Source organism: Bos mutus, chromosome 26 (assembly GCF_027580195.1).
Source record: "Bos mutus isolate GX-2022 chromosome 26, NWIPB_WYAK_1.1, whole genome shotgun sequence".
Lineage (NCBI taxonomy): Eukaryota > Metazoa > Chordata > Mammalia > Artiodactyla > Bovidae > Bos > Bos mutus.
Window position 1 is genome coordinate 9755996 of NC_091642.1, and position 72089 is coordinate 9828084.

General features: G+C 39.6%; 1 protein-coding gene across 1 annotated transcript; it reads right to left on the bottom strand.

The window, feature by feature from the left end:
- Positions 1-13067: 13067 nt before the first annotated feature.
- PLEKHA1 (pleckstrin homology domain containing A1) lies at positions 13068-49497 on the bottom strand. Its single transcript, XM_005890156.3, is given in 12 exon segments — positions 13068-16898; positions 19478-19567; positions 21228-21291; positions 21897-21961; positions 24655-24723; positions 26240-26383; positions 27559-27684; positions 33480-33577; positions 41318-41363; positions 43672-43728; positions 49358-49419; positions 49422-49497. Coding segments are annotated over 12 exon segments (1212 nt in total). The 3' UTR covers positions 13068-16583.
- Positions 49498-72089: the final 22592 nt, after the last annotated feature.

Consider the following 72089-nt stretch of genomic DNA (forward strand, 5'->3'; position numbering starts at 1 on the left):
ACAAAGAGTCAGGCACAACTGAGCGACTGAACTGAAGTGAGGCACACTAGAAATAATTTGTCATGATTCTTGATTCACCAGCTGTAGAGAACGTATACTTTGAATAACTAGAAACAGAAAAAGGCTGGTCTTTCCTGGACTTTCCTGTGGCCATAGCTACTAGGCCAGGGGGTCTCAAACCTGAGCATGCTTTAGAAGTACCTGGATGGCTGGTGAAAACTCAGATGGCTGAGCTCCACCCCTGCACCCCACCCCCGCCCCGATGTTTCTGATGTGATGAGGCTAAATCGAAGTTGGAAAGAACAGGGCAGAAATGGCCACTGCTCGAATTTATTTATTTAGCTGTAGCAGAGAGACATCTTTCCCTAGGTCACATAAAGGTGCCCTGGGGGATGGGACATTCTGAAAACTCTGCTCTAAATCAATGGTGACCTCGGAATTAATGGTCCTCATTGATGAGAGGAGGCGACAGAGATCCTGATATCCAATAGAATCATCTGTAGAGCTTTTTTAAGATGCTGGTGCCTAGAAATTTGGCAAAACTTGGATACATTCAGTTACTGATAGTATTGAGTCGATCTTGATTTTCTGATTTTTTTTTTTATTGTTGTTTTTTTTAACACCAAAAACATTTTGCATTGGGGTATAGACAACTACCAGTGTTGTGATAGTTTCAGAACAGCGAAGGGACTTTGATCATTTTACTGTGGTTGCATAAGAGAAAGCTGATTTTTGTTTTGTTTTAAGAAAATACACACTGGAATATTTAGAGGTAAAGAGCCTTCATGTCTGCAAGTCTTAAATGATTCAGAGATGGAGAATGATCAAGCACGCATAGTTAACATTTGAGGAATCTAGGCTAAGGGTTTTGTACTATTTTTACAGTTTTTCTCTAAACCTAACATTATTTCAAAATTTAAAAAGTTAAGGGAAAAAAGCACATGAAAAGATTCTCAATATTGTTAGTCATCAACAAATCAATGCCACAATTGGATGCCACTTCACAGACACTAGGGTGGCTAGAATTGAAAAGTCAGATGATAACAAAAGATGGCAAAGATGTAGGGAGATGGGACCCCTCATATATTACTACTGGGAATGGAAATTGGTACAGACATTTTGAAAAAGAATCCATCTGTTGCACAAATAATTAAATGGAGTTAGAGACAGCACTTTGCCAACAAAGGTCCATATAGTCAAAACTATGATTTTTCTAGTAGTTATGGATGTGAGAGTTGGACCATAAAGAAGGCTGAGCACCAAAGAATTGATGCTTTCGAATTGTGGTACTGGAGAAGACTTTTGAGAGTCCCTTGGATAGCAAGGAGACCAAACCTATCAATCCTAAAGGAAATCAGTCCTAAATATTCATTGGAAGGACTGATGCTGAAGCTGAAGCTCCAATACTTTGGCCACCTTATGTGAAGAGCTGACTCATTTGAAAAGATCCTGATGCTGGGAAAGACTGAAGGTGGGAGGAGAAGGGGACAACAGAGGATGAGATGGTTAAATAACATCACCAACTCAATGGACATGAATTTGAGCAAACTCCAGGAGACAGAGGAGGACAGAGGAGCCTGGCATGTCGCAGTCCATGTTACATGCTATAACATGGATTATCCTTGTGAGAGATTCACAAGACCTTCCGTGGGGTTACTGGATACGTTGCCCTAAACGAAAGAAGTCAGTCACAAAAGACTGTATTATATGCTTCTATTCACACGAAAAGCCTAGAACAGGGAAATCTAGAGACAGAAGGTAGGTTCCTAGCTGTGAGGAGGACAAGGAGATAGAGAGGTAATAGCCAAAACATACAAGGTTTCATTTTGAAAATATTACAAAATTGACTATGTGTGATGGCTGCACGTGTCTATGAAGATACTAAAACCCACTGAATTGTACACTTTTCTAAGGAGAATGGAATGCTATTTTAATTATATCTGAATAAAACTGTTTTTCTTTTTTAAAAAAAAAACCCTCTGGGACGTGGTTGAAAATCCCTGGTGTCTAGTTTTCAGGGTCTTCCAAGAACTCTAACGAGCAGCCCAGCTGACGACCGCAGGCCATTCCTATATATTGACACTATGCTAACACATGTTTAAACCATCCAGTTATTCTATAATCAGGGTAATATCCCTAGAGATCCAAAATTCGGTGGCACTGGGAATTCCATTTGTCTAAGCCACAGCCCTTCTTTAATCAGCCAAACTGTGTTTGATGGGTCATCCCATGCCATTCCCCCGCCCCACTTCAAGACTGGAAGCTTCCTGCATCGGCTGCCTGGCCTGCCCATTGAGCCAGACAGCGCCAGCCACATAGCAGACACTGGGCTCATGCTGGCTGACTTGGAGATGCTCGCTCGCAGCTGAAGCCAGGTATTACATTTTCATCTTGATTTTCCTTTACTTTCTTCCGCATGGTTCCGTCTTCGATGTGGCCTCCAGCAGTCACTACCGCACTCCTGGATGCTGATGGCGGGGCACCAGACACGTGTTATCCGTGATGACTCACGAACGAGGTACTTTTCCACTGGGCCCGCGGCCACAGCCCCTCCTCCACTCCATCCTTCTGTAGTCACCTCACCCTGCGGAGACTTCCGTCTCTCTCTCCTCCTGGACTCCACTTCTTAGGGACAGTTTCTGGGTGCTCAAGCCTAGCCATTGCCTGGCACTCTGTTAGTAAATTGATTCTCTATTCCTTTAAAAAAAAAAAAAAACAGAATAACCACCACTTTTAGAAATCAGACTCGCAAGCTGAGTCTCCGTCTGCCTTCATGACCTGTAGCTTCATAGGAGAGGAGGGAGGAAAAAAACAGAACTCTCAACTGGAGGAAGACTGAGTGCGACTCCTTCGATCATTCAAAGGGATTTCAGGAAATCCTCCCGCTAACAGCCCAATTTCCCTAGCTTGAGACTCAAAAGGAAACAGAAGAAAGACCCCAGGGGGTTACTTATACCCCGAACAAGAAATGCAGGATATAAAACTGTGCGTGCTGTTTGCCCCCGATTGTTGTTGTTTTTTTTTTTTTTTTAAATCATCAGACGAAAACCTGGAAGGAACAAAGTCTGAGTGTTAACAGTGGTCCATTCTGGGTGGAGGCGTGACAAGTGGTGGAAGGTAGTTCCTGCTTCTTTTTATTTTTTGTACTAACCATTAATACGAGGGGAGAGAGGAGTCGAAGGAAGGAAATGTCAAGAAAGCCAAAGCTCTGAAGAGGGGGCAACCCGCCCAGTCGTGCTCTCCTGGGGCCTGCCAGCTGTGGGCTGTGCTCCACTCCTAGTGGGCTGGGGTCACTCCTAGTCCCTTAGGCATTTCAGACACCTTGTCGCTCCTCTGAGCTCAGCTTCTGCCCCATCCATGACTGCTTTCCATCCATGACTGGACACGGAGTAAAAAGTGTCAAGTGCTTAGCACCAAATAAATACAAAAATTTTACAGAGTGTTCCAAAACTATATTTTCTGACATTTTTAATATGAGGGTGCCTTTGTAAGTTTTTTAATCTATCAGAACATCTCTACATCTTTTTTTTCAAGATTTGTTTTGATGTGGATCAGTTTTAAAGACTTTATTGAATTTGTTACAATATTACTCCTGTTTCATGTTTTGGTTTTTGGGCCACGAGGCATGTGGGATCTCAGCTTCCCAACGAGGGATCAAACCCACTCCCGCTGCTCTGGAAGATGAAGTCTGAACCACTGGACCACCAAGGAAGTCTTTATACATCTTTAAAAAATAAAAAAGCTTAACATCTTTCAGATATCTGAAATATCAGTTATCTTCATATCTGAAATAAAGTCAAAGTGTTGCTCAGTCATGTCCAACTCTTTGCAACCCCATGGACTGTAGCTGCCAGGCTCCTCTGTCCATAGGATTTCCCAGGCAAGAATACTGGAGTGGGTGGCCATTCCCCTCTTCAGGGAATCTTCCTGACTCAGGCAGGGATCGAACTCATGTCTCTTGAGTCTCCTGTGTTGCAGGCAGATATGTTACCATCTGAGCCACCAGAGGAGCCTTTGGTATCTGGACATGGTTTATCCCTCCAGTTCTGTTTTCCCTGTTTCACTGTCACCATTCCTAAGGGCCAGTGCTCTATGTCCCGATGCAAGAAATTGCCCTTGCAAAATCTATAGAGGTGGCAACTCCCAGGATACCTTTGAAGATGGTGTTTGGATATCACAGCATAATTTGACAATAATCAGAACTGCTGTGTATTGGCATACAAATGAAAGTATAGATAAGTGGACCAGAAAGGAGCCCAAATCAGATTCATGTAGAAATCACCTGATTTCACAAAGGCATAACTGCAATTAAATATGTTATTTTCAATAAATGGTGCTAGATTAATTGGCTGTTCACGTGGAGGGGAAATGAACATTGGTGCCATACAGACATAAAATGTAATTAATCCAAAGTGGATCATAGACCTAAATTTGAAAAATAAAAATAAAGAGGCAGGGGTTGTATGGAGAGCCTAACCATTTACTATCTGGTCTTTTACAGAAAAAGTTGGTAACGTCTCACTTACACAATCAATAAAAGGATAAGTCAAGGCCTAATTTGCAGCATTTGCCAATGGTGTAAATACCCCCGCCAAGCTGCCAACATGACGTCACTGAATGTGGAATTGGGGTGAGAGAGGGCACAGCATCCCCTCAGGTCCAGGAGTTGTAAATAACCCCTAGATAACCCACTAAATAACCCACTGGGCGAAAGCAAAGTGTGGTAAAACTAGAAAGTGATGAGCTTGAGTTTTTATTACCTTTGTTCCTAATGAAATTTATGTAATTTTAAGTTTATAAGTCTGATTTTCAACTATAGCTGTTTGACAACAGCCAGCTTGCACAATTACCCCAAACTCACAATTGACTCTCCAGAGCCAGCCCCAGCACCTCACCGATTGGAGTGACTCATGGCCAGGCAGACAGATGTCAGCCCTCTGGGCCAGGTCCACACCAGGCTCTGCAGAACTGGGGAGAAGGCCCCTGTCTGCACCCGCTCCGCCGTCTGGCCCTAAAGCAGAAGCATCTCTTACCATCCTATCTCCAAAGGCAGATGTTACTCACAGCCTTCTCTGTGTTCAGAGCCCACACCTAGGCTTCCTCTCTCATGGTGCACAGGGCCTCCTATCTGCAACCTCCTTCTCCCCAAATGCAGCTACCAGGAAGATCCCTGGGGGCGGGAAAGACTCATCTGCCCAGATTCACCAAACACAGGTGGTGTCTCTTCTTAGGTGAACTAGCACCTCACAATACAATAAACTTGATGTAATTCCAATTTTTTAAAAAAAGGTAGGATATTTTTGAACTCCAAAATAAAGATCCAGAAGTTCAAAAATTGAATAGAAAAATATTTATGTGCTATTAAAATGTATTATTCATTGTAATTGCTCATATGATTCTGGCAGAGAAATACCCATATTCAGGTTACAGGAAGTTCAGAAATGCACTCCACTATGAGTGATTATCATATCAGGGCCTCCCTGTAGCTCAGTTGGTAAAGAATCTGCCTGTGATGCAGGAGACCCTGGTTCAATTCCTGGGTTGGGAAGATCCGCTGGAGAAGGCATAGGCTACCCACTCCAGTATTCTTGGGCTTCCCTTGTGACTCAGCTGGTAAAGAATCCACCTGCAATGCTTGAGACCTGGGTTCGATCCCTAGTTTGGGAAGATTCCCCTGGAGAAGGGAAAGGCTACTCACTCCAGTATTCTGGCCTGGAGAATTCCATGGACTGTTAAAGTCCACGGGGTCACAAAGAGTCGGACATGACTGAGCGACTTTCACTTTCATGAGTGATTAGTGCTAGAACCTGAATGTCTGTGTTTCCCAAAATTCATGTGTCAAAACTTGACCCTCAAGGAGATATGCTAGGAGGTGAGGCCCTTGCAATGTGGTAAGTCATGAGGGCTCCACTCTCACCCCTATAAGAGATCCCCGGGAGTTCCCTCCACCACATGAGAGAAGAGTCAGGAGACATCCGCCTATGAACCAGGAAAATGATTCTTACTGGACACTGAGACAGCTTGATCTTGGACTTCTCAGCCTCCAGAATGGTGAGAAATAAATTTCTATTGTTTATAAGCCACCCAGTCTAAAGTATTCTGTTGTAGCCACCCAAGCTAAGACACTGATAAAAGCCTTATTTCAAATCAGTGGGAAGAAATAGATTTTAAATACTAACCACACAGAGAAAACTGGACGAACTCCTGTGCTTGTGTTAAGGATACTGGTCCCATCTCACTCGGCATCTCTTGCAACTTGTAAAACATCCGCATGACAGGAGCTTCTGAATATTCTATGTCAAGAAGGTTCTCTGGCTCAGAAAAGGTGACATGCTTCTTTCCATCAAACAACAAAGACTTCTAGAACTCAACACCTGGTTCTTCCATTGCCAGGAGGTTGAGCTAGATGGTGTAAGCACCTTTTTAGATTCTTGGTAAAATTCTGTCTCTATAGAAGATATCAGGCTTCCCAGTTGGCACTAGTGGTAAAGAACCCACTTGCCAGTGCAGGAGACCTAAGAGACTCGGGTTTGATCCCTGGATTGGTAAGATCCCCTGGAGAAGGAAATGACAACCTGTTCCAGTATTCTTGCCTGGAGAATCCCATGGACAGAGGAGCCTGGTGGGCTACAGTCCATAGGGTTGCAAAGAGTTGGACACAACTGAAGTGACTTAGCACCCATGCTAAGCTGCTAAGTCGCTTCAGTCGTGTCCGACTCTCTGCAACCCCATAGACGGCAGCCCAACAGGCTCCCCCATCCCTGGGATTCTCCAGACAAGAACACTGGAGTGGGTTGCCATTTCCTTCTCCAATGCATGAAAGTGAAAAGTGAAAGTGAAGTCGCTCAGTCGTGTCAGACTCTAGTGACCCCATGGACTGCAGCCTACCAGGCTCCTCCATCCATGGGATTTTCCAGGCAAGAGTACTGGAGTGGGGTGCCATTGCCTTCTCCGTTAGCACCCATAGATGATATCAAACAAAGAAAAATTTTTATTCCTATTTGAGTGTAATCTCTCAAAGTAGGTGGTTCCAGGTAGCCTTTCTCAGTGGGGTTCCTTAACTGAACCCCAAAACCCAGATGGTGATGTGGGTTGACTGTATTCTCAGTTCTCCTAAGGAGATGCCTAGGAGAGAATTCATTACGCACAATGGATGCTTTAGGGCAGTGATCTCAAACTACTGGCACTAGAATCGCCTGGAGATGTTAAAACAAATTGCTGGTCCCCTCCCTACAGGCACTGGGGAGGGACAGATAAAGTTGCATGTCAAGTTCTCTGATGATGATGATGATGATGGTGTTCGACCACACTTTTAAGAGCCACTGCTTTCAAGAATTAGAGTTTACTTTCACTGCAGGCTCAGAAGAGCCATTGGGTGATTATGGGTGACCTGAAAGTCAATGTAAAATTGGACGTGATGAGTGTGAAAGGGACCCTTGACCTCCAACAGCTGGGCGTGACTGCTTAAATCATGCATACTTGAGTATTTTTACAGAACTGCCATTAATACCAGGATCTGTTTAAATTTTGCTTCCTGTCTTATTTACTTCTTTTTGGGGCCAATCTAATCAACCAAAAGCTAGATTGGGGTGTTTCCATTTTCTAATCTCTTCCAAATTTTGAAGTCATTGGGTTTTTTTTTTTTTAAAGACTACAGCGGTGAGAGAAAAAGCTATATAATCAGCCTAGAGTTTAAGAACAAAATCTTAAATTGAATTCCAGTTCCAATTAACTGAATTGAACATTGGCACAGGAAGGGAGAGGCAATCAGGTATTTTGGGGTCATCATGGCTTGTGTTTGGGAAGGTGAGAAAGCAAGTTCAACATCTCAAGGAGAAAGTTGCATCTTAATGGAAATTGAACAATGAGTGGAATTAAACATCTAGAAGTGGCATTCAGGCAGAATGACAGCAAGAATGGCAGGGAGGTGGGAAAATCAGGAACGGAAGAATGATTCAGTGGACCTGTTGTGCAGGAGACACAAGGAGCAGTATTAGGAGGTGGAAATGTGAGGGCCTGAAGCTAAGACGTTTAAACACTTTCCATAAGGAGAGTGTTTCTCAAATGGGAAACCCAGACTTGTTCTCCTGGGATCACTGATTCCTTATGAGAAATTATACATGTCACACTTGAATTTTTAGAAGACCCTGATATTTGATTTGGGCTTCCCTTGTGGCTCAGCTGGTAAAGAATCCACCTGCAATGCAGGAGACCTGGGTTCGATCCCTGGGTTGGGAAGATCCCCTGAAGAAGGAAAAGGCTACCCACTCCAGTATTCTGGCCTGGAGAATTCCATGGACTGTATAGTCCATGCGGTCAAAAAGAGTTGGACACGACTGAGTGACTTTCACTTTTCACTTTCACTGACATTTGATTTAGATGCCTTCCTCACACCTGAATCAGTTCAGTACCTCAGATATGTCCGACTCTTTGTGACCCCATGTACTGCAGCACATCAGGCTTCCCTGTCCATCACCAACTCCCTGAGCTTGCTCAAACTCATGTCCATCAAGTCAGTGATGCCATCCAACCATCTCATCCTCTATTGTCCCCTTCTCCTCCCACCTTCAATCTTTCCCAGCATCAGGGTCTTTTCCAATGAGTCAGTTTTTCACATCAGGTGGCCAGAGTATTGGAGTTGCAGCTTCAGCATCAGTCCTTCCAATGAATATTCAGGACTGGCTTCCTGTAGGATTGACTGGTTTGATCTCCTTGCAGTCCAAGGGACTCTCAAGAGTTTTTCCAACACCACAGTTCAATAGCATCAATACTTCAGCACTCAGCTTTCTTTATAGTCCAACTTTCACATCCATACATGACTATTGGAAAAACCATAGCTTTGACTAGACGGACCTTTATCGGTAAAGTAATGTCTCTGCTTTTTAAAATGCTAAGTTGGTCATAGCTTTTTTTTCAAGGAGCAAGAGTCTTAATGTCATGGCTGCAGTCATCATCTGCAGTGATTTTGGACCCCCAAAAATAAAGTCTCTGTCTCCATTGTTTCCCCATCTATTTGCCATGAAGTGATGGAACCACATGCCATGATCTTAGTTTTCTGAGTGCTGAGTTTTAAGCTAGATTTTTCATTCTCCTCTTTCACTTTCATCAAGAGTCTCTTTAGTTCCTCTTCGCTTTCTGCCATAAGGGTAGTGTCATCTGCATATCTGATGTTATCGGTATTTCTCCTGGTGATTTTGATTCCAGCTTGTTCTTCATCCAGCCCGGCATTTCACATGATGTACTCTGCATATAAGTTAAATAAGCAGGTTGACAATATACAGCCTTGACATATTCCTTTCCCAATTTGGAACCAGTCTGTTGTTTCATGTCCAGTTCTAACTGCTGCTTCTTGACCTGCACACAGATTTCTCAGGATGCAGGTAAGGTGGTCTGGTATTCCCATCTCTTGAAGAATTTTCCACAGCTTGTTGTGATTCATATAGTCAAAGGCTTTGGCGTAGTCAGTAAAGCAGATATTTTTTGGAACTCTCTTACCTGAATTCTCACACCTGAATACCACCACTTTATTTTAGGGTCCTTGTTTGTGTCTGTAATTATCTTGGTGCCAAATAAGAATCAGATATCACAACTTGTCATATAAATGAAGTATTCGTGTTAGTTCATTTATTTTGAAGACATAGTGAGTTCTTGTCCTGTATATTTTGCTAGGCTCATGCAAATACATTTGAAAACTTGTCTAATTTTCTAGGAATATTATTTATTAAAATGAATTCTAGAAAAGATTGGTTCTAAGTGCATCAATTTTCATGGAGGAAATGAGGTTGTCAGGATGCACCCCCACAAAAGGGTCTAGAATGTTTAATGGGGAAAGTTCACCAACTTTTTAATCATTCCAATTCTTTTCAAGTCATTCCAAAACAGTTTAGAAGAAGACAATCTACTAAGTTTTTTCCATGAAGCTATTTTAACACCACAAAACCTACAAAGACGAGACCCATACAGAAGAAAAGTACAAACCAGTATCACTTGTATTTATGCAAAAATTCCTGATAAAATTATAGCAAACAGAAGCAGCTTATTTAAATATAACATATCCTGACCAAATGGTATTTATTTCCAAAATGTAATGATGGATAATAGGAAATGAATTAATATGATTCATCAAATTAACTGATCTAAGGAGAGAAACAAGATTATTTCCATGTTAGTCACTCAAGTTGTGTCAGACTCTTTGCAACCCCATGGTCTGTAGCCCGCCAGGCTCCTCTGTCCATGGAATTCTCCAGGCAAGAATACTGGAGTGGGTTGCCATCCCCTTCTCCAGGGGATCTTCCTGACCCAGGGAATGAACCTGAGTCTCCTGGATTACAGGCGTATTCTTCACCCTATGAGCTACCAGGGGAGCCCAACAGATACTGAAGGTATTAATAAAGTTTAACTGTCCTTCTTCATTTAAAAAAATAAAATATGAATAGTTGAATCAAATGTTCCCTTCAGTGGGAATCCAGCACCATGCCCTTCAGTGGGAATCTAGAGGGCTTTTCAAAACAGGAGCATGACAAAAATGACTGCAATGACCTGTTATTTAACTGTAACCTGCAATTCGTGAGCACAGGCTCAAGTGGGCTCTCAGAACTGCCAAGATATCCTCTATGTCCCTGGTCCCTTCCTTCTCCACAAGCAGGGACAATTCACATCTACTCTTTCCTCAGCTTCATAATACTGCCTTCCCCATCTCACTCATCGCTGAGGATCACTTCCTGATTCGCTGAGACTTCCTCCCACTCATGCCTCCGCTTACTCTGCCCTCCTACCACAGACAAACATCAATGTTGTATAAAAAGCCAAGCCCTCTACTTGTGCACTAGATTCCCTCTCATCTCCCCGCCAGACTTGGTTCCAACAATCCTTCCCATCTCCTACATCATCAGTCTTCCTTTTGCTATTGGGTCATCCCATCAACCAAATGCCACTATTCCATCTTAAAACAAAACAAAACAAAACTTGATTCTGCTTTTGCTAACAGCAAGCATCCCACTTCTCTGCTCCTGTTACAGCAAAACTCCTCACAGCAGCTGTGTTTGGCTCCACTCCACCAAAATTGCTCCTATCGATTCCCAGTGGCCTCCACATGGACAAACCCAATTTCTCAGCTGGCTTCTTACTAGACCTGTGAGCATCATTGACACGTCTGACCCCTTCCCCTTGACTCATATGCGTCCCTTGGCTTTCAGTTGACCAGTAACCACACCTTTTCATTTTCCACCACTGGTTCCTCTTCTGAGCTCTCAGCATTGGAATGCCCCATCCATTCTTTGGTCCTCTTTTCTTCTTTCTTCGTCCCTCTAATCCAGTCTCGTAGCTTCAAACGCCATCTAGTATGTTGAAGGCTCCCCAGTTTTTATCTCCAATGAAGATTTCCCTCCATTCCAAATCTGTATATCCAACTGCCTTCCTGATGTTTCTCCTTGGTATCTAATAGTCATCTCAAACCATCACACTCAATACTTCAGTTACAGCCTCTGCGTCCAAACCTATCCTGCCTGCAATCTTTGCTACCTCAGATCATGGACTACGTGTTTCTCCGGTTGTTCAGGCCATAGGACTTGCCTTCACCTCTAATACATCACTTCCTTTCACTCGTCATTTCTAATCCATTAGGAAATCTTCCACATTTGCAATACAGACAGGCAAAAGGAGAGTGAGAAACAAGGATAGTGCTAACATGAGGCAAGACGAGAAGCATGTTGTATATGAAAGTCACAAAGGAAAAGATGTTACTGGGACCAATGGTCTCTACTTGGAAATAATAATAAGGATCCACAGGGAACAGAATAAGTTCGTCATGAAGTTACCAAAGACAGGCAAAAATGAGCCTGAGGTGGTTAAGTTCCTAAATCATGAAGTGTGCGTGTGTGCTCAGTCATGTCCAACTCTGCGACCCTGTGGACTGTAGCCCGCCAGGCTCCTCTGTCCATGGGATTCTCCAGGCAAGAATACTGCAGTAGGTTGTCATTTCCTATTTCAGGGGATCTTCCTGACTCAGGGATGGAACCCACGTCTCTTGCATCTCCTGCATTGGTAGGTGGATTCTTTGCCACTGTACCATGTGGGAAGCCCATGGCAAGTTCCCCACATTCCCACCCACTCAGCCATTCTCCTGGCTCCCCCACCCAACGCTGACCAATGCTAAAGAAAACCAGTATGACAGGGTAAAGGGGAAGGGAGAAAGGGGCAATGAAACTTCAAGAGAACAATTGAAATTTTATGCATCAACGTGGATACTTCAAATTTCAGATCAACATTTCCAAATTTACTGTCTGGTCACGTAATTTTTACTTTTTCTCTCCTGGGACCTTTCCAAGTCCCCAGTACTTTGGCCACCTCATGCGAAGAGTTGACTCATTGGAAAAGACTCTGATGCTGGGAGGGATTGGGGGCAGAAGGAGAAGGGGACGACAGAGGATGAGATGGCTGGATGGCATCACTGACTCGATGGACTGAGTCTGGGTGAACACCGGGAGTTGGTGATGGACAGGGAGGCCTGGCGTGCTGCAATTCATGGGTCGCAAAGAGTCGGACACGACCGAGCGACTGATGTGATCATCTTCTCAGGTTCCCTGTGCACTTCATACTGCACACTGAAGACACCAATTTGACCTGACTTTATCAGAAGTTCCAAAGTTTCTCCACATGGAAAAACACCTCATTCTCACCTTACACCCAGTGACTATAACCAGTTTCCACACTCTTTCCAATTCAAGAATTCAACATCCTAAAGCTATTTTAAAATCCTTATTTTGGTAACCTTATTAATTTATATAATGGCAATGTCAGGGCTTAAAATCTTTCAGGGAGGTTATGATCAGGATATTTATCTACTATTGATTCTCAAATATTAGATGCAAATGCATGTATAAAGAAATCTATCATCTGAAATATTATGGTTCTGAAAAACACTGAAAATAAGTTGAAGGAAAGTTCAACTCTTTGGAGATAGTACCATATTAACAGAGCAATTCTCAAGACTTCTACTGTGGCAGCAATACCATAATGGTTAAGAGCCCAGATCTTGGAATAAAAAAGACTAGATTTTAAACCTAATGTGAATTTAAGCAAATGACTTTTATTTTCCTCCTGTAAAATGGGAGGTAAATGTGATTATAAAAGGGCAACAATGAGAGATCCTTGTGGTGATGGCATTGTTCTGTTTTATGGGTAGAACTGAGTGAAGGGTATACAAGAGCCCTGGATTATTACTTACAACCTCATAGGAATCTATGCTTATTTTCAAATAAAAGGTTTAAAGAAGTCACTCACAAATGTTGCATTAAATTTTATATTAATTTCTAAGTCATCCTAGGCAATTACATGTTTTAATTTTCTAACTGAAATAAAGTAAGATTTCAAATTACTTCAAATTTAACAATGATACAACCAGAAGGTGGCGCTATTACTCCATGAATATGCCACATCACAGACCTAGGCACTGTCACAAAAATACCACATTAGGACCTTACGGATCAAAATCGTAAATGCAACAGTAAATTGCACTGAATACTGTAAATTCAGCAGTATTAATACATGTCTTAAATGAAGTTTGACAAAAACGTGATTTTCATAAGTCATTAAAAAATAAACAACTCATACAATCAATTCTAGACCCGCTTAACAGGGAAGCTGACGTATGGCAAATACAAACCCATCTAAGTGAGTTTACAGCCATGTCCTGTGTGAAATGTCAAACCCCCCCATAACAAGGAAGATTGTTATCAAATCTGGTACTAAGCTGTTACATCATTCCATTTTTATATGAACATTTTCTGCCTCACTGTTAGAACTGTTCATACAGACACAAGTACGGCTTTAACTACAAGTAAAAAGACGACTGAGAAAGGGATCTCTTTTTTCCTTTTTTGTAAAAGTAACGAAGTTTTTAGAACTTTCTCATTTTTTTAATTTAAAAACATTTAAAATACTTTTCAGAGAAAGAAATTAAGTTGCACCAGTTAATATATCCTTATCCAGTTTCATTAGATGCTGGATACACAGCAAAGGTGGCCTATTTGTTATTAGTAGCAGGTTTGCGAGAAGCAGCCTCCAGCACTTAATGGGGTGTTTTTATGAGTCGTGTCCACAGCCCACGTGTGGATCAGCACGTCCTCTGCACTCATGTGTAGTCATCTCACACCCATCTAACTAATAACCACGCAATACAAGTGCAGCCTGGATGATTCAAACGGTGCTTTGAATCCAACATTGTTGATATTGCCTTTGAGAATATGTTTTCTAATTAAGCAAAAATAAGCTCATTTTCCCCAAAACACTCATCTTTCCTTGCACAATTTCTTATCAAGTTATGCCTTTTCAAGGCTACCAACTAATTAGCCTGTTCTTAAACATGTAAATTCACGTCAATTAACCAAACATATTTTGTATTCATTTTATTTCATTGTTTACACAAGAACTGAATCAGTCCTGAGAAATAAGTTAGAATTAATTCTGAGTTTATTTTGAAGCATTACAGTGTTTAACCAGTTTGACGTATAAAGATACCATACCAGACATAAAAGTAAACATTGGGAAGCACACATACATTCCCATTCTGAGAGAAGACATGTTACATATACAGAAAAAAATGCAGCAAATATTAAGGTATTCAAAGTAATTCTTTGACAATTCGGATGTGACATATTTACAAGAAAAGTATATGTTTTAAAATAATTAAATAATTTTCATAGAATTATAAAAGTATTGAGATAAATATTAGAAGACCCTGACAATCACAAGAACATTTTCCTATGCTACTGAATGCAAGGGTAGTTCTATAAAAAGTCCCAAAATAGAGCTAATATTTTGCCACTATGAAATATATCAAATTACCAATACCAAAATATTAAAATGAACATGCAGTGTGGAAGCTGTACCAAAGAAAACAGCATCAGGCTCCTGAATATCGCCCACTGTCTGCATAAGACTTCTTAGGCGTGCTCATGAGAAAAGAGCTTTCTAAAAGAGCCGACAAAATGGATGCATCTGCAGAGAAAATAACAACTTAAAACCTTTTCATCCTACCATTTTCAAATGTAGCTGCAAAAAAAGAAGAAAAATCTAAATATAAGTTTCAAAAATAATAGCTTATGAATAAAAATGTTGAGTGGTGCATTCTTTATGCATTTGGATTTTTAAACTGATGCTATGATAATTCTAGTGTAACAGATAGTAACCTCCGGACCACACTCTGATTTACGAAATCCACTCCCACTTTCTCGCTCTCAAACAAAAAGTCTTCTGAGAAAATGAAAAGGAGAAACAGCGACATGTATGAATTCAAAACAAAACAGTACTGTAATATGGCAAAATATCATAAAAAATAGCAGCATATGAAATTCAAGACTATTTTCTTAAAGCGAATGTTTAAGACTGAACCGTAGAAACAGTACTTGGTCAAACTGGTCTGTTATTCAACACCTGAAACTAACGATGTTTTTTAGAGAGGAGCTTATGTTTTTGACATCCCCATGATTAAATGTATACTCAAATTTGTGCTTAAAACATGTATTGCACAGACAGTAGAATAACAACATTCTGGTATCTCTAACACAAAATGGTATGCTATTTAGCACATTAACCTATGCTACTAAAAATTAATTTTATCCCAATTGTTTAAAACCAATCACATAGGACTTTTACGCACATTAATCTCAAAACATTCCTAAACAAGATGAACACTTGAATACAGGTTACTAGTGACAAAAAGCAGAGGCTGCAACCACATGACTAAGGGCAGTATCTTTACATATAAACGAGGTCTTCCACTGATTCAAATATAGAAAACTATTTACAAAATTTTGACAAGAAAATCAGGCCTCCAAGAAATTTCATACCAAATAATTTTCACTGAATAAAAAGCAATGACTGTGCTGCACATCTTGACTAAGATTTTACAAACAAATGTCCAAGATCTACCTATCTGAATTCTAACTCTCCCCTTTTCGCCAACAGTACAACCCACAACCCTCACTAACAGTTCAATAATACCCTCTCTATGCAAAATGCACTGCTCACCTTGAGATCCAGAGCAACAAAAATGGTTATCGTTTCAAAACTGTCCACACTGTAGTATAAATTTTACAGCACCACAGACATCACGAGTTTAGACATCTTTGTCTGGCAATATTTCAGTCAATAATATTAACCAGTAAGAATGTGTAGAGACTGAACATCTAATAGGAAGTCACAGTAGCATTTTTAAAACAACCAAAGTAATTATAAGCATTTTTCATGTTTTAAATTGTGAAGCGGCTAAACTGTCAAATTCACTAGGAAAAAGTGTCTCTCTCACACACACACACACACACTGTTATCATCCCAATGAGAACAAAGCTTCAGACAGTTGATACTAACAGGGCATTTTTCTTTCTTTTTCTTTCTTTTAAAGAAATTACATTTAGTTTGGCCACTTGCTAGCTTCCTGGCTTACCAGCTTATAAAGAAGACAGCGACGAGGCAGGATATTCTACGCATTAAAACCCATTTCCCCTTTATCATCTTTGGCGAGAAGCCTTGTGAAAAGGACACTGAGGGCTGATGAGGCGGGTCAGGCTCCACGAGCTTCCACCTCACACGTCACTGACTGGAAGGCTTGCGTCATCCAAGTCCACGGGGTCACAATCTTGTTCCTGAGGGCCATTTTTACTTCGAGGTTTTAGCAGAGCTTGTTCGGTCACTTTGGAAGCTGGTTCTCTTGGAGAGACAGTCTGGACCTTGAAGTTCCCTGGCTTGACCTTGGCAAGAGATTCATAAAATCCTCGCTTCTCCATGGGAAAGCTTGAGACCAAAGAGTTGCTGCGAGAGGCTGTGGAATGTGGGGTGGCTGCTGCGGCACTGGCAGAGAGGAGAGCGTGTTTGGGCTCGGAAGGACTGTTGGAATGCTCCTGCAAAGAGGAGTGGTGGTCAGACACAGGCAATCAATAACGACAGGGTTAGTAACTCAGTGTGAGACTTTATTCTCTGAAAAACAAACAGAACAAGACACACACAGAGCAGAAGCATGAGCCATGCAGCATACATGTGCAAGTTCTTTCCCAAAGCAGTGCATTTTTAGGGGTGAGTTTAGAGCGATGACAGCCAACAACCATTTCCACTGAGAAACCAGTTCTGTCACCAAAGTCCAATCTGGCAGCTTTGACACTTCAAAGGCTCAGTCAGCCTAGACTGGAATGCAGTGTACCAACTGCAACTGAACTGTGTTTAACAGGGGGCCTATCAGCTTTACCATTTTTACTTAAGAGTTTATTCTCAATAAACAGTAGGAATTATCCCATATGTTTTAGAAAGATTAAACAATGAAAATGTAGAATATAAAAATAAAAGGCAATTATTTCTTTAATAAGCAGAATTAAACATTTCTCCAACCCATTATTTTATCGGGTAGCCTCATAAACTTAGTTTTTGCTTCCCTGATATCATAGTCCTTTTGCTTCTTATTTAACTGCATTTATTTATTTTTGCATATGGCACACATTCACATGGCTTGACATTTTAAAGAGAGCAAAGGGTACATACTTAAGCATTTATTAAAACTGTTATAAGATAATTTGAGTTGCGAGTATTCAACACGCTTCTGACTAAATCAAATCTGAAGTTAACCTTAAATATGACCATTCCAAATGCACTGCCATATAGTTCCTACTTCATTGTGTTCATTTGTGACATTGGTGGCTTTGAAAAAAAAAGGGCTATAAACAAACCACCAAAACACTACAGATTCCCATTACATGGCTAAATTTCACCTAAGAGCTAATAAGCCATGCAAACTATAGTAATATAGAGTTTATCCAATGCATGTGCACCTGTGAGTTTGTACATATTACCACAAAGGTGCATGTCAAGTGGTGTAGTATAAAAAAGTTCCCAAATACATGAAATACAGAAATCAAAATTCTTGTGGCAACTCAGGCAATTAAGCTTTAGAAAATAGACAGGACTTTTTAAATTAGTAAAGTTCTATTTTTTTTCCATTATTTTTTAATAGACATATTCAACCTGATGACTATAGTGAAATAGTTTGCGTTAGTGTTGACAAAGTCAGTTACGATAACTGCAGAAGGCAGTTTGGTTAACTCAACTTTCTAGAATCAGTTGTGAGTAGTGAGTAAGTCCGGGCCCTCTAGTAAGAAGGCATGTGTGCGTGAGAGCCCACATACGTGCTGCATTCCCCAGTTCTTGACGTATACCTCTGTATACAAGGGTTCGACAGCCTTCTGGCCTGCCGCATCTGGAACACAGTGCAAAGCTAAGATTAGAGTTAACCTATCCTGGGAAGGGGAGGAAAAGAGACAGTTCTGCTGACAGAGACAGAGAGTCCACTTTGCCCCCACCACAAAGCACAAAACACAAACACCCTTCTCCAGCTTTTCCTCTTCCCAACAGATATTGTTTTTGCAGAGAGTCTCATACTTGACCGCTGAAAAGGTCACATAAAACACAGGTGGTTACAAAATTAACACCTCTAAAAATAATTTCTGAGCTATTCCAAAAAGGATATAAGAAGAATAACTTTAAAAGTGAGAAAAGATGGGTTTTTTTTATATTTACTGACCTAGAGTCATTTCTAACAAGAAAAGATTAAAAGACAGTATTACTGCAATACTAGCACTGCAGGAAAATACTAGAAGTGCAGAATATCAGCACTGACAATGAGTCCCGGTAATAAAGGCTATCATGCTGTGTATTAGTGTTAGACTGCCTTCTGTAGACAAATATACTGCATTTTAAGATGCTTGCAAGTTTGTCATTCCTTAGTAGATTTGTATTTTCAGACCACAGATCAGTGACCAAAGTATCCTAAAGCTAAATCTTATTCTTATGATGTACATGTTAAGTTAAAAAGTAAAAACATATTCCTTACTGAGAATGTTTAGCTGGTTTAATCTACTATACTGCCACAAAGATAATTAACATAGTGAAAAGAAGCCTTTTAAATTAACCAAGTAAAAAATGAGAACGAAATGCAAAGAGAACATTATATTTAAGGTTCAAGCTGCTCAACTGTCTTATGGCGCTATTAAGGCAAAAAACCTAAACTGAAATTACAGGAAGTTAAAAAGGAAACTGAGAAAACTTCACAAAATTGTGTAATGCTACAACTAAAGGTGCCTTAAATGATTAGGTCAAATACCACACTAAGACTTGGTAAAATTATACCAAATCTGGACTTACTGACAAGTAAGAACTCCTAAAACAAAACAAGGAAACGTTCGTTCTTTAGTTGCCCTGTTTGTGCATTTAAGACAATACAATGCACAGAAAAGTTATGTATACATAACACTATAGGAAGCATTAAATTAGAAATGCATTATTTTTTTTTTGCAAGTCCAATCGGTATGAAAGTCAACATGCAGATAAATCTCAAAACAGAAAGAAATCAAAAGGATTAGGGGGAGAGGAAGAAAAATAACTTGACAGGATTGGGGATCCAAGGGAGTATCACCCCAGAGAACAGGAAACATACAGAAGACGCTGATCTGCCGGGTCCCCGCTGAGCTACAATGGCACCCGAGACTGCTTTAATCCAACTGTGCATCTCTTCAGGGCTATCAGCCTAAGGGGAAGGAAGCATTCATTCAAGTTTTCCTCAAAATCAGCTCTTGTGTCTATAAATCCAATGTGTTCATCTTGGTAATTAACCATCAACAACAAAATCAGCCTAAGGCAATGGTTTCTAAGAAATTTTAGAAATCGCTTTTTTGAACCAGGTTTTGCCGGGTAAATTATAACACACAGAAGTAAGTTGGGCACTTAATGTTCTAAGATGAGACATGTCAAAAAGTGCCAACATGAACAGTTTTGGAGAGAAAACAAGAGGAGGAAGTCAAAGACCTTCTCATTTTGCTCTCCAATCGTTGTACTTGTCTGAATTTTCAAGATGGATTATTTATGTAATTGTGCAGTAAAAAAAACAAAACCCACTGTGACATCATTTTATGTTATTTTTCTAAAAACAATTTCTAATTGTACCCTAAAACCCTAAAAGCGGTATCGGCAGTCCTATGCCAAAGCAGGCTCTTCCTTGATAGGACTGTGGCTTCCAATGTGCATTAGAAGCCTTCCGATGACTTCAATTAAACAAGGCCCTCAGAGGGGTGGCGAGGTAGGGCCCCTTCTCGATTAAGTTTAAAAATTTTAAAGACACAAGTAATATTTTTGAACCAATGATAATAACAAAGAGATTTTAAAAGGAAAAATTCAAAGCAGGCAGAGGTAGAGTATACTTTCGTTCACTACAAACAAGAGCACCAGTCTAGAAATCAGTTTGGTAAAAGACAGGTTTAAAAAAGCTTGTGCTCTAATAGTGACTCCTGATCTAGAAACTGATCAGAAGGAAGTAAGAAATCCAGACAAGTTTATTCACAAAATGTTCACTAACACTTTATACCATAGTAAATGTACAAAAACTATGTTAATGAATGATCAGTAACAGTACAGAAATAGTTTAATGGTAAAACACTCATATGAGAGAGCATAGTTCTAAAAGGCTTTCAGAGAATTCTTAATGACGTGGGAAAAAGTGACCATAATATAGTAAATAAATAGGATATAACACTATATTTCATATGATCCCACTTGGTATAAAAAGATATAGCCTAATAAGAACAAACAAAAAAAAGAACAGCTGCCTGAATGTAGAATTCTATGTTTTATAAAGTACCTTTCTCTTCATATTTCTGTATTTTTCTATATTTTCTGCAAAAAGCATATGTAATAACTTTTAAAAACAAAACTAAATGTTCTTATAAAAAAAACTTTTAAGTAAATCAATGTGTTAAATAAAAAGCATATTTTAAACTTAAACATAGGATACCTATCCACCATTAGTGAAATAAGATCTACTATTTACTTTTATTACGGATATTTGAGTCCCTTTTTTTAGAAAATTACCAAAAAAGTGATATAATTGAAATTCCAAAATATGTGCAAATATAATCCAAATTGAAAATACAGACAGCATCTAAATAGCACATTTCCCTTCCTCCATATAAAACTTAATTCTATTCAATTAACTTACAGCGAAGAATATCTCTTTGCTGAACATATGATCTACCAATAATCTTAGATACAGCATCATTTTTATTAAGTTGGCAATTACATTTGTCATATTTTTCCTTACTTCTATGAGAAACACGTTTATTTATGTTATTTTCACCTCTAAAATTATTAATTCCTTGTTAGGAGGATCTATAATCTCAAAAGAAGTATCCTACCTGCACATAGAAAGTTCGAGACGATGTTACAATTTCAAAGAGGTTGTCTCTCATCATTATGTCACTGTTAACAAAACAAATTTTCCAATTGTACTCAAGAAGCAATTATTTGATAGTTTTCTTTTCACTTATTTACCCAGTACCAAATATGTGGTAATAAATATTAAAGGTAAAATATTAATTTACTTAAAAAATACCAAATTATCATTTTTCAATTTATTCTTGCATTGAATTCTATACATTTTATACAGTTACATGTATTTTTAGAAAAGTGCAAAAACAACTTTAAAATCCAAAGTTTTCAACTGTGAAGAAAGAGTCTGCTCAAAGAAACAGTGGCACAGTTAACATACTTTCTTATTAAAGCTCTATTTTGCAGCAACCTTGAAATATTAAAATTATTAATACATCCATCTGTCAAGTATGACAGAAGTTGTTCATATTAAATTCTGTCCTTTCCATTAATAAGCTTAAGAATTGTTCCCTAATTTGTAGTTTTCAAACAAACAAAAAAATCTCAATATTTAATCTGAAGGCTTTGAAAGTTTTAGCAAAACTCACTGGCAGTAATATAGGAAAACATCATCTGAAAGTGCATCGATTAAGCTGAGGAACTATATACTGTGGGCTAATAGTTGTGTTAGGCACCAAGTCTGAGGGGGTGCTTACCTTTGCTTACATTCCTGGACTTTATGAACCTCCTTAAGTGGTATTACGCGGAGAGGTTCCTTTTCCTATCGTAAAAAGGGCAGATAAACAGACATACATTTTTAAAATCTTTCTGATCATTAGTTGTCTTATTTGGAGATCTACTGTGAAAATCATGCTTCCTTCCTGACGCACATCTAAGACATAAATCTACCTTCTTGAACCATCTAGCATTAGAAGGGCTCAAGTATTATAACCTTATACACACTGTGGTTTGAAACAAGGAAACTGACATATAACCCATGTTCACATTACTGATGTCCTGAACGATAGTGTAAGCTTATTAAAAGCCAACAACCATCCATCTTTTCCTCGATGAACCGCTATGGATCCAGCGAGTATTTCCTCTTTTTTTTTTTTCATATAGAAGGGACCAGAGTAGTAAATAGCCAGCTTCTCCGAGTTAAATTTGTCATTTTAAAAAACAGAGTTTATTAAACATGTACTGCTGCCACTGCTGCTGCTGCTGCTAAGTCGCTTCAGTCGTGTCCGACCCTGTGCGACCCCATAGACAGCAGCCCACCAGGCTCCCCCGTCCCTGGGATTCTCCAGGCAAGAACACTGGAGTGGGTTGCCATTTCCTTCTCCAAAACATGTACTAAGTGGAGACATTACTTTGCCAACAAAGGTCCGTCTAGTCAAGGCTATGGTTTTTCCTGCGGTCATGTATGGATATGAGAGTTGGACTGTGAAGAAAGCTGAGCGCCAAAGAATTGATGCTTTTGAACTGTGGTGTTGGAGAAGACTCTTGAGAATCCCTTGGACTGCAAGGAGATCCAACCAATCCATTCTGAAGGAGATCAGTCCTGGGTGTTCTTTGGAAGGAATGATGCTAAAGCTGAAACTCCAGTACTTTGGCCACCTCATGCGAAGAGTTGACTCATTGGAAAAGACTCTGATGCTGGGAGGGACTGGGGGCAGAAGGAGAAGGGGACAACAGAGGACGAGATGGCTGGATGGCATCACCGACTCGATGGACATGAGTTTGAGTGAACTCTGGGAGATGGTGATGGACAGGGAGGCCTGGCGTTCCGCAATTCATGGGGTCACAAAGAGTCGGACACAACTGAGCAACTGAACTGAACTGAAGTGGCAGGACATGTGCTAGGTTTTAAATGTGTCACTTTCCACAATTCTAGAATACATGCACTATTGTTCACCTGAGCAAACAGGATTAGACATACTAATTACCTCAACTAAGGCTACAAAACCAGATACAAGATTCAAGTATGACATAACCAGTTCCTAGTTGGCACAGTATTAACAGTAAACATTTCATGAAATACTGTATACTGTATTTCACTGAAAATGACACACCACTGAGTTTAAGACATACCATTATTCTATGCAGCACTAAGAAAATAATCAAATCAAGCACAAGTGCAGCTTCTGAGACACCAAGGCTGGTACTTTTTGAACCAAGTAGCTACTGCTTCCAGCTAAGGCTCTTAGATTTTTAAGTCTAAGAAAGGGTCCCAAGCTAAAATGGCTATTCCTGTTATGCTATGCCATTTTTCAATTCATTCAAAAATACTTGTTGATTATTTTCTAAGTACCAGGTGCTGTGTTGATAAAAGGGTCCAAAAGAGAATCTTTGCTCTCAAGAAGCTCGTGCAGTTAACTGGTAAAGACAAATACGTACACAGTAACAAACCATAGTGGGAAGTGTTATGACCGAGGTGGGTATCGGGTAACACATGTGTAAAGGAAAGGCATCCAAGTTTTCCAGAAGAACAGACACCTGAGATGAATTTTAAAACATGCCCTTCCTATTCTCCAGTGCTCTGCTGTCCAAGAGGAGTCACTAGCTCTGCCTAACCATTTGAATTAAAATATTAAATATGACCAGTTTTAACTTTAAAATTAAATACAGTCAGGATCATCAGTCACAGTGGCCATATTTCCAGCTGTATTTTACAGCCACAGGTGCCACTAGATCTGGCCAAGGCAGATAACAGAACATCTCTATTAGTGCAAAGTCCACCTGGGCAGTGCTGCTCTGTCCCGTCATCAAGGCATATGGTTCCTCTGTCAAATGTCCATCAGAGAAGAAGTAGAACTGCGCTCAATTCACCCAACAATCTACTGCAGAACACAGGTCACGTGACAAGAGTATTTTAAATAAGGAGGCTACTCAAACAAGTGAAAGAGGGAACTTCAGTCTTTGATTCTACCTTCAGATGGGACGAAAACATCTTATGTGAAGAAACAAAAAAGTCAACCTGAAATAGGAAGAGAAAATGCCAAGGGAGGGCAGGGAAGAGAAGGCAGAAATACAGAGGGTCAAATGTGGACTTTCTCCCATTTCCTCCACAGCTCCTGTAGAGGAAATGTGTAGACTGAGGGGTTCTGATGTTTTTAATTCTTTCCGAGTAGAATGCCTTTGAAGGTACACTCTTTTTACCTAAGATGTATTGAACGAAAATACCGTTAACCAAAAGCATCACAACAAAATACACTGAATATATCTTTGCCGTCATCAAGGCATATGGTTCCTCTGTCAAATGTCCATCAGAGAAGAGGTAGAACTGCGCTCAGTTTATCCAATAATCTACTGCAGAACACAGGTACTTGATAATACAAAATACACTGTATATATCTCCAAAAACCAGAATTTAATTATTTTAAAAATAGAAAACAGGACAAGAAACTATATAATTACCACAGTGTAACACTTCTAAAACCTTTTTAAAGCAACATTTATGACAAAGCAACATACCAGTTCAGATTTGAAGTAGCCTATTGTGTTTTCATCCAATTGAAAATATCTTCTCTTCCAGTTTTTCATCTACCAGAGATGAACACAGACATGAGACTTCTGTTTCTAAGATGTCAAATGTTAATAACCACTTAATTCTTCTGATATGAACCCACAATCAGAAATGTCAAGCACCGGAAAACCTCACCACCCTCCCTTAGAAGAGGAGATACAGGAAATTTCATCTCTTTTGCTACTCAGGCCTTGAACTTCTAATTCAACTTTGGTGCTTGGCTTTTAGCTCTTATTATATGATTTTATAATATAGTCTTATATTTTTGATGCTCTGAAAGTTAAAAAAAAAAACAAAGAAAGCACTTCCCTATGCCCTGCATCCCCCACAAAGTAAAGGCTGTTAAGAGTTCAACAAGCAAGCACAGGAAATGTTATTAAACTATATCAAGCTTCTTCATCTATAACATGCATGAATCCTCAACAGGAACTTTATAATACTAACTAGTAAAGTAACATGTTTAATAAAGTGAACCTACTCTGTATAAACATTTTTTTGTCAATGAAATATAGTTTTTGTGAAAGCACTTCAGATTTTCTAAGGGTATTTTGGATTTAAGAGTACGACAGAAAGGAATGTCTCAAGAGCCCTAATTAACACACAGCCTGATGAGAATTCTGATTTGATCTACAGACGTGCAAGAACGAAAAACCTTCAGCTTTCACCTTCATTTCCTGTAGCCTAAAGAGGGTCAAACAATTAGGAGTGAAAGAACTTGCCTTGGTTGGCCTGAGCTCATCAGAGCTGCCAGAAGTTACTATATAAGATCAAGCAGAATTGCCAGTAGATATTTAAGTAAAAAAAATTTTTAACTTTATTTCTAAACTTTGAAGTTTATTTTCTCATGAAAATCTATAGATTTAGTTCATATTTTAGAAAGGGAATTTGGAACTGTAATAATACAGGTGAATGTACTTGCTCTTTCCACAGTTTCTTATCATTGATCTGTTATCTGGGCCAACCAGCTCTTACTAATGGCCAGGTGCTATGCTGTGAGCTCTCTCAACTGCATCTTTCAAAAAACCTTCTGGATGGTAGGCTTTATAATATGATTTTCTACATACACACACACCGAAAAAAAAAAAAAAACTGAGAGCCTGAGATGTTAAGTCAGTAACCCAAGGTCTCAGCATTTTCAACTCGGGTCAGCCCAACCCTGCACGAAGTAAGTGATCCACACCCCACCCTCCTTGCCCTCCTTTTCTGCCATCTCCCTACTAGAGTTCCCTTTCCCTGACCCACTCCCAAGGGGGTAAAAAAAATCAACAGAAACCCTTCCTGGAATAAATTTAAATTGTTAGGAAAGTTCGCTTAAAATTGCAGGTTAGTTGTAATGGGCATTAACTTACCTAGCCGCCTACAGACCAAGAAAATAATAGCACTGAGTTTTGAACACAATAACCCCTATGCCCTCTCCTGACTCCTGGTCAGCAAGCTGGTCTTTCACAAAACAAAGCAAACCATGTGTATGTTGACAGTTTGCTAATGCATACTCATTTTTCATTATTTCACATACTGTGTTAAACTACTCACCACTGCTCCTTGTTTTACACAATATCCAGCTTTGATAACTGCACTATCTGAAGGTGGTTTAGGAGTGAAGTAAGGAAGATGGCTTTGTGACCGCTTCAAATTATTTCTGTCAATAGCTTCACCACATTCATTTACTTCTTCTTTCTAGAATGAAGCAAAATAAAGTCTTTTCTTGCTTGTTTAGCTTAAAAGCATGCTTGCAATTCATGCTGTTATCCCAGCAATCTTAAAATCCATTAGTGAGGAAAACAGATCTTCAAGTATTTTCTAATTAATTTGAGATACTTAATCATAACTTTTAACAACACTGATTAAAACCCAGATTTCTATCTCTCTTTTTCTGCAAAAGTCTTGCCACCAGCACTTTTTTTTTTTGGTAGGGGATGCTGGGGTTTAACTTTCTAATTTGAAATAATTATAAATATTCACAGGAAGTTGTAAAAACACAATGTGCAGGAGATCTTATGTGCCCTTCAACCAGTTTCTCCAAACAGGGAAAACTATTCTATGGCACATTATCAAAATAGACACTGAAACACGTCACAGACCTTGTCCACATTTCCCCAGTTTCACACGCCTGTCTCTGTGCATGCATCATTCTATGCAGTTTTATTACCATATCTGTGATCCCGCCACCACCACAGCACAGAAGTGTCCACCACCACAAGGCTCCCTCAGGCTGCCCCTTTAGAGCCTCCATCCCCAACTGCTTGGCCCCCACTAATTTGTTTTCCATCCTTATTATTATGACATTTAGAGAATTTAATACAAATGGAATCATACAGTAGGTGGGCTTTTGAGACTGGCATTTGCCACTCTGTATTATTCTCCTGGGAATTCATTCAGCTTGGTCCTTGTACCAATTGTTCGACCCTTCTCACTGAGAGCAGTGATGTCACGGTTTGGACGTCCCATTGGCTAAATCACCCATAAAGGGCACTTGGGTTACTACCACGTTTGGGTGATTAGGAATAAAGCTACCACATAGTCATGATAAACAATGTGAAATAATTTTTGGTGACTTAGAAAATATTTCAGACCTAAGGAAAAAAAGCAGTTTACAAAGTATTTCCATGTCTAGCGGGCAAAAGGGCCTGGAAGAAAGACTCAGAAGAAAACATGTAAAGTGTTAAATGTTGTTTGCCTAATGCTTTCCAGATTTTTTACAATAAAAACATACTTTTGAAATAAGTATAAAAGTTTTATGTTTTAGTGACTGCATTTATTCAATAAAGATGTACCATTTGACTTTTGATAACAATACAAAAATCAATATGCAGTAGCTAAACCATCACACAATAGAAGAACTGACTTCTTACCTGAGTTGGGGTAATGATGGGCACACCACCAACAATGTCAGTTCTGTAAGAGACCTGCTTCTTTCCACATTCGCCTTGGCGACTTGGGTTATCAGGGTGAGGCTGTGAGTCTAATGGCTTTGGGACCTAAAACGGTAACTTGATGAATCATTTTGCAACAAGCATTATCTGACATCCTCTTTTATCACAGAATTTCCAACCAATCATAAGTCTATATATAACTGGTATATATAAAAATTATTTTATATATATATATAAAACCCTTTAAGTTTTCATACTGGTTTTTCTTTTACAGTATTTATGACACAGCCATCATTTACCGTGTGCTTCCTTGGGCAGGTACTATCTCATATATTTTCCCTTTTAATCCTCCTGTCAATCCTATGCATAGGAGGAGCATCACCACAGCTGTAAGAAAACAGGCTCAAGAGGCACCAGAATATGTAACTCTTGATCTTGGCTGGTCCACGTTCTAGCTCAGTTCGTATAACTCTCTTTCTCATTTAACCACTATAACGACATCCCCATTTTATCAGAGCACTTGAGAATGGGTCACAGCTCTGTGCTGTTACCCTTCCCATCCCTCCAATCCTGCCCGACTGTGCAACATCCCGAGGACAGGGGATCCCGTCTCTTCAGATGTCCCCCTATGGCTTTATCCCCAGGCCTTAGGCCAACCCTCCACCCTCTCATCCATAATTAAACTATAATACCAGTCGTGGGCAGAAACAAAAGAATGAAGGGAATAAGAAGGACAGGGGAGAGAAATGAATTCTGGAGGGGGAAGTTTCCTAAATTCTTCTAAGAGATTTTATCTAAGAGGTTGCACGTTTTGGAGAGCTTTTTAAAGACAATATGACTACAGACAGAATTTTACTTGCCAAGATTCGCAAAAATACTTAAGAGTGAAAGGGCTATATAAAGTTCACTATACCCAGAAACAATCTGCTAAAGAAGTCCCAGTGTTTTCTAGTGAAGAGCATCATCTACTTCAATTATTCTGACAGAGAAAATGTGGCCATGTTAGCCATAAGAACAGAAAAATGTACTAAAAGAATTTGAAACCAGAGAGAGAATTAGCTCTCCAACATTTGTATTAGCTGCAATGTGCTGCTGAAAGGTGACCCATACGAAAAGTGGCTACTCCCTATTTCAAGAAGTTGAGGGTTTAGTCATATGTGAGAATTTCCTAAGAAAATACCTCTAATATCTCCTTAAAAATATACTAAAATTTACATTTTTTTTCATTTTTCTTCTAGAAATGATAGTATATTAAAAAACCCTTGCCTATACCGTTAAACCCACCACTTCTCATTTATCCTTATAACAGAATGCTAAGTACAGCCTAAGTCCAATGTTAATAGCTCAACAATTGACTTAGAATTGCATTTTACAATCAAAATTATCTAAATTGCAAACATTTCTAAGAGCAAGAAAAATATAAGCAAAATACTCATGAATATAGTTAACTCCCTTAAAAATTCTGAATGGAAAGTGAGCTCTCAAGGCAGTCATTAAAATAAACACATTTTCAGAATCAAAAAAAACCAGTCAGGCAACTTGTAATAAGAATCAGAAAAGTGACCTCACTAGACAGATGGGAAATGTCAGACACTGAACATGCTTGGTTTCACTGCCGATTGCTTATCCACTCTTCCCTGCTTCCCATCCCTGATTGTTGTGATGGTTTTTCTGTGAGAGATCTGCATGTATTTTTGGCAAGCATCTGCACATGATCCTAATGATAGGAAATTCTAACAGCAGAAAAAGAAAAGGTAAAAGTGACTACAGAAGAGATGAACAAAATGGCAAGCCTGAAGACTGAGACCTAAAACATTCAAGAACAAACTCCTGGATGTCAGGAGCTTTCTGAGGGCTCTACCTACAGGCTGAAAAACACAAGTATAAAGCCTTACACTTTGGATTACATATATACACCATCTTGGTAAGACAGAAGTCCTGTATTCAGGTTATTCTATCTACTCCCAGTTGCCAATTAAAATGGAAAAAAAAAAGTGTGGAAGTTGGGCCATAATTTCAAAACACTTGTTTTTAGATTAAAATCAAATACTGATTTTTTAAATCAAAACCTACAGTGGGAAAAGACACTATTTTATTAAAAATAGTAGGTTTATTTAGGAATATGCCATATGCATCTTGGATATTCCTTAATAATCAACAGGGGACCAGACCCCATCATATTTATAGTTATCAATATAAATAGTTGAAAGTATACTTTGAAAGTTGACTTTCCAAATTCTAGTCATCAATACTTCCTTCAAGGTTGGTTCCTCTCAGTTCAGTTCAGTCGCTCAGTCATGCCCAACTCTTTGCGACCATACGGACTGCAGCGCACCAGGCCTCCCTGTCCATCACCAACTCCCAGAGTTCACTCAAACTCAGGTCCATTGAGTTGGTGATGCCATCCAACTATCTCATCCTCTGTCATCCCCTTCTCCTCCTGCCTTCAATCTTTCCCAGCATCAGGGTTTTTTTCCAATGAGTCAGTTCTTTGCATCAGGTGGCCAAAGTATTGGAGTTTCAGCTTCAACATCAGTGCTTCCTATGAATATTCAGGACTGATTTCCTTTAGGATGGATTGGTTGGATCCCTTGCAGTCCAAGGGACTCTCAAGAGTCTTCTCCAACACCACAGTTCAAGAGCATCATTTCTTCAGCACTCAGCTTTCTTTATAGTCCAACTCTCACATCCATACATGACCACTGGAAAAACCATAGCCTTGACTAGATGGACCATTGTTGGCAAAGGAATGTCTCTGCTTTTTAATATGCTGTCTAGGTTGGTCATAACTTTTCTTTCAAGGAGCAAGCGTCTTTTAATTTCATGGCTGCAGTCACCATCTGCAGTGATTTTGGAGCCCCCCAAAATAAAGTCTGCCACTGTTTCCACTGTTTCCCCATCTATTTGCCATGAAGTGATGGAACCAGATGCCATGATCTTAGATTTCTGAATGTTGAGTTTTAAGCCAACTTTTTCACTCGTCTCTTTCACTTTCATCAAGAGGCTCTTTAGTTCTTCTTCACTTTCTGCCATGATGGTGGTGTCATCTGCATATCTGAGGTTACTGATATTTTTCCTGGCAATCTTGATTTCAGCTTGTGCTTCATCCAGCCCAGCGTTTCTCGTGATATACTCTGCATTTAAGTTAAATAAGCAGGGTGACAACATACAGCCTTGACAGACTCCTATCCTGATTTGGAAGCAGTATGTTGTTCCATGTCCAGTTCTAACTGTTGCTTCCTGACCTGCATAAAGATTTCTCAGGAGGCAGGTCAGGTGGTCTGGTAGTCCCATCTCTTTAAGAATTTTCCAGTTTGTTGTGATCCACACAGTCAAAGGCTTTGGCATAGTCAATATAGCAGATGTTTTTCTGGAACTCTCTTGCTTCTTGGTTTCTCTACTATTGCTCTTTCTCTCTTTTTTGTAAGTAAGAGGAAAATTGTTTTAATGACAGCCACCAACACACAGTCACACAGAATTCATCAAAGTGAGGAAAGCCATGAACTATGGTGCTAGAGGATGGTCCATTAAGATGGCATGGTACTATAATTAGTAAGTAGATAATCACCATTCCCTTACCCACTGTCCTCTAATCACCTCTATTCTGAAACCATATACTTCCAAAACCTAATTTTGAATTTCCAAAACTTTCAAGTTTATATATTACATTGTACTCAGCAGACTACTAAATTACACAGTTTACCAAATGTCACTTGGAGTGATTCCATAGAAAGGTAAACTACACATACATTAAAATGGAAACTTGAAATTTACAAAGAAATCTACATGTAAATTACAAGCAACTTCCATAGGGAAGTACACCAGGTTAAAGATTCTGCACTTAAATGCATATGGAATTTTAACACTGGTAAGATTTTTTTTTAAAGAACAGTGAAATAAAACATTTCTTATTAAAGCATGGGAAATTCTTTCATTGCTATCCTATGAGTTAATGTGTACCTATAGAAAACCAATTTTTACTAAGTGATACCAATTCTATACTCAATTTAACAGCTATAACCACTTCGTTGACAAGCACGGATTTCTATATCTTAAATTTATATTTTTAAACGTGAATTATAAAAACACATATACAACAGATTCATCTTTAAACTATAAAAGTTTCAACAGCTGCAAGACCACAAAAGCTATTTAAGAGTCCACATACTTTGACACATTACCCAATTCCTTATCAGTTTCTCTTGCATTTGAGTAAGCTTAAAGTGTCACTTGTATAAGACAGTTTCATACCATTAATAAATTAGATACAGCAATTCAAAAGACCTCCCAAATGGTAAAAAGTCTGAAACCATTCAATTCACTACTTTTTCTCTTAAAGCACTAAGAAACAATGCTGCTGCTCATTGCAAATTGTTAAAAAAAGAAAAATGGATTACTTCCATGAAATTACTACATATTGTCTTTGTAAAAAATTTCCCAAATAGGGAATATTTGCAAAGAGTCAAAAACAGTTAAAGCCTTTTAAGAAAATGCACTTCTGAATCAGTTGAAAAAAACTGCTTTCCTGAAACTGCACAAACCTAAAATAACTTCTGCTTCATGTACAGATCAGATGCAGTGCGTGGGTGTTTTCTGTCATGTGGTAACAAGCTGTTCTGGTGCAAGACCCAAAAAAATCGACCTAACTCTGAGAACAGCTTTAGTTATATTAACTCTTTATTGTGTTATGACATAAATATGGCTTACTCATTTAAATGGAAACGAACATATGCTGACTGTCAGGGCATATGTCTTTAAAGAGTAAGTCATATTGGGTCAGTAAATAACCTCATTTTAGTAAAAACACCCTTCCATTTACACAACCTCACCCAGGACCTCCTTCCCTATCCTTCCCATATGGGCCTGCTGTGTGTGCTTCTCCACCAGTGTGTAAGAGGGGAAAGGGAAGGAGAGGCTTCATCAGGGAACAGCTCCCGTCACTTGCTCAGCAGCAGTACTAAACTCTCCCAGAAATCTGTGTTCTGCTTTAGGGTCAGAGAAGAAGGATGGAGGCTCATTCTTTCAGGAAGCAGTGAGGCACTGAGCTTCAGAGTTAAGCTGCAGAGTCAAGCAGATGGTGTGGCTCACAGCTCCACAACTTAACAGCTATCAAACCTATACATGTCACTCGATCCTTCTAAGCCTCACTTTTTCAGGTACTTTCAGGTAAAACCTTCAGTGCAAGGCCTGGCACACTATAGACAAACAACACATATTAATGTTCATCAGAAAACCAAAAAGAGAAGCCTGAGTTGGAAGCAGGAAACTGCAGCACAAGAAAATGAGTGCCCAGGAACTGGAGGGGAAAAAACAGTGTGACAAAAAGTTTCAAGCCTGAGACAAACCCCCAAGGACCACGTGGGCAGGACCCCCTGGATATTACAGTTCTTCAGATCAGTCCCTACCCCTGAAGTTATTTCTAAGCCCTTCACTATCTTGTCCTGCTCCTATCTTCAACTCCTACCTACCTACGACCAGTCCCAGTTATGGCTTAAAAGGCAGACAGAATGCCATTTCTATTCCTTGGGTAGGTGGTAAGAAGTCTTTTAATCTTCCCTGCAGGGAGAGGGGGGGAAACATATCTGAAAGGCAGAACCCTACCTGCATTTTCCCTTAGAAACTTTAGTGTAAACAGCAGTTAGAATCTACAGTAATCAGACCTTTATTAGGTATACAATGGGTTAAAAAGGCATCAATGGGCCGATTTTTAAGGGCTAATAGTTACCATGTATTAAAATAAGAAAAAGCATTCATATTATAACCTGTCTTTTAAACAAACTTTGAGGAACTCTGGGATAAACTGTTGGTAAGCTAAGGACACTCAGTAGGTATATTGCACAATCTGTAAAGATCACATGAAGATAATACATTTTTTTCACACAAAAAATACATATACTTACTGTAATTTTAATAGCTTTGTTCAACACATTCACCCATTCTACTAGGTCCTGCTGATCATTGGCTTGTAGGAAATATTTCCTCATCCCTGCATTCATAACTGTTGAGAGAAAAAACAAACTACAACAGGTGAAATTGTGTACTTATTACCTAAACTTATGTCTGCGACAGCTGAAAAACCTTGCCAGCTTCAGTACTGTGACTCTTGAATTTGACAGAATGTTAGACCATATATGATATTGCTTTCATCACTCAATAACATAGAGTATTATCAGTAAGACTCTAATTTTAATGGTCACGTTTCTCACTATATGTAAAAATATCACCATATAGTTAGCCAATCCTCTAATGACGGACATTTCGGCTATTTCTGATTTTTTAAACTATGTAAAATATCCCAATGAAACATCATGTACGTACACTTCTCCACACTTTGGCTAGCATTTCTATAGGACAGATTTCTTACCATAGGCTTCAATAATAAGAAAATTCACATTTAACATTTTTACAGATATTAGTAAACTGTCTTCCCCAAAGGTTGAATCCAACCAATACTGTATCCAAAGGCCTAAATTATCTAATATTCCTCACTAGCACCTCTTTTGTTTTCAGCCCTGAGACGCTGTGACATTATTTCCTAGACTTCCTTGCCAGCCTGGGCATGTCCTGCTAATGGGTGGTACTGGTGGGAGATGAGAGGTAGGAGGAAAGTGGGGGAGGGGATGGCTCTTGCTGACGCCCCTCCAGTAGCAACAACACACAACCAGCCATGGCTCCAAGCTCTTCTGCTGCTCCCTACACCAGCCTTGAAGTCCCCTCAGGAAGTCCTAGGTTCTGATAATATCACCTCTTCCCTTTCTTCTCTCCAGCCTGGTGATGGAAGCTGCTTCATATAGTTTTTAATCACTGGGTTACTTCAGCATTCCTTTCGTGCGCCTTCAGCCTCTCAACATCTGGTCAACCGATTCCCTGTAACAAATCCCTTGGGTTTGAAACACTAAGTGTGGTGTGTTTTCCTGACTCTCTGTCCACCTAATTGGTAAAAACTTATAGCCTGTCTAAATTTGAATCTTTGATTACTGAGACAAATTAGTTTTCTATGTTTACTGGTTGTCTACACTTGTTTTGTAAGCTCTGTTTATTTTCTTTACCCATATTTCTCCTGAGTCGTTCATTTATTTTTTCTTGATTTATAAAAGCTTTATTTATAAGAACTTTTCTCCTTGGAAGAAAAGCTATGACCAACCTAAACAGCCTATTAAAAAGCAGAGACATTACTTTGCCAACAAAGGTCCATCTAGTCAAAGCTATGTTTTTTCCAGTAGTCATGTATGGATGTGAGACTTGGACTATAAAGAAAGCTGAGCACCCAAGAATTGATGCTTTTGAACTGTGATGTTGGAGAAGACTCTGGAGAGTCCCTTGGACTGCAAGGAGATCCAACCAGTCCATCCTAAAGTCCGTCCTGAATATTCATTGGAAGGAATGATGCTGAAGCTGAAACTCCAATACTTTGGTCACCTGATGTGAAGAACTGACTCATTGGAAAAGACCCTGATGCTAGGAAAGATTGAAGATGGGAGGAGGAGGGGACAACAGAGGATGAGATGGTTGGATGGCATCAGCAACTCAATGGACATGAGTTTGAGTAAGCTCCGTGAGTTGGTGATGAACAGGGAGGCCTGGCATGCTGCAGTCCATGGAGTCACAAAGAGTCGGACACAACTGAGCAACCGAATTGAACTGAAGACCTTTTATGTTAACCCTTTCAGTTTTATTTCAAGTACTTTCCTGTCTGTCATTAGTCTTTGTCACTTAGTTCATGGTATTTTGATGAATCAGAAATAGCCTATCAATCTTTTTCTTTTCTTTAAAGACTCTAGCTTTCACATGGTACTTAGAAAATCTCCCTGACTCAAGATTATAAAAATAAACCTTTATTTTTCTAGCACTTATTCATTTTATGTTTATAATCTTAATACATTTAGGACTTTTTATACAGTTTCATTTACATATACCCATTTAGTGACTACTACTTCTATAAAGCAAAGCATTCCTGCATATAGTGGTCAACAAACTACTATAGTCCATGTTCAAATTAAAGCTTATGAATTATATATTACATGATTTATTAAAAAAAAAACCATTATTCTAAGAGCTAAAGCATCTGAACAACTACGGTGCTGTAATTTTTTGTTTTTAATATACTTTTTTTAATGACTTCTATAAGTCTCCAACAAAATTTTAAATAGCATACTAACACTCAGCTGAACGTGACTAAGGCAAGGGGGGAAAACGCTTACTTCTCAAACTCACTAGATTATGAAACTAAGACTGAGAACAAGATACTAAACCAGAGCTTCCTTGAATTGATTCGAGTCTTATCTTGTGAAGGGCTATAAAACAATTAGTCTGGACCTAAAGAAGTTTAACACACTATAAATCTGTTCTTTTATATCCTACTAGTGACTGGAGAAATTATAAATGCCATAAATATAAATTAAGTGAGTAACTCACTAGGCTATTACATATGTCAATATATAGTTTTTGTTTTTAATTTCCAACACTCAGTAAAGCATCCTTTATAAGCTTTTCCAACTTAGGCTGAAGCTGCGCTCCCCTCATAATGGCTTTTTCGCCCCTCAATATTATTCTGGGCATCTGCCTAGAATATCTGAAGAGTTTAAAATTTTAAGCACTTGGTAATACACTATACCTGCTATAAAGGAAGTGCTTAATACATGTATTTTTTGAATAAGTAACATTTATAGAAAGGTATCTTTTCAGGGAAAGAAGAGAGGTAAATATACCTCTAAAAAGACTCTTAAAACAATTTGCAGTCTAAATAAAAAATCATGTGCTTTAAGAATTATTTTCATGGCAGGAAGAGGCATAGTGATTTGATAGGAGGGAAAATCTGAGCCTGGCGCTAACCAAACCTAACGAGCTCATGCACCTACTAGCAATCCCATCTTATACTATCTATTTAGTCTCTGACTCGTTTTCCTCGTCTATGAAATGGAGCATAACGCATCCCTCCTTTGAGAGTGGAGGCAATGTGTGTAAAGCAGCCAGCACAGGGCCTGGGAGAGAACAGAAGCGCCCTGTCACCGTCTTCATCACCTTCATGATAGTCAGTATCAGCTGGAGATTTCCAAGTAAGGAAGCACTGTGCAAAATGTTGGAGCAAATTACAAAAAAATTTACTAGCAGTGATGGGAACAGGCAAAGAAAGGAAAAAAACTTTTAATAATAATGATAAACTGTATGAAACCTGTTAAGTTTCCACACTTTTAAAGCAAAGGTTTCATTGTGCATAATGAATGTAGAGCAGAAGCTTGAGCACTTACTAGCTTTTCACTTAAGTACTTTACTTACTTCATATCAAATCTTTACCATCAGAGTGAATGTACCAAATGGATAAAACCTGAAGCACAAACATTAGCTTGATTCCAAATAAAAATCATCTCACAACCAAGAATTAACTGCTCTGGTTCAAATACGGTAATGGATCAAATAGTTATGAGACATTTTATCATATTTCTTTGCCAATTTTCCTCTGTTTTCTCTATTCCCTCTTTCCTTTCTCTGTCCGTTCTTTCTCTATTAGTCACACATCAGTTTTCTGAAGGGAGCCTCTAATTTAATTTTATTTCTCTTCTACTACCTGCTTCATTTTTAGCTTTCTTTGCCTTGTTCTTCTGAGTTTTTTCATAGTCTCATGTTCTTTTTCCTATTTGACAGTTTTTTCTTCTCAAATGTCATGTAATTCTGGGCTAGCCATTCATACTTAAAAACAAGATACCAAAAAACTCCTTGGAAGTTCTCTTGAATATTATGTAGGGATTCTGATTGGTGGGCATCACTGTACAGCAAGCCCCTCTGGTAGAAATGCCAGCTGTCAGTACCTATGGCTGTCTTCTCTGGGCTGTTCAGATTCTTGCCCCATTTCCACCTGGCTGCTGATGCTCTGGGCCTGGACACAGGAAAGAGTTGCATTTGGTGTGCTGACTTTTATTTAATCCTCCCGTTTTCCGTTTCATGCCTCATTCCCCCCTCTTCTCCGGGACTACTGTCCGCAGGCACATAGCCTGACTGATGCTATTTCGGGAGATACTACACATGCCATTCCTTGCTGGGATGGGGGAAGGGTGGCCGCCTGCCTGAGCCAGCTGGAGGTAGGGACCAGAGGTTGTTTCTACAGAGACATGCAAACAAAGTCCCTGTGCTGGGTCCCTCCTCTCTGATGCTTCCCTAGACAGGATCCAGCACCTAGTCTGTCCGGAGCTGGCACGGGGGCAGGATGTGGAAATGACTAGCTTTTCAGGGGCCTCTTCTACTCTGCTAAGTTATTTCCTCCTCCTCCATCCACTTCCCACCTTTTTACACTGTGAATTACAGAAATCTGCTCGTTTCAGGGAATATGGTTTGAATGTTTCTTGTTCTCACTGTTTGGGGGCAATTTGAGAAGAAAAGGGGGAGGAATAGTCATTGGAAGGACTGATGCTGAATACTGAAGCTCCAATACTTTGGCCACCTGATGCAAAGAGTTGACTCATTGGAAAGGACCCTGATGCTGGGAAAGACTGAAGGCAGGAGGAGAAGGAAGCAGCAGAGAATGAGATGGTTAGAGAGCACCACCAACTCAATGGACATGAATCTGAGCAACTCTGGGGAACAGTGAAGGACAGGGGAGCCTGGCATGCTGCAGTCCATGGGGTAGCCGAGAGTTGGACACGACTTAGCAACTGAATAAGAACAAAAAGTGAGAAAGTCTTTATGCTGCCCTTTTTATGGAAGCTGTCGGTCCATTTTAGAAGTCAGCGCCTCTTTCTGAAGGTAAACATGTTATGAATCCTTCCTTCCTCTAATGGGGCCTTCCAGGTGGTGCAGTGTTAAAAGAACCTGCCTGCCAATGCAGGAGACCAAGAGACGGGGGAGGGTCAGGAAGGTCCCCTAGAGAGGGAAATGGCAACCCACTCCAGTATTCTTGCCTGGAAAATCCCATGGACAGAGGACTCTGGCAGGCTACAGTCTGTGGGGTTGCAAAGACTTGGACACAACTGACCAACACTCCCTTTAACAGAAGACTAATAAACTACTGGCAGAGCAATAGATGACTAATCTTAATCTCTGATTTCAACGAAAATCCCTCATTCTAAATACCGAGATAACTTAATGTCAGATCTTTCCCTGTATACTTACTGCTAGCCCTTCAAACTGTATGTTTGAGATTTTACATTAATGAATTTCAAGAGTGTGTGCATGATATACTCTAAAATACAACGTTCTCTGTCACGTGACTTACCCCCAGGAGCCTTTCACTCAACAAGGTTCTGAGGCGTTTTCCAATTTAGCAACCAAAAATTATAAATTTGTAAAAAACACATGACTTTTTATAGCTTCTTAGTGGTGATAAAAGCATTACAGAGGATCCTCATACTATATCCTGCTTGTATCACACTTTCTTACTGGACATATACAATGCTATCCCTACCATACTGCCTACAGAAGAAACCTGCCCTTCCCAAGCAAAAAAAAACATATTTAACAAATATCTTCTACTTTAATGTAAAACAGTCTCTTCTGAGGTCAGCTGGAAACTTCTACTAATTTTTGTCCCTTTCCTCACTAATGTCCACTAACACACTGAGGGCATACAGATTCTCCCAGTTTTAACTATACCCACTACAATAACAGATTCTAACATTCTCTATTCTTGATCTTCAAGCTCCATCCCGTCCCTAATTATTGTCACCAGAGTATTTCCATTTGGATGTTTCTCCACCATTCAAACTCCATACTAAATATTTCACCCCATATTAAATATTTCAACTTATCAAATCAGGTCTCCTAGATCCTCGATTTCTTTCCTTGAAGCAAACCTATTTGCTATCTCTGTCTTCCCTTCGGTTCCCACAGGTCCAGTCACCAAGTCCTTGTGCTTTTCCTTCTAATGTTCTTCACTCCTCCTCTTTTCCTCAATTGCCATTATCCTAATTCAGGCTCATGTTAGGAACAGTAGTTTAAAAACCACTTAACCCATCTCCTTGCATCAAACTCTCCTATCAACACAACAAAACTTCCTTCACCTTCTATCTTCTCTCTGCTGCTGCTGCTAAGTCGCTTCAGTAGTGTCCAACTCTGTGCGACCCCATAGACGGCAGCCCACCAGGCTCCCCCGTCCCTGGAATTCTCCAGGCAAGAACACTGGAGTGGGTTGCCATTTCCTTCTCCAATGCATGAAAGTGAAAAGTAAAAGGGAAGTCACTCAGTTGTGTCCGACTCCTAGTGACCCCATGGACTGCAGCCTACCAGGCTCCTCTGTCCATGGGATTTGCTAGGCAAGAGTACTGGAGTGGGTGCCATTGCCTTCTCCAATCATCTCTCTAGATGTTCTCTAATCTCTTACCTCTCATTTTCCAAAACACATCAAGAAAAAAATCACCTGTGAACATATTACACCCTAACTCCTGCCTTTTCACTTTTCAGTCTCTCACCACTCTCTCTAGCTTCATTCAGTGTTCAGATCCCCCCATACACCACGTTCTTCTCCCCTGTACCCCTCTGTCCAGGGGTCCTCCCACCTTTTATCCCTAGTGTGATAAAGGATGATCACACTAGCCTCATGTAGTATGGCTCCCTTGACTCCCAAGATCCCCAAAAAAGGATCTGAAGCTCTTCTTCTGTGACTCTACTAAATAGATTGCCACCCCTTTATCTACCGCCTGTGATAAATGCAATGATAATTCCCTGGCCCTGTACCTGATTTTGGGCTCCAAAATCACTGCAGATGATGACTGCAGCCATGAAATGAAAAGATGCTTGCTCCTTGGAAGAAAAGTTATGACCAACCTCGACAGCATGTTAAAAAGCAGAGACATTACTTTGCCAACAAAGGTCCATCTAGTCAAAGTTATGGTTTTTCCAGGAGTCATGTATGGATGTGAGAGTCAGACTATAAAGAAAGCTGAGCGCTGAAGAATTGATGCTTTAGAACTGTGGTGTTGGAGAAGACTCTTGAGAGTCCCTTGGACTGCACGGAGATCCAACCAGACCATCCTTAAGGACTGATGGTGAAGCTGAAACTCCAATACTTTGACCACCTGATGTGAAGAACTGACTCAGTGGAAAAGACCCTGATGCTGGGAAAGACTGAAGGTGGCAGGAAAAGGGGATGACAGAGGATAAGATGGTTGGATGGCATCACCATTGAATTAATGGACATGAGTTTGAGTAAACTCCAGGAGTTGGTGATGGACAGGGAGGCCTGGTATGCTGCAGTCCACGGGGTCACAAAGAGTTGAACACGACTGAGTGACTGAACTGAACTGTACCCGTCTGTGAGATTGCAGCCTGGGAGACTGTTAAGGGCAACAACTGCTTCTTATTACTCTCACAGCCCCCAGTGCCAAGCAAAGCGCATATATACTAGACCTTCATTAAATGTTTACTGAGCACTTAATCAAATACCCTTAACTACCTTGCTCCCAAGCTGTGAACTTCTCATTTCCCATAAGCTGTAAACTAAATCCTTTCCATTATTTAAGCACTGAACATCAAATGATAATAAAATTAATCTTGCTGGATGTGATCACTGTAATCACTGATAATGATTACACATGGGCAGAGTGGGAGGAGGTTGTGACTGGGATGGGACACAGGAAGAGGCTTCAGGGGTGGCTTCACCAGACTGTAGTTTCAAGGCAATCTGCCTTAGAATAATTCATTAACCCGCAGGACTAAGTCGTGGGCCTTCTGTGACTGTTTTCTCTTGCAATATGATGTAATTATATTAGTCTAACTTAAAATTACTAATATATAAAATACAGCTACTCACCAAAACAGAACTCAGCCTTTGGCCTTAGTTTAGTTGCATCGCTAACCTAACAAGAGAGAGAAATGAATCACTCACTTCTTCATATGCTGTTATAATCAACCTTAAACACTGTGAACTTCCACATGTACAATTTCCCAGTACTCACACACATTTAGCAACACAGATCTAAAGTTAAACTTTAAGGCAAATGAAAAAGAACTATAAATTAAATTTAGAACATGGGTCCCAAATGTAAGATACACAAAAACAAATGATACTTCCATGCTCTCTTTTAACAAAATTGTTTTTTCTTCAAAAGAAGTATGAAGAAACTGAAAATAAACCAGTAAGTTTTATGTCACACATATAAACATTTTTGGTTTCATGTAATTTTCAAAATACCCTCAAGGAATACTCCAAAGAAACCATGAATTCTTCCCAAATTGCATATTTCTAAATTAACTGCATGAGGAAATGGTGGTGGGTAAGGGCCAGATTGTATATTTAATAAAGGCCAAAAATCCAGAAGACACTCATCTGCAATGAGGAAACCAATGGCACTGGATCCTCACTTGTACATTAGAATACCCTAGGATAAGGGACCCCTTTTACTACATGCAGCACGTGGTTCCATCTGGAAAGTGAACAACTAGCTGCCCCTGGTTGCTGCTAGCCTTTATAAAGCAGCTCACATGGAAGCCCATCCAGGGCTGTTTGCCACCATCCAGGGCTGTTTGCCACGCTGCTGCCCAGTGTCTAAGGGCCCAGTGCCCTTAGAATTGTAGCATCTGTTCTGTACCTTCAGAAGGAATTCTAAGTTTAGGTTTCCTGACTGATCCCAACTACAAATTCAGAGCACTGAATCACAATGAAATTTGTTCCAGGGATAAATTCTGAGGGAGAAGTGGCAAGTCTAAAGTAGAGTACAAGGGTACAATTCAAACTTCAGTACGCTATGGGGCAGAGGTGAAACTTCACCACATAGAGAAGCTTATATTCAAAAAAGGAAGCAATGGAAGAGGGGAAAGCAGTGGCCAGTCAGTCTGCCTGTTTTACTGAATTAATATCTTAATCCTTAAAAAACCTCCCGTTTTTAAAAAGACCAGGCAATAGCAATTGAAAAGACACAGGCACACAGGCAATTTCTACCTCAACTGCCTATTCCAATAAAATAGGCCTTTCCACATCACTTCACTAAGAGTCAAAAATCCCTGGCAGCACGTTTACACTGCAGTATATGTATACTGCAGGCAATCAAGTAAACTGATGAGGGGGTGGGGTGTTGGGGGGCATCTACAGTTTATTCCACAATGGAATCCTACACTTCCTAACAAAAGTTATAGAATGTAAGTTGCAAGCCACCCTGAAGTATTACTAAATGTCTTAAATTTATAGGAACACTTGAGGTATACTTAAAATTTGTCTTCTGCAAATTTACATAATAACGATTTTAAAGTAAAATGGTTCCCTTTAAATATGTAATTTTTGTTGTCCAAGGACTATTTTATTTTTTGGTCAATGAGAATGAATAGCTCTATTATAATACTGAATACAAAGCTTTTTATTTATCAAAAATATCTTTTTCTTTTAAACAGAGGCATTCTTGTAAATTGGTCCTCTGATGAAGACCTTTGCTAACAAATCCCAATATATGCATAATAGTATGTATATGCATATTATTTAATCATACTGTGTTGCTACTTTCATACCTCAAGTCATCACTAAGCTTATTACTTTCTGTAAAACAAAGCTATTAATAGTTCCTCAGCATCTCTCTATCTCAGTTCCCAAAACAGTAATAAAAGATAATAAGAGGGGGAAAACTACCTAATACAAATCTAAATTCTTGAAAAGAAAAATAGTATTGCAAAAATTTCTGAGAAGTCAACAAACATGAAAAGAAATCAGTAGAGACAAAGTCAAATGAGGGAAAAATCATCTTTCATCATGAAGATAGTTCGTATTCTCCTCAAAGTAAGATGTAAAGAAACAAAAAGTCAAAGGTAATGAGATTAAAAATTAGTTTAAATAAACACAGATTTAGAAAAATCTTAACCAGATTTCCCAAAGACAGAACCTAACTATTAACAGATCAATCCACTTCTGACATTCATGTGCCTAATCATAAAAGTTAATGTTAACTTCCCAATTTGCTACATTCTATAATTTAACTCTGTACTCTTTCTAAATTTGATGGAATTTCCTAATTTTACCAAAGAACTTCCTAAACATAGTAATCAGGTAGTGTTTTCAGTGTGATATGAACTACATCATCATCTTAAATGACAAAGAGAAGAGTCGGCTCCCTTTATTCATACTCTCATTCTTAGGGATCTTCATTCAAGCATGAATGTAAGACAATACACAGAGACTACCTTTGAAATGTAGGTAAGTTTAATGGCGCCAACACGTGATGATCCAGAAGGTAGGTTCTATAAACAAATTATTAACATATAATTAATATCCAACATTACAAATTTATTTAACATAAAATATCCTATACACACTAAAAAAAAGTTAAGAAATCAGATGTTTAGATGTCACACTTTACAAGTTAACTTTTCAGTTCAAGTATTTACTAGGTTTGAAATCAAGTGGACAACAAGGATAACAACAATGAACTCTTTCTGTTCCACCACAACACATTCTGTTATAGCTAAAGGCTGTCTTGTTATCATTATATCTAAACTTTTTTCATGAGCTTAACAAACCATAAACAAGATCAGATTTTGTTTCAGAAAGCAATGGGGAAAAAATATTTAGACATAAAACAAACAGAAAGGTAAGAAATTTCAAAAAAGTACATATACTACTTTGTTTTATTAAAATTATTAAATCACATATATGGCTTTAAAAAGACTGGATTTTCCCCCATTTAAATTATGTTAGTATTTATTACACCATTACTAATCTACATTGATACCATTTTTCAAGAAAATTATTGACACTTTTAAAACAGGGAATGTATATATTGGCACATTCATTAAAAATGTAATTATTCTTCCCTTCCAAGTTTGGGATATGGTATGTGTCTTAAAAGAAGGAGAATCATTTCTGCCTGAGGCTATCAGAAAAGACTCAGTGGAAGAATGAAAAGCATTGAAGCTAGACTTTATAAAGAAAAAGTTCGAAACACAAAGAACAGGACAGCGAATATTCCAGGCAGAGAAACAGATGAGTTTCACCAAGTGGATGAGGATGTTCTGTACTGAAAAGGGAAAGAGACTGTGCTGGGCTGTAAAACGGAGTCACACAGGGTTGAAGTAGGAAACAGTGGTTTAGGAACTTAAACTAACAACCTAATTATAGAGGACCTAAATAAGAAACAAAGTAGCAAGGAATTTATACTGTTAAGACTTGGAGGGAATTCCCTAGCCATGCAGTGTTTAGGTCTCAGTCCTTTCAGTGTGGTAGCTGGGTATCAATCCCTGGTCAGGGAACTAGGATCCTGCAAGCAGCCAAAAAAAAAAAAATTATATATATACACACACACACATACATACACCATTAAAGAAGGCTTCTAAGCAGTTCTGTAATGAAAACTGTGCTTTAATTAAAATGTACTGGACTATAATAATCAAGGAAGATGGAGATGGGAAAACCAGACAGAAGAATCTGCAAAAAAGTAATAAACATAAAGACTGATAGATGATTTTAAAAGTAAAAGTAAAACAATCCTGATTTTGAAAGTTTCCTCCACTATAGATTAAGGATCAATTTTTAACTTCCTTTATAATAATGTACATTAAAGAAAAAAATCTATGGGTTTATTCTCATGAATGATTAGGAGGTACCTGTCTCAAACCTCTGTAAGCTTAGTGGAAACAGTTAATGATATGGAAGCCTAGACATTTAAAAGATGGGATTCTCAAACACAAACTGATTATTGTTTACAGGGGCATGTCTTTTCAAAACTCACTTCTATGCAAAGTAAAACTGCATTATGTTTTGCTTTAAACTCCAGACTATATATTGATACAAGCTTCTAAATTTATATCATAAATATGTACATAAAATTATAACTTTTAATGTGTATCTTTAAATGGTTGTCCTTATACAAAATGTTTTATGTTTAAAGAGTTTTTTCTTTTCAATTTGGATAAGGAAATGAAATGTTAAAATGTCTTCAAGCTCTTCTAACCACTATCAAACAGTTTTTTTCCCCAAATACTGCTATTCCACAATTTGAAATCATTATTTTTCAAGTCCTCCATAATTCTATCATTTGAACTAGGTGAATACAGCTCTAATCCCATGGGTGAGAAAAAGAAATGAGCAACTATGTCCTGACTGCATGACATAAAGGGTCATAAATTAGTGACACGTTAAGTACCTGGCAGATAAAGGATATTCAAAATATCTAGTTTCTACAAAGTGGTATGATTGCTGCCAATTTCAATCAGGAAAGAAATGGGTTTCAAATCTGTTATTTGACAATGAACAAGAAATAATAAACTAGTATGACATTTAAGATAAAAAGAGAAACAAACTATTCTTATGAGTTCCTCTACTCATTTTGCGAAAATCCTCTTTCAGGTTTTTTCAAATTCACTTTCTAATAAAGCTACTTAATTAACTCTCCACCATTTCTCACACCATCAACAAAACACAGAAAGCCCCAAACTGATTCCCTAGTAATACTCTAGAACGGATTTTTAAACCAATGGTTAATGTAAAGAAAGCAGTGATCAGAGGAAGAATGGCTCCCTAAGTACAGGCTATTAAATCAGTAGAACAGTGTGCAACCAGGTTGAATCATATGAAATCGCCATTTTTTTTTTAGTAGATCAAAATGGTAGTAAAATGGCAATTTCACGTGGTTCAACCACAATAATGTTAGCAAGACATTTTACTAAAGTTTTCATAAAGAGATATGTCTTAATACATTTTAAAGTGACACTTTAAAGCTGGTATTGAAGGCTAATACACTGAATGATAGAACACAGATTGTAAAAGATTCTTATCAGTTGGAATGAAGAGATAAAATTATTAAGAACAAACTGAATAAAAAGACAAATTTAAAATTCTGCACTCCATTCAAAAAAACTAATGGGCTAATTAATTACACCACAGAAATCTGGCTTTAAAAAAAGAGTTAATGTGAAAAAGATCTAGCTAAGTACACACTTTAACATATACCCTCCCTGCTACAGCCAAAGCCAACTGTTTTCCAGGTACGCCACAGGGTTCCTTACTTTGATTTCCTGCCCCACACTACTGGGTGAGCACTGAATACCCACTTCTCCACATCCTGGCCAAAATCATACTCTTTCTTCCAGGTCAATTCCAAATGTTACTACCACTTCTGGGAGGACCTTCACTCCCTCTGCTAGCTACAATCACAGCTTTCCTCTGAAATCCAAGTTTATTGTTCCTTTGGTGTAATATACATATTCTATTTTGTTCTTTTCCTTTAGTTCTGTTTAAGTGGGAAGTACTGACAAAAGGAGAAATTCTAAGGAGAAGAACCTATTATATAAAGACAGAGAAACAATCAAGCAGTTGTAAATAACATTCAGGAGAAACTGTACAAGAGTCAACCAGATCTTATGAAAGAGACAAATCAAGGGAAGCTCATAGGTAGAACTGAGCAATGGCTTGTGTGGGAAGGAAAATCAGAAACTGGAATCTAGTAAACGGTAATCAGAGGGAGTCAAGAGGGGCCAAGTTACTCCCCACCTTGGAAACATGGAGTGGGATTGTGCTACAGATTAAGAGATGGGCAATAAAAAGGAGAACTGGATTCATGTTTTTAAAAAAAAGGGAAAAAAGGGTAAACATGAACTTCTGATTTCTGCTGACTGGTTCCTTCTCCCAATGACTCTGATCAAGTAAATAAAGGTATTAATCATGTAGCTGCACAGACAGGTTACTGTCACCCAAGGAAGTTGGTCATACTCAGAGATAAGAGAGTAAAACAGGGTATCGATAAGTTCAATAAGGACAAGGGTAGAGAAGACACAGTTCCTAGCAAAAAAAAGCCTCATACAAGGTCAGCAATCAAATAATGTAAACTGAATTAAAATACAAATAATCCTCCAAAATTTGAAAGGCTGCATGTGGATATAGGACCAAATGCATAGAGATTCAGAGGGTAAAGTAGATCAATAAATAGAAGATACAAAGAACTAGATTTTGGCATGCAAAACAATAATTAAAGCTGTCTCAAATATAATAAATACCTTTTAGTAATGTGTAGTTCAAACAACATAGTGAACATCAGGGATAAATGGGTCTCTTGCATTAAGGAGGAGACTGAATTAATACTAAGGATTAAGATCCCTTACAACTCAAAAAAATTAGTTTGAAGTTTATAATTTCTTTTAATTATCAGCAGAAGTTGTCAGTAATATCTGGTATAGTAAATGATAAATGGATAAACTTCAAACCCAAGATATATGACATTATATTTTCTAAAATAATGGCTGATGATCAACTTCCAGTTACACTGTGTGAGCTTGTGTACATTGTAAACCCCTAGAGGCCCTGATTATCATCTTATTACCTTTCATATAAGAGAATTTTTTAAAAAACCTATCACTATCAGGCTCCAATTCACCATCTCTCCTTGGTCTGTCCCCAGCAGAAGAGACGATGAGGGGATGTTTGCTTCCGGACTGGACTTGCTTTTCACAAAGTCCTGCTGGGATTACTCAGAACCCTGTGGCCTTCAAGGGTACTACTGACTTACTACTTCTTCAGTTATCAAGTATTTATCTTATTCTCTTTTTTCTTTGATTTTTTTTACTGAAGTGTAGTTGATCTACAATGCTGTGTTAATTTCTGCTGCATATATATATACATACACACACACACACACACGTGCACAAAATGAACATATTTTCTGCATAAATGAAGAAAATGAAAGAAAATGAATTCATTTTTATATTCTTTTCCATTATGGTTTATCTGAAAGTATTAAATATAGTTCCCCACAACTCAAATTCTATATGAACAAATATAAATGTATTAGCAATATGCATTTTGCCTAATCTAAAATCAATATTGAAGAGAAAAGAACACCACACTCGTTGTTAGGGGCTCTGGTTCCTTCTCTGTGAAACAGAACAGAACCTCCTACCAGTCCCTGCTCTCCTCAACTTTTCATTCCTCACCTGTAGAGGTCATCCCCTAGACCAGATCAGCTTAGAAGTTTGCTAGGGACTCGTCTCTTGCTTTGCACTTACTTCCTTGCAATATACATCTCAATTTGAATTAAGAGTTTCACGGGTAAAGAAAATTTAAAACTTCTCAACAGATGATCTCCAGGCCAAGGCCTCTCAAAGATGATAAAAATGGTATTCTAATTTTTAATAGATGACATCTGCCCCCAATAATTTGCAAGGTAACAACAACAACAACAACAACAAAAAAAAAACAAATTCACAAATGGCTGTCACTCAAATCTGACACTAAAAAATGAAAGGACTACACAAGTGCAAGAGTGTCAACTTGGTTAAGCAGCTTATTTACCAGAAGACAGTCCTCTCGCCTGGAAAATCCCATGGGCGGAGGAGCCTGGTGGGCTGCAGTCCATGGGGCTGCGAAGAGTCGGACATGACTAAGCGACTTCACTTTCACTTTTCACTTTCATGTATTGGAGAAGGAAATGGCAACCCACTCCAGGGTTCTTGCCTGGAGAATCCCAGGGACGGGGAAGCCTGCTAGGCTGCCGTCTATGGGGTTGCACAGAGTCGGACATGACTGAAGCGACTTAGCAGAGCAGCAGCAGTCTCTATCTTAGAGACAGTATCTTAAATCTAAATAATCCAAAAACTTTCTACCAGAGTTAGAGTTGTTTCTCCCAAGGAAGGAAAAACAAACACATGCCTAAATTTTTATCAAATAAACTGAGCTTCATCTTCTGAACTTTATCACAGTAGGATTTGGGGGTACACAGGGCAAGGAGAATAGTAGAAATAAGTAGTCAGTAGAAATAAATTTAAATATATGTTGTTTAGGAGACAAATCCTAACACCTGAATAGTATATCAAATACTTTAATAATTAATAATTAAAATTCATATGCTTTTGAAGAGGGAACCTTTTGGATTTTACAAACCTGTGGATTATCCATGTACCATACAAAACTATCTTCTCTGGTATCCAGTATGAAGTACCTCGAAGAAACTTCCCACTGTTTTCATTTTCTTCAATGTCTAGAAAACCACAAATGCGATTCTGACGATCCACATAAGGCATTTCTGAGCTTGAACATTACACTGTAAAAAAAAAAATTAGCAGTAAGTACTTCTCAGTGGACTTCAAGCACAAAATATGCTATGGTACAATTTATTCAACAAAGAGCCTACTTTCCAACATTAGTTGGGAGCTGATTAATGTGAATACATAAAAGCAAGGGCAAAAATCACCTGCAATTAAGTTTACTGTGAGTGGTTACTATATGCAACTGTACACTGATGGGGACAAAGGAGAACTATTCATCTCAGCTGAATAATTTACTTACTTTTTTCCCCAAGAGTAGGCACCATCATCCCCTCTTCATGTTAACAGATAAGAAATTTAACACTGAGTAGGGGAAGTGACTTTCCAAAATTAGTGAACTAGTAGGTAATGAAACAAAACATGAACCAAGATTCTTGGACTCTAGAGCTTGTATCTTAACCTTCCCATCTAAAACCCTTAGAATTATTAAACCAAAACGAATCAAAATAAAGTAAGCTAACATGATAAAAAGAGAGATAAGCAGGTATTCTATGCTTAGTCACTCAGTCATGTCTGACTTTTTGAAATACCATGGACTGCAGCCCACCAGGCTCCTTTGTCCACGGGGATTCTCTAGGCAAGAATACTGGAGTGGGTTGCCATGCCCTCCTCAAGGAGTCCTTCTCAACCCAGGGATCAAATACAGATCTGCAGCATTGCAGGTGGATTCTTTACTGTCTGAGTCACCAGTGAAGCAGGTATTATGTGCCTCCTAACAGAAGACACAAACATCAGCAATGAAGTGCATATAACAACAACAACAAAAACGTTTTATCGCAATCTGATCAAGTCTCTAGATTTCCATAAGGTCAACTCATAATTCATAGGAAATAAAGAACACAGAGGAACATATCAAACTGCAAAAGTGGGAAACATTAGGACCAAAAGTCCATTTTCTTCAGCAAATAAATTATTAAAGGAAAAAGAAGAGAGAAGTTACAGATGAAAAGAAACTTCAGAGGTATATCATATTTTGATTCTGAAGGACTGAAATTTTTGCTGTGTTGATTAAAGTTAAAAATCATGACTTGGGTAAAAGGCAGTGTTTCCATCCATTTTTCTCTAGAACTATAGATATGTGATTCCCTCCTGATGTGATGCAAATCTCTAGATTGTTCTTACTCTGGTCCTTCTAGAGCCAGTGTCAACATCTTGTGACAGATTGAATTATTTACGTAACTAGTTCTTCATTAAACTCATGGCGAAAATTCAGTTAGAATATGCCCTGATACACTGCCTATCTAAATCACTTAACTGTATGCAGCTAGAGAAATGGTGACACACACCAAAATGTTTAAAAAAAAACTATCCATTAAGTTTGTATACATGTGTTATCATAAATCTGACACTTGGAGATAATTTTTTCATAAACTTACCCAAAGTTTTTAAAAACTTCTAAAATGTAACCAAAACTTGAAAAATCAATACACTATACTAACACATATTAACAGGTAAAAACTATCAACTTGTGTGGTATACTGCTATGAAGAAAGACACAGGCCAAAGGAACAGAATTAAGAGACCAGAGACAAACCCATACATTTGTGGCTGATTTTCAACGAGGGTGTCAATACCATTCAATGGGAAAGAAAAGCCTCTTTAACAAACAGTGCTGGGACAACTGGCTATTCATATGAAACTGTTATATTTTTTACTCTCTGTCATGTCAAACTCTTTGTAACTCCTCCTCTGTCTCCAGACAAGAATACTGGAGTGCGTTGCTATGCCCTCCTCCAGGGAATCTTCCCAACCCAGGGATTGAAACCAGGTCTCCTGCATTGAAGGCAGATTCTTTACCACCTGAGCCACCAGGGAAGCCCTATTCATATGCTTTAGAATTAAACTGGACCCTTATCTTATAGAGCTTCCCTAAGAGCTCAGTTGGTAAAGAATCTGCCTGCAGATGGGGGTCACAAGTCCACCTATGGCTGATTCATGTCAATGTATGGCAAAAACCACCACAATATTGTAAAGTAATTCAGTTCAGTTCAGTTCAGTTGCTCAGTCATGTCCAACTCTTTGTGACCCCATGAATTGCAGCACGCCAGGCCTCCATGTCCATCACCAACTCCCGGAGTTCACTCAAACTCATGTCCACCGAGTCAGTGATGCCATCCAGCCATCTCATCCTCTGTCGTCCCCTTCTCCTCCTGCCCCCAATCCCTCCCAGCATCAGAGTCTCTTCCAATGAGTCAACTCTTCGCATAAGGTGGCCAAAGTATTGGAGTTTCAGCTTCAGCATCATTCCTTCCAAAGAAATTCCAGGGCTGATCTCCTTCAGAATGGACTGGTTGGATCTCCTTGCAGTCCAAGGGACTCTCAAGAGTCTTCTCCAACACCACAGTTCAAAAGCATCAGTTCTCCGGCGCTCAGCCTTCTTCACAGTCCAACTCTCACATCCATACATGACCACAGGAAAAACCACAGCCTTGACTAGACGGACCTTTGTTGGCAAAGTAATGTTGGCAAAGCTTTTGAATATGCTATCTAGGTTGGTCATAACTTTCTTTCCAAGGAGTAAGCGTCTTTTAATTTCATGGCTGCAGTCACCATCTGCAGTGATTTTGGAGCCCCAAAAAATAAAGTCTGACACTGTTTCCACTGTTTCCCCATCTATTTCCCATGAAGTGATAGGACCAGATGCCATGATCTTTGTTTTCTGAATGTTGAGCTTTAAGCCAACTTTTTCACTCTCCACTTTCACTTTCATCAAGAGGTTTTTTAAAGTAATTAGCCTCCAATTAAAATAAATTAATTAAAAAAGAAAAAAGAATCTGCCTGCAATGCAGGAGACCCCAGATTGATTCCTGGGTTGGGAAGATCTGCAAGAGAAGGGATAGGCTACCTACTCCAGTATTCTTGGGCTTCCCTTGTGGCTCAGCTGGTAAAGAATCCGCCTGCAATGAGGAAGACCTGGGTTTGATCCCTGGGTTGGGAAGATCCCCTGGAGAAGGGAAAGGTTACCCACTTCAGTATTCTGGCCTGGAGAATTCCATGAACTGTATAGTCCATGGGGTCACAGAGAGTCGGACATGACTGAGCAACTTTCACTTTCACATCTTACTCAAAATGAATTAATCATTCATTTTCAGTTGAATTAGATGAATTGTTGAATTAGATGAATTGAATAAGATGAATTAATTGTCTTACTCAAAATGAATGAAAATAACTCAAAATGAATTAATCAAAATATAACAGCTAAAACTATAAAACTTTAGGAAAACAAAAGAAAATCCGTGACCTTGGCTTTGGCAATGAATTCTTATATATGACACTGAAAGCACTAGCAACAAAAGAAAAAATAAGACAAATTGGACTTCACAAAAATTAAAAAATTTTTTGCATCAAAGGACATCAGGAAAATGAAACAAAACTGTATATAGAATGGGAGGAAACTTTTGAAGTCACAGTCTAATATCCAGAATATACAAAAAAAAAAAAAAAACAACCTCTTAAACTCAACAACAAAAGTACAAATCCAGTTTAAAAATGGACAAAGGACTTAAAAAGACATTTCTCTCAAAGAAGAGAAGCAAATGGCCAACCAGAACACAAGAAGATGCTCGATATTATTTGTCACTAGGGAAACGTAAATCAAAAGCACAATGAGCCACCACTTCACACCCACTAGAATGAATATAATTAAGAGAGGAAAATAATAAGTATCGGCAAGGAAGGAGAGAAATTAGAACCCTCCTACATTGCTGGTGGGAATGTAAATGGCACAACAGCTGCATAAAACAGTTTAGTGATTCCTCAAAAGTTAAACACAGAATTACCATGTGACTCAGCATCTGCACTCCCAGGTATATATCCAAAAGAATTAAAACACTTATACATGAACTTATGCTTATACTCAACTTATACTCAAACACTTATACATGAACGTTGACAGCAATACTAACCACAAGAGCCAAAAAGTGTGAACAACCCATGTCCATCAACATGTATAATACATACAATGGAACATTATCCAGATACAGAAAGGAATGAGCTATCAATACTTTCAGTCAAATTCCAAGATATTTTATAAACACTGATGAGGTGATTCTATTCTGTAAGTTGAAATGCAAAGATCTAGAAAAGCTAAATCTATTTTCAAAGAACAGACTTATACTACTTGATTTCAAGACTAACCATAGAGCTACAGCAATGAAGATAGTGTAGGATTGGTGAAAAGATAACGATAAATACAGGGAACAGAATAGCATGCAGAAACAGACTCATATATACACCGTCAACAGATTTTCAACAGATGTCAATGCCATTCCAAACATCTTTAATAAATGATGTTGGAACAATTAGTGAGTCATGTCAAAAAAAAATTAACCTGAAATGGATTGGAAACCTAATATACAATTAAAATTCTAATACATTTATATATACACATATATAAAATATATACCGATATATATTTTATGAATATATGGGATTCCCAGGTGGCTCAGTGGTAAGGAATCCACCTGTCAATGCAGGAGATTCAGGAGATGTGGGTTGGATCCCTGAGTTGGGCAGATCCCCTGGAGGAGGAAACGGCAACCCACTCCAGTATCCTTGCCAGGAAAATCCCAAGGACAGGAGGGCTACAGTCTGTGGGGTCACACAGACTCGGACTCGACTGAGAGTGCACACACATACATGAATATATACATATATGAATCAAAGTCTTCATGACCTTAGGGTTAGATAAAGATTTCTTAGGTAAGACACGAAGAGCCTAAACCATAGACATGGTTAATATAATGGACTTAATAAAAATTAAAAACTGCTCTTTGAAAGACACCAGTTAAGAAGTCAAATGATGAGCTGCAGAACATGAGAAAATATTCAGTACACATGTATCTATCACATAACACATATCCAAAAATAGGCAAGGAACTATTACAATAAGACAAACAAAAAAACTGGAAAATAGGCAAAAAAAATCTGAACAGACAAGTCAACAAAGAAGATATAATGGTTTTTTAAAAATAATAAAAAGAAAAAAGACATACAAATAATAAATAAGCATATAAAGATGCTCATCATCATTAGTCAAGAAGATGCTACAAATAAAACCTGTGAGATACCACTGCACACCTACTAAAATGGCTACAACAAAAACAAAGAAAATCCTGGCAATACCTAATGCTGTCAAGAATGTGAAGCAAATGAACACGTTCTCTCATATTACTGAAAGGAATGCAAAATGGCAAAGCAACTTGGGAAGACACTTTGGCAGTTTCTTAGAAAGTTATACTACCCTTAACAATACAACCCAGCAATCCCACTCCTAGGTATTTATCCAAGTGAATTGCAATCTTACCTTTACACAAAGTGAAGTGAAAGTGAAAGTCACTCAGTCATGTCCAACTCTTTTGAGATCCCAAGGACTATATAGTTCACGGGATTCTCCAGGCCAGAATACTGGAGTGGGTAGCCTTTTCCTTCTCCAGGGGATCTTCCCAACCCAGGGATGGAACCCAGATCTCCTGCATTTCAGGCAGATTCTTTACCAGCTGAGCCACAGGGAAGCCCATGTATATGCAAATGTTTAAAACGACATTATTCATAATTGGCAAAAAGCAGAAACAATCCAAATGTTCTTTAACTGGTAAATGAAGAAACTGTGTTACATCCAATACAGTGGAATACTACCTAGCAAAATAAAGGAACAAAGTAGAGATATATACAACGTGTGTAAATGCCAGATGCATTTTGCTAAGTGAGAGAAGTCAGACCAAAAGGCTACAGGGATAGAGAACAGATCAGTGAGAGTGGCTGACTTCAAAGGGTAATTTATGGAGTGACGAAACTGTTCTGATCATGATTGTGATAAGATACACAACCATACATTTATCAAAAATAGTAGGCTCACATACCACACAGAGTGAGCTATACTGCATATGAAGGAAAAAAAAAAAAAGAAACCTACAGTGATATAAAGCAGACAACAGTTGCTAGGGCTTGTCATAGGCCTGACTACAAAAGAACACTAGAGAAAAAATTTTTTGGCAACACAGATGTTGCACATCTAGACTGTGGTACAGCTTAAACAATTACATGCATCCATCAAAACTTATAGAACTGTACACTAAAAGGAGTAAAATTTACTGTATGTAAAATTATACCTCAATAATGGTGATATGTTTTTGAAACATACACACTCACCTAGAATGGCTAAAATTAAAACAGACTGACACCACCAAATATTGTCAAAGGTGTGGTGCATCCAGAATTTATGTACTGCTGATGAGAATGTAAAATGGTACAAGCACTGTGGGAAAAGTTCTGGCAATAAAACCAAACATACACCTAACCCAGCCATTCTATTCCTAAGTGTTACTCAAGAGAAATGAAAGTATATTCATGCAAAGAGTAATTCATAAATATTCATAGCCGCTTGATTCATAATAGCTCCAAACCAGAAACAACACAAATGTCAGTATTCACAAAAGGTGAATAGATTTTGAAAATATAGTATATTTATAGTATGGAATAGCACTCTACAATATAAAGGAACTCGTAATGCATGCAACAAAATGGTCAAAACTCATCAATTGTTAACTTTAAAAGTTTAGTGTATGTGATTTAACTCCAAAAATTTTTTTAAATCCAGAACAAAAAATTCACTGATAAATGTGACTACAAATAATTTTTTAAAAAATATTTTGTGTGCCAAGTCCTGATAGTAAGTCAAAACCAGTAAAAAATACTTGCACCTTACATGACAAAAGGCTAGTCTCCCTAAAATTTAGCTTGCAAAAAATGTCAAGGGAAATATATCAAAACTTCAATAGAAAAATCAATTAAGACATGAACACATATTCCACAAGAAAAAACATAAAAATGACCCTTAAATATATGAAGAGATGCTCAACTTCACTCATATAACAAAATCCCAAAATAACATACAGAGATATAGCCATTGCTACTGACATCACAAAAAAAGGCAACAGACTTCATGTGCCTCCTTGTGGAATTTATACCATCTATCATTTATGGGGGGAAAAAAGTGTAAAAAATACCCGAATCAAGATCTAACTACCAATTTATAGGAAACAGAGAAGACAGAGAAAAGAACATGTTCAACTATATCAGAGATTCAAATAGAAAAAATTCAAACTCTTGAAGTTTCTCAGGACAAACAACATGGTTTCTTCAGAAATAAATTAGAAAGGAGCAGCGGCAAAGAAACTGGAGGAAGAACCTATAGATTAAAAGACCTGAAAAGATGTAATCACAACATGTGGACCTTATTTAAATCTTGTTAATAACAACAACACTGGCTTATCTAAGGAAACTGGATATTTGAATACTGCCTCAAGATATTAAGGAAATAGCTAATTTTTTTTTTCCAGTGCAATGACATTGTGGTTATATTACTAAGAAAATGGATCCTTATAATCTAGAGATATTTATTTACACAAAGTGTTACCTGAATAATCTGGAAGGAGGGATGGATGAAGGAGGGATGGCCCAGGTTGAAATCTGTTGGGGCTCAATGCTGGGTACTGTTGTTATACTATTCTGTCTACTTCTGTGGATATCACAGCTCTTCATTACAAAAAGAAAAGTTCCCCCCAAAATCTATACTGCACAGAGATACCATTTCTCATCTATGAGACTGGCAAAAATTCAAAAGTTTGACAATATGCTATAACAGTAAGGCTGTGAGAAAATAGGAACTCTCTTAAATTGCTGGTGGGAATGCAGAATGGTACAGCCCTGCCGAGGTGAATTTGACATCATTTAACAAAATCAAATGTGCATTTCTCCTATGACTGACAATCCTACTTGCTATTGTAATTCTCAAACTCTTTTATTTGAATGATAGTATTTCATGTACTTCAACAATAGGACAATGCAAACATATTGATGCTATGATTATATTTAAAATAAAACAATTTTTATTTGTTATTAGGAATCTGGATTTTCAGAGTAAAAGAAAAATATACAAATGCAACACAAAAGGAAAAATTCGACACAATGCATCTGAATTAGTATGATGGAAAGCTATGACAAACCTCAGTTCAGTTCAGTTCAGTCCCTCAGTCATGTCCAACTCTTTGCGACCCCATGGACTGCAGCACATCAGGCCTCCCTGTCCATCACCAACTCTCAGAGTTTACTCAAACTCATGTCCGTTGAGTCAGTGATGCCATTCAACCATCTCATCCTCTGTCGTCCCCTTCTCCTCCCGCCTTCAATCTTTCCCAGCATCAGGGTCTTTTCAAATAAGTCAGTTCTTCACATGAGGTGGCCAAAGTATTGGACTTTCAGCTTCAGCATCAGTCCTTCCAACAAATATTCAGGACTGATTTCCTTTAGGATGGACTGGTTGGATCTCCTTGCAGTCCAAGGGACCCTCAAGAGTCTTCTCCAATACCACAGTTCAAAATCATCAATTCTTCAGCGCTTCAGCTTTCTTTATGGTCCAACTCTCACATCCATATATGACTACTGGAAAAACCATAGCTTTGGCCAGACAGACCTCTGTTGGCAAAGTAATGTCTCTGCTTTTGAATATGCTATCTAGGTTGGTCATAAATTTTCTTTCAAGGAGCAAGTGTCTTGTAATTTCATGGCTGCAGTCACCATCTGCAGTGATTTTGGAGCCCCAAAAAATAAAGTCTGACACTGTTTTTACTCTTTCCCCATCTATTTGCCATGAAGTGATGGGACCATCACTTCACGAAGATGCCATCATCTTCGTTTTCTGAATGCTGAGCTTTAAGCCAGCTTTTTCACTCTCCTCTTTCACTTTTATCAAGAGGCTCTTCAGTTCTTCTTCACTTTCTGCCATAAGGGTGGTGTCATCTACATATCTGAGGTTATTGATATTTCTACCAGCAATCTTGATTCCAGCTTGTGCTTCATCCAGCCAGGCATTTCACATGATGTACTCTGCATGTAAGTTAAATAAGCAGGGTGACAATATACAGCCTTGACGTACTCTTTACCTATTTGGAACTAGTCTGTTGTTCCATGTCCAGTTCTAACTGTTGCTTCCTCACCTGTATACAGGTTTCTCAATAGGCAGGTCAGGTGGTCTGGTATTCCCATCTCTTTCAGAATTTTTCAGTTTTTAGTGATCCACACAGTCAAAGGCTTTGGCATAGTCAATAAAGCAGAAATAGATGTTTTTCTGGAACTTTCTTGCTTTTTTGATGATCCAGCAGATGTTGGTAATTTGACCTCTGGTTCCTCTGCCTTTTCTAAATCCAGCTTGAACATCTGGAAGTTCACAGTTCACGTACTATTGAAACTTGGCTTGGAGAATTTTGAGCATTACTTTACTCTTGAGAAGCCTATATGCAGGTCAGGAAGCAACGGTTAGAACTGGACATGGAACAGCAGACTGCTTTCTAATAGGGAAAGGAGTACGTCAAGGCTGTATACTGTCATCCTGCTTATTTAACTTATATGCAGAGTACATCATGAGAAACACTGGACTGGAAGAAGCACAAGCTGGAATCAAGATTGCCGGGAGAAATATCAATAACCTCAGATATGCAGATGACACCACCCTTATGGCAGAAAGTGAAGAGGAACTCAAAAGCCTCTTGATGAAAGTGAAAGAGGACAGTGAAAAAAGTTGGCTTAAAACTCAACATTCAGAAAACGAAGATCATGGCATCTGGTTCCATCATTTCATGGGAAATAGATGGGGAAACAGTGGAAATAGTGTCAGACTTTATTTTTGGGGGCTCCAAAATCGCTGCAGATTGTGACTGCAGCCATGAAATTAAAAGACGCTTACTCCCTGGAAGCAAAGTTATGACCAACCTAGATAGCATATTCAAAAGCAGAGACATTACTTTGCCAACAAAGGTCCGTCTAGTGAAGGCTATGGTTTTTCCAGTGGTCATGTATGGATGTGAGAGTTGGACTGTGAAGAAAGCTGAGCACCGAAGAATTGATGCTTTTGAACTGTGGTGTTGGAGAAGACTCTTGAGAGTCCCTCGGACTGTAAGGAGATCCAACCAGTTCATCCTAAAGGAGATCAGTCCTGGGTGTTCTTTGGAAGGAATGATGCTAAAGCTGAAACTCCAATACTCTGGCCACCTCATTCGAAGAGTTGACTCATTGGAAAAGACTCTGATGCTGGGAGGGATTGGGGGCAGGAGGAGAAGGGGACAACAGAGGATGAGATGGCTGGATGGCATCACTGACTCGATGGACACGAGTTTGAGTAAACTCTGGGAGTTGGTGATGGACAGGGAGGCCTGGCATGCTGTGATTCATGGGTTCGCAAAGAGTCAGACATGACTGAGCGACTGAACTGAACTGAACTTACTAGTGTGTGAGATGAGTGCAATTGTGCAGTAGTTTGAGCATTCTTTGGCACTGCCTTTCTTTGGGATTGGAATGAAAACTGACCTTTTCCAGTCCTGTGGCCACTGCTGAGTTTTCCAAATTTGCTGGCATATTAGGTGCAGCACTTTCACAGCATCATCTTTTAGGATTTGAAATAGCTCAACTGGAATTCCATCACCTCCACTAGCTTTGTTCTTAGTGACGCTTCCTAAGGCCCACTTGACTTCACATTCCAGGATGTCTGGCTCTAGGTGAGTGATCACACCATCGTGATGATCTGGGTTGTGAAGATCTCTTTTGTATAGCTCTTCTATGTAGTCTTGCCACCTCTTCTTCGTATCTTCTGCTTCTGTTAGGTCCATACCATTTCTGTCCTTTATTGTGCCCATCTTTGCATGAAATGTTCCCTTGGTATCTCTAATTTTCTTGAAGAGATCTCTATTCTTTCCCATTCTATTGTTTTCCTCTATTTCTTTGCACTGATCACTGAGGAAGGCTTTCTTATCTCTCCTCACTAGTCTTTGGAACTCTGCATTCAAATGGGTGTATCTTTCCTTTTCTCCTTTGCTTTTGCTTCTCTTCTTTTCACAGCTATTTGTAAGGCCTCCTCAGACAGCCATTTTGCCTTTTTGCATTTCTTTTTCTTGGGGCAGTCTTGATACCTGTCTCCTGTACAATGTCATGAACCTCCATCCATCATTCTTCAGCACTCTATCAGATCTAGACCCTTGAATCTATTTGTCACTTCCACTGTATAATTGTAAGGGATTTGATTTAGGTCATATCTGAAGGGTCTAGTGGTTTTCCCTATTTTCTTCAATTTAAGTCTGAATTTGCCCATAAGGAGTTCATGATCTGAGCCACAGTCAGCTCCCGGTCTTGTTTTTGCTGACTATATATAGCTTCTCCATATTTGGCTGCAAAGAATATAATCAATCTGATTTTGGTATTGACCCCCTGGTGATGTCCATGTGTAGAGTCTTCTCTGTTGTTGGAAGACTGTTGTTGGAAGTCTTCTCTGTTGTTGCTATGACCAGTGCATCCTCTTCGCAAAACTCTATTAGTCTTTGTCCTGCTTCATTCTGTATTTCAAGGCCAAATTTGCCTATTACTCCAGGTGTTATCTTGACTTCCTACTTTTGCATTTCGGTCCCCTATAATGAAAAGGACACCTTTTGGGGGGTGTTAGTTCTAGAAGGTCTTGGAGGTCTTCATAGAACTGTTCAACTTCAGCTTCTTCAGCGTTACTGGTCAGGGCATAGACTTGGATTACCGTAATATTGAACGGTTTGCCTTGGAAATGAACAGAGATCATTCTGTCGTTTTTGACATTGCATCCAAATACTACATTTTGGACTCTTTTGTTGACCATGATGGCTACTCCATTTCTTCTAAGGGATTCTTGCCCACAGTAGTAGATTAGATATAATGGTCACGTGAGTTAAATTCACCCATTCTAGTCCATTTTAGTTTGCTGATTCCTAAAATGATTCCCGCCCATCAGAACAAGACCCAGTTTCCCCCTCAGTCATTCTCTCCCATCAGGAAGCTTCCATAAGCCTCTTATCCTTCTCCATCAGAGGGCAGACAGACTGAAAACCACAATCATAGAATACTAACCAATCTGATCATATGGACCACAGCCTTGTCTAACTCAGTGATTAACTATGAGCCATGCTGTGTAGGGCCACCCAAGACAGACGAGTCATGGTGCAGAGTTCTGATAAAACGTGATCCACTGAAGATGGGAATGGCAAACCACTTCAGTATTCTTGCCTTGAGAAGCCCATGAACAGCATGAAAAGGCAAAAAGATAGGACACTGAAAAATGAACTCCCCAGGTCGGTAGGTGCCCATTATGCTACTGGAGATCAGTGGAGAAATAACCCCAGAAAGAATGAAGAGACAGAGCCAAAGCAAAAACAACACCCAGTTATGGATGTGACTGGTGACAGAAGCAAAGTCCGATGCTGTAAAGAGCAATATTGTGTAGGAACCTGGAATGTTAGGTTCATGGATCAAGGCAAATTGGAAGTGGTCAAAGAGGAGACGCCAAGAGTGAACATTGACATTTTAGGAATCAGCAAACTAAAATGGACTGGCGTGACAAACCCAGACAGCATATTAAAAAGCAGAAACATCACTTTGCTGAGAAAGGTCTGTATAGTCAAAGCTATGGTTTTCCCAGTAGTCATATATGGACGTGAGAGTTGGACCATAAAGAAAGCGGACCACTGAAGAACTGATGATTTTGAACTGTGGTATTGGAGAAGACTTTTGAGAGTCCCTTGGACTGCAAGGAGATCCAACCAGTCCATCCTAAAGGAAATCAACTCTGAATATTCACCAGAAGGACTAACGCTGAACCTGAAGCTCCAATACTTTGGCCACCTGATGCAAAGAGCTGACTCAGTGTAAAAGATGCCGATGCTGGGGAAGATTGAAGACAAAAGGAGAAGGAGGTGGCAGAGGATGAGATGGTTGGAATGCATTACTGACCCCATGGACATGAATTTGAGCAAACTTCGGGAGATAGTGGAGACATCTCACACTTAACAAACTGGGTGCAGATATACCCCCTTGGCAATCTGTTCCCCTCTGTCCTTCCCATCTCAGTAAACAGTCATTCACTTCTTCCAGCTGTTCAGGCAAAATCTGGAGTCACACTGGATCAAGACCTCTCTCGTTCCATGTCCAATCCATAAGCAAATCCTATTTGCTCCATCTTCTAAATACATCCAGAATCCCACCACTTCTCACCAGATGCATTGCTGCCATTGTGGCCCAAGCTACCATTACCTCTCAGCTGGATTACTCCAAGGGCTCCCCTCCCACTTCACTCCATTCTCCATAAAGCTGTCAGTGATCTCATTAAAACACATAGTCAAGTGTTTATTCAATATCTGCAATTAAACATTCATTTCATTTAATCCTTATAACAACAATTTTACAGATGAGAAAACCAAAGAATAGAAGATTTTTTGTTTAACTTTTTATTTTGTATTGGGGTATAGCTGACTAACAATATGACAGTTTCAGGTGATCAGCAAAGGATCTCAGCCATGCATATAGATGTATTCATTCTCCCCCAAACTCAAACAGATTGCTAAGTAACACTGAGCAGAGTTCCATGAGTCTCTTAGTTCCATTGAACCCGGGTCCCCTACAGTGGAAGTGTGGAGTCCTAACCACTGGACCTCCAGGGAATTCCTTTCTCTAAGATCTCTTTCAAAGCACAGAAGGTTTTAAAAATAACTTGTCCAAGGTCACATGATTAAGAAGTAGCAGAGCCAGGATCCAAACCAGGGGAATCTGGCTCTAAAGCCCATGCTCTTCAATACTGTATAATGTCACTCTGCTCAAAAAAACTCTGCAACTTCAGCTGCTTATTAGAATTACCTGATGCCTAAACTAGGGCATCCAGACCAACTAAATCAGAAACTCTGGAGATGGGATCTAAGCATCGATACATTTTTATAGCTTCCCCAATAATTCCCATGTTCGGCCAGGGTTAAGAATCATTGTTTTAACTCAATCCCATCACATTCAAAGTAAAAACCAAAGCTCTTACAAAGATACATAGGCTTCACCTACCCCACTCAACCTGTCCCAAACGCCCTTGATTAGCTACACATCTGGCCACTGGATGCCTGCTACACTAGACAAGCTCCCCACTCAAAGCCTTTTCACTCAAATATCACTCTCTTAGTGAAGCCTTCTTGACATCCTATTGAAAACTGAAAATGCTCCAAATTGTCCTGCCCCTTCCCATCTCCCTTCTCTGCTTCATTCCTCTTCTTAGTATTTAATGCTAACAAACAATATCATTTACTTATTTATCTATTTCTTGTCTGTTTCCCGACACTGGAAAGTAGGCTTCATGACAGCAACATTTTTTTTTTCCTATTTACTATTGTTTCTCCAGTGCTTAAAACAGTGGCTGGAATATGGAAGGGACTAAGTAACAATTTGCTGAATGAAATATTAAGGAATCCATAATTACTGCATTAAATATTAACATTTAAGTTTCCAGACAGAAAGCTCCTTTTTCCTCATCTGATGAGAAATTGTTTAGATTTAACTGATTTGCTTAGATGATGAAACAGATAAAATTGTATTAAAACAAAGTCTATCCTTCAGATTTACTTGTGCTCTTAGGAGTAGTTAGAGCATACAAACACTCATAAATTGACACACACAGTTAAAAACACTTCATCAGTCAGGAACCATGAAGTGAGTAAAAAATAAAAATAAAACAAAAATTAGAAAGAAAGAAAGAAAAGAAAAATTAAATTCTGCATAGTGAGACTTCATGAGGCCCACAGGACTTCAGTACTATTTGCTGATTAGAAGTTGAGTGGAAGTACTCTTGTCCCAAAACTGTTGACAAACACAAAGCCAAAGATATACAGAGATCAAGGATCAAACATTCGTGAAGTCTGGCACCAACACCCGCGCCCCCTCCCCCCCACACACACAACCCAGGGCTGTGGTACCCTAACTGATGCCTTACCATCATTCCACTCCATACAATCAGTTGACAGAAGACAGGGGAAAAAATGAAAAGTATTTCAGTGTTCAGGAAGAACACAGGGAATTGAAGATGCTGTCTACCCACAAACTGCAGAAGGGGGCCCCAAGAGAATCATTCACCAAGATCAGAAGTGCCCACGAGGAGAAGAGAGCGTCACCCCATTCTCCAGTTAGATGTCGGCTTATGAGGGAGACTGAGTGACTGTCCCGGGGCCTACATGAGCAGGGGGACAAGGAGAATTGTTGAGAAATGGCAGGCAGTGCACAGAAAGGGAGCAGACTTAAGCAGCCTGAATGCTGACATCTGACATCAAGAGGAAATAAGCTTCCAGTGAGTTAAGTGAAAATTACAGAAGGTAGCTGGACTTGAGCTGTCTTTCTGTTATCAAAAAATCTGGATGGCAGAGCGAAACCCACCTCATCCCCAAACACTCATACGGTCAGCAGGCAGACTGAGAGGACAGGAACAAGGAGGACGGAGTGTAGGTTAGTAAAGGTCTACCCACAGCAAATGTCATACCCAAGGACTGTGCAGTGGGGAGTTTCCCTGCAAGATCTCACCAAAATTTCCAGTTTGGAAGCCTACCAGTCAACATTAACAGCCTGCCATTGTTAATCAAGAAAGAACTTTATTAAGATGGTGAGAAATAGTTGCCTTTTCCCATTTTTCTTCTAACTAGTCCCTGTCCAAATAGACCGACAAAGAGGGAAAAGAGGTATCCAGGGAGCATGTAACAACCCCTCCCCACTGCAAGTGCTTCGGGGATGATGTGGCCAGATACTGGGGTAAAGAAGAGGGGCTTTCATAGACTGAAGGTCTAAACTGAAATAGTTTAGACTGGAGCTTTTAAAAGCTGTAAATGATAGAAAAACTACCACTTGCCCATGGAGTCATGAGGTAGCAAGAGGGAAGATCCAACAAAGCATGGTTGAAAGCAGTCGATGCTGAAAAATATAATCGTCTTAAGTCTGGTTCTCACCAAGCTCAGACTGCTCAATGACCTGAGGACACATGGAATAGCATCACTGCCCTCAACTAATGAGAGCAACACCTGATGTGGAAATTCCCAAGGGGGATTTACTGTACCCGGTAAGACGCTACATTAGAAGTCCTCTGAGAGTGCTTCCAATTCTAAGCGTCTGTGACTCTCCTTTCTTCAAAAAGAGGTTAAACTTCTTGAATCCAGAATCCAGATTTCAATAGTTAAACTATTAAAGGCGAGGTTGTCCAACAGAGTAAAACAGCAACTTTTTGAACAATAAAACTCTCAGATTGATAAGTCTGATAAGAGTTTCATGAAGGAAAAAATATTTGACTTCAATATTTTTAAAACTCTCATGACTTAAATAGATTTAAGTGTTAAAAAAATCCTAAATGACTTTGATTTTCTTTTATATTCAACAGAAATTCCAGTTCAAAGAATGTTTACAATATAAAATCCTCAAAATACCATCTTCCTGAATCAAAGCAACTCAGCTAATCAAAGGCTTACCAAAATAAACAGCAAACACATGTTTGCTTAAATATCTTCTAGGAATTACAAACTCACATGTTCTTTATCATACAGCAGCTACTAGGAAAAGAAATCACTCAGAGTTCAAATGGTTTGATGTCACTCATTAAGCACAACAAAGTCCTATGGCTACAGCAAATACCAACAATTTTTATTTTTATATTTGAAAAATCCTACACTTTTATATTTCTAAAAATAATTAAGCATTACAGACAAGTGTCTAAGGCCACAGAAAGTTTCTACTCTAAGAACTCTTTCCTGATACCAGTCAATAAAATTTCCAAATGCTACGGACTTACAAATGCTCAAAAGAAATAAAGCTAAATTTTAATATTTATCTCCTACCAAAGCCATTTTATTGTATTATTGTAGATCTAAATGTGAGGCAAATCATTTTGAAATTTAAAATCAAATTTTAATATTATCAAAAGTAAAATGCTCAAGCATGTAAAAAAGCAATATTTGTATATTACCTTAGTTCACAGCTTTGGCAGTTACTGCCACAGAACTTGGAATTTTCTAATAAAGGCAGAATGTAACTACTGTCAATCTGACTAATTACTACATTTTGTTCAGAAAACTATTTATCTCCCTCATTCTTAAATGACAGTTATTTAAACAAGAATAATTATTTAACATCAAGCAGTGCATCAATGTGAAAGCCCAAGTTAAATTACACTAATAAATTACTTGACAGATTTTATTCTGGATTACAAATTGTCATCAGCAGAACTCACTGTGGGTTTGGCAGTAGGGCTGTAAAAACTTTCAGGCTTAAATAAAAGTCTTATTTTTTTAAGGTGCATTAAATGTTTTTTGAGAAAATGCCCTATAAAAAGATAAAATGTTTCCACCTTTCCCAAGTACTTTTCAAGGAGTCTTCAATATCACATCCTATATATTAACAACCAACCTGTGAGTACTGCCCACAGTGACTTTTTAAATAACTCAATGGTATTCTTAATGTCCTTAAACAATTCTAAAAAGGTCCTTCCGGCTTATGAACTCATGGCAGTTTCCTAACAATTGTTTACTTATCCTGTTTCACTGTCTCTCCTAATCTATGACAAACTCAAATTTACACACCAGTTCTTTCCTATTTTGCTATGTTGCTAAAACTTAGGAGAGGGGGGATACAAACCTGCTACTTCCCGCCTTTAGCCAAAGCAACAATAAAAATACTAATTAACAAGATAAAGTGAGGTAGAAAGCAGTTTCATACAAATCACATCTTCTCAATGTCACTAAAGTTATCCTCTGCTTACCACAAAGTCATGGCCATATCCTTTGATATGGGTATACTCTTCAAGAGAACCCTGTCAGTGGATACACTGTAGGGTTTACAGCTCTACAAAATTGACTATTAACTCAAATTCTGCTAAGCTTATTCTTGCTTAAATCTACAAATATTCTAACATGTCATTTCCCCTGGGGAGATATGACCAAATTAAGGAATATTTTAAACAAACTCTTTGGGGAAATATTTTTTGCCACAAACATGTTAATACGAAAATTTGAGTATGAAAAAAATAGGCTTTTTATTCAGAAAGAATCTTACTATTTTTTTAAATAACAATTCTTCAAAGTCTTTTGCGAAGAAAAACAGTTTTACAAAATTACTTTTTCAAATTTTTGTCTGAATCATATAAAGGGTACCCAAATTTTACTCAGAAGTATTTCAACGGCATTAAACTAACCCAAAAAGTTTGGAAGCCGAGTGCCTGGGGGAAATAAAGCCGACTGATGAGTAGTTCTAGGACAAAAGACAAAGGTATAAACCGCATAGTGCGCTATTGGTTCCAGTCATTAAGCACACAGGAAATAAGATTTTTTCTAGTTGAAAAACTAATTCACAAACGGCAATGGCTTCGTTAAAGCAAAGAAAATCGTAACAAAACTGACAACGATCAACCGTAAAGTAAGAAAACGAGCAGTTTAAGACTGGACGGTGAAATAGGAGGGGGAAAAATGGCACAAATTGCCTGGCTATATCTTCTATAACTTCCTCTTAGATCTGCCCCCAAACAAGAGCGATCTAGTTTCATTGCTGAGGTGCCCAGCGGGGTCAGATGCTCTGCCGTGGGGCACAACACAACTAGAATTCTACCAAACACCACTTTCATTATGACAACACTCTCCCCTCTGATGGTCTGTCCAGGGCGGTCAATAGAAAGCATTCGAAAGAAACCACAAACCATTCAAGCAGGTCCCAAAGCGGTGTGACTGGCAGCTGCTGGCCTCTTAAGCTTTCAAGACCTGAGTTTGCCTCATCCGTCCTACCTGCGTGACCCTGGACGAGTCACTGCCAACTTTTACCGCCCTATGGTCATTGCACCACGAAGGTGCGAGGGTAAAAAAGGCACGAATACTGCAGGATGCCGGCGGGGGGGACACTGGGCGGAGTCGACTTCTGACTCGGCGAGTCCTAAAGCGAAAGCGCAGGAAAAAGAATAGAAAACCGTGCCCAAAGCAGCTGAGCACCCCCTCCGGGGGTGGGGGTAGGCACAGCCCCGAAAGTCACCCCTGCTCGACAGGCGTCGCCCGCCGGGAATCCCCACCACCACCCCCGACAGCTGGCCGGCCGGCCGGGCCAACCGGGAGGCGAGGGCGCGACGGTACTTTTGAACCGAGCCACCACAGAGCTCCTCGGCGACGGCCGCCCGGGGCGCTCCCCACACCCTCCTCGGCCGGACGCCGCCGAGGGCCGAGGTCAGGAAAACAATGAGGGCTCGGGAGCTGCGCGGGAAGAGAGACCCCCGCCGCCCCTGACCTCGCGCGCGCAGGTGAGCCCGGGCCCCCCGCGGCCTCGCCCAGGTGCAGCCGCGCTGGCCGGCCGACCGACCCCGCCTGAGGAGACGCCTCGCGGGGCCGGGGACCCCGCGCCGCCGCCCGCCGCCGCCGCCCCGCACTCACCGGCCCCTCAAGCCTCCCAGCTTTCGCTTCAGTAGGCGCCGCGCTCCGGGAGCCCGGCCCCGCTCACCCTTGCCCCGGCGCCGCTCCTCACACTCCTCACGCCGAACTTCACGGGCGGCCCTCGGCCCCCGGAGCACCCGCACCGCCACGGTCCTGGGAGGCGGGGTGTCCCACACGCACCCACAGCTGCCGGGAGCGGCGCCCACGACGGCCCGCCCGCGCACTGCGCACGCGTGCCCGCGCCGCCTCAGCCCCCCAGACGGCGGCCGAGATTCCGGAGCGGGCACTCCCAGCCGGCGGGGGGAGGACTACATGTCCCAGCAGGCACCGCGCGGACCCCCGGAGGCGTGGCGGGCCGGGCTCTGGGCGTCTCCTGGGTTCCAAGGGGAGGGCCGCGCGCGGAGCTCTGGGCCCTCGCGCTGCGTTGCATCCTGGGATCCGTAGTTTTGGAGGAACGCGGGGCTTGGCTCGCGAGTGGAGCTCGGGGTTCTCTTGTGTCACCGCCGAGAACTCCCAGGCACAGGGATCTTTAAAAATAGGCTTCATTCGCGGCAGACAATTTGTTTGCAAGCAATCCCATAAATCAGTCCGGGAAATGTAAAATTCAAAGGCTGCTGGGTGACCTGAGGGAAAAAATGCTTTACCAGCTCTTCATGCCAATTATTCTTTCTCCTAAGAATTTCTCTCTTCCTAGAACTAGCTCCGCCTCCTACTTACTAGGACAGGAGGCTTAGGGAAACTTAAAGAATGATTAGTCAAAATTCAGTTAGTCGGTATTCAATTAGTTGACGAGTTGGAACATAGATGTCTTATCATAAATATTTGTTCCTAAACCTACCATGCCATGCCAAATCTCTTGAGAGGCATTAGGCACACGCTTGAGGGTCGTCCTGCCCTCAGGGAGCCTGCGGTTAGTAGCTAGTCCTTAAACCGGTAGGATATACACCCCTGTTTAGGAAACGGAGAAATCAAGCAAAATAAAGAGATAGGTAGTGGGGACGAGTTTCTCTGCAGTTAGGCCTGTGCATTAGAGCCCACGTGCTACTGAAGCCCTCAGGCTTTAAAGCCCTTGCTCCACCACAAGAGAAGTCACTGAAATGAGAAGCCTGCACAGAGCAACTGGAGAGCAGTCCTGACTTGCCTCAGCTAGAGAAAAGCCCATCCAACAAGGAAGACCCAGCACAGCCAAAAATAAACAAATAAAATTATACATTTAAAAAGAGAGGGATCGGGGAGACGGAGAGGTTCTTTGGACAGGATGGTCAAGGAAAACTCTCTGAGGAAGTGAATTTTGAGCTGAAACCTGAGGGGAAAAAAAAATCATTCAGACACGCAAAGAGCTGGCAAAGGATTATATGCCACGGCTTTCGCAGCACATGGCAAACATTAGGCTCTCAATAAATATTTGTTCCGTTTGTGTCCTTTTTCCTTTCCTTCTCCTGCCCAGCCTTAGATCACATCCTTCCCCCATCAAAATCTTTAGCAACACCTTTCAGAACATCCTTCCTTATGTGAAGAAGTCCAGAAGACAAATCAAGCTGCTGGGGCAAAAGGCACAAGGTACGTGCGGACGAGCCTGATGACACGAATGGAATCTTGATGACTTAACCCCTTCTTTATTTGTGGACTGGGTCAAAAGTCTCAGCACTTGGGCTGGCCTCCTGACTCAATTCTGTTTATGAGGCAGAGAACCAGATTTGGAGTTTGCCTTCCTTAGGATCCTTGAGGAAACTTAGGTATTATCTCATCTGAATCAGAGGTGGAGTTAAAAATAGCCCTAGACTTACCTGTGGACATTCCCCTGTATGACCTTAGTGACACTCTACCCTTCTGATGCTCAGTGACCTCAACTGCTCACCTTCCAAAATGTTCTCAGAGTCCTCTAAGCTGACAGAGAGGAAAGTGCTCTTTAGACTGCATGGAATGCTCCCGCCCTGGCTCTTTCAGGCTGCTTGTCTTCAGCATTTCCAAGATGACTGTTCTGTTATCTTTTGAGAAACCTTAGCTGGGTCGCCTTGCTGACACCTGTCTTCCCAGGGCCGCATTTCCTCATCTTTACAATGGTTGAAAGGATTTGGCCTCATCGTAGTTTATAAACTGGCCAGAGCTATTTCCTTTCGTCCACACAGTGGGTTTTATTTTTAACTGAATGGGTGGCTAACATTTAAAAATAGGGAGATTTCACCAGATGTCATTTGCCTGATCTCTCTGGGCATTTGAGCTTGTTGTCCCTGGCTAGAGGGTCTGGAAGGGTCTCCAGCTCCAGAATCCTAGAAGATTCTAGACTGGACATATTTAAACTTAAGAAAAATATTCCTTTGTTTATCTGAAATTCAAACATAACATCTTGTGTTTGATCTGAAAATCCTGGCTCAGAGATCAGACCACTAAAGCAGAGAGCTCTCACTCCCTCCAGATGGGACCCAGAGCAACTCTTTCTCCTGATGGTTATTCTCATTTGACATCATTGACTGAGTGGTTTTAAATTATTCCTTTGCTCTTTTTGGGTAACAAGCCCCAAAGGTGGTTTGATTCTGACAGTCACCTTTACAGACAATGAGGAAAAACAGAGAGGTGACTCAAATTGTCCAAACACACACAACAAAGTAAGCTCGGGGCTACTCTGAGGCTGCAGTATAACCAGAACCTGTCAGCATCCTTCTGTGTGGAAGGCTCTGGATCAGCCAATAAACACGACCATCCCCTCTCCCCTCCAGAAAAAAAAAAAAAACAGAAAAAAGAAAAAGAAAAAAACAAAACAAAAAAACTCTCTGCTTTTCCTCCAGTCTTTTTTTGGATGGAGAGGTTCATTACATAACAGTGCTTTCAGTGTCATTTAAAAAAAAGTATGTGGAATATTCCCTTGTTGAAATTACAGTCTGGGAGCAAACCAAGAACATTCAGGACCCACAGACAGCACTGAGGAATGCTGGAATATTCCATGGATACTTGTCATCTGAAGAAAAGGGAGAGGAGGAGTCTGGATTCAAGAATCTGCAGTTTACCTTTAAAACATCCTTGTCATCACCATCATCCTGCCTTGCAGGTGTAAAGCACTTGTTTCCAGCAAAAATATTTATTGAGCCCCTCCTGTATGCTTACCTGCTGGGCTCTTGCTCCACCATATAGACATTAGCTCCTTTGACAATGCAAATTAAAACAGTGAAGAGAAGTCAGGAGAATAATGCAAAGTCACACAAAGAGACCAAGCACTTGACTTTTCCTCCTTTCACAGACACTTTGTAGCTCTTTCCCTGCTCTATTTTTTTTTTCTGCTTTATTTTTTTCTCCTTAGCAATGATCACATTC